The sequence below is a fragment of the Scylla paramamosain genome, chromosome 18 (genome assembly GCF_035594125.1).
Source record: "Scylla paramamosain isolate STU-SP2022 chromosome 18, ASM3559412v1, whole genome shotgun sequence".
NCBI lineage: Eukaryota > Metazoa > Arthropoda > Malacostraca > Decapoda > Portunidae > Scylla > Scylla paramamosain.
The window spans coordinates 6,317,038-6,389,126 of NC_087168.1; the positions used below are offsets into that span (position 1 = coordinate 6,317,038).

At 38.9% G+C, this 72,089-nt stretch overlaps 1 protein-coding gene and 1 long non-coding RNA gene across 2 annotated transcripts; both read left to right on the forward strand.

Annotated features, from left to right (window-relative positions):
• Positions 1-17,253: 17,253 nt before the first annotated feature.
• Positions 17,254-45,775, forward strand: LOC135109062 (large ribosomal subunit protein uL18B-like). The gene is made up of 7 exons (XM_064020084.1): positions 17,254-17,405; positions 20,416-20,561; positions 25,263-25,437; positions 43,304-43,506; positions 44,637-44,814; positions 44,954-45,028; positions 45,616-45,775. The coding sequence occupies exons 1-7, from the start codon at positions 17,403-17,405 to the stop codon at positions 45,751-45,753; spliced, it is 918 nt and encodes a 305-aa protein (XP_063876154.1). The 5' UTR covers positions 17,254-17,402; the 3' UTR covers positions 45,754-45,775.
• Positions 45,776-51,000: 5,225 nt separating this feature from the next.
• Positions 51,001-55,512, forward strand: LOC135109063 (uncharacterized). Its single transcript, XR_010272566.1, has 3 exons — positions 51,001-53,335; positions 54,905-55,021; positions 55,285-55,512. It is a non-coding gene; the product is annotated as an uncharacterized LOC135109063 (long non-coding RNA).
• Positions 55,513-72,089: the final 16,577 nt, after the last annotated feature.

Sequence of the window (72,089 nt, forward strand, 5' to 3'; positions counted from 1 at the left end):
AAAGGCCTGCTACTATCGCCACTGATGAAAACAATGAACTAGAGCAGCCGTTCGTGCAAAGCTAGGAGAAGTCCATCCAGAGGGTTGCACTGGAACTCAGTATCAACAAAAGCTCGATTCAGCGAATTCTTTATGGTGATAAAGTTCTACCCGTACCAACTTCAGGTTGTTCAAATGCTTCAAGTGGAAGATTAAGATGCTTATGTGGAAATGTGTGAATCATTCCTCCACCATTAACAGAATGACCCTCAGCTCTTGGAAAATATAGGGTTCAGCGATGAGTCTATCTTTCATATCTCTGGTCAGTTAAACCAACACAGTTGTCGAATTTGGGGAAAATCAAACCCAGCAGAAATTCTCAAGCATGAACAAGACTCTCCAGAGTTGTTGGTAGAGTGTGACATGTTTAGCACTGGGATGATTGGATAGTTTTTCTTCTGTGATGCATCTGGTAACATGACCACTGTTACAGGGGAAAATTACTTGGAGATGCTGCAGGAGTTTGCTGTACCACAATTTCAGGCAAGGAGTGATCTTTTTAATGTCTTTTTTTCAACAAGATGGAGCCCCTCCCCACTTTGCCAGGTTAGTGAGAGATTTCCTGAACATCGTTTCCTGGCTGGTGGATTGGTCGAAGGTGTCCCCTGGAATGGACTCCGGACTCCCCTTACCTCACACCTTGTGACTTTTTCTATGGGGATATATCAAAAGCAAGGTGTATGCCACTAAGCCCCGTGACCTGTCACAGCTTGAGGAAAGAATCTGCAAGGCCTGCAGCGAGATCGGGGAAATGATGCCGCAAAATGTCAGAGAGGCCTGTGTCCGAAGGTGGCTGAAGGTTGTCTAAAACTGAGGCAGTTACGTAGAGGTGGAGGAGCAAGTCAAGGCGATGGAACATGATGGTAAGTCGTACAAGTAAAACTGCAATGCTTCCTTTGTTGATAATAAAAATATGAATAAACTCAGTTTATTGTGCAATTTTGTGTGTAGCTCTCTCTCTCTCTCTCTCTCTCTCTCTCTCTCTCTCTCTCTCTCTCTCTCTCTCTCTCTCTCTCTCTCTCTCTTGTCTTAAATGCTGACCTAGACCCAAACCGGAGGACAGCATCTATATAAAAACTATCCACTTGACTCAACTCGATCTGCGCACATCAGGACCGAGAAAGAGAGAGGGGACACACACACACACACACACACACGCACACACACATAACAGTTAGGATACTGATATTCGGTACTCGTATTCGAATACATTAGAATACAGTATTTAGGTATATTTGAATACAGTATGAATACAGTAATACATTAGAATACAGTATTTAGGTGTACAAATACGAATGTATTTGTATTCAAATAATTGTTAACAGACATCAAAATATTCACATTCATATTTAAACACTTGGGAAAAATACTCATATTCCTCGAATAATCGGACAAATAATCCTAAATCCATTATCAGTAATAGTAGAGTTATCGTTACTTGCAACTCTAGCTTACTTTGCCATAAAATGAACAGGCGCTTGATCAATTTTCAGCAGTATGTATGTACATTTTCCATCTTCAGAGATGACGCAGGAGGGAGAAATAGAGAGCTTTTTCATTTAAGCTGTTTCTTTTAAATCTTATGTGACATAAATAACAAAAGTAATCGTCACAGGTCAATGAATATATACTGTAGTGTGTAGGCTGTTGCCCCACCCACGTACCCTAGCTTGCTTGCGATAAAACACTAGCTCTCGATCATTCCACCAAGACATAAGTACACACTATACCCCACTGAGCTATGATGAACTAATTAATGGCTACAGCTCTGTACACCTATACTTCATACATCAAGATTATACTTTCCTCTGAACTCTCTCTCTCTCTCTCTCTCTCTCTCTCTCTCTCTCTCTCTCTCTCTCTCTCTCTCTCTCTCTCTCTCTCGACAAGGAAGAGACGAATTAAGTGAGTGAAAGCTGTTGGACATAGTACATATATGTACCAAAAACACACACACACACACACACACACACACACACACACATATATATATATATATATATATATATATATATATATATATATATATATATATATATATATATATATATATATATATATAAAACCACAATGTCCTGTCCTTCGCAAAGCTGCCGCAAGTGGACTAGCTCCTCCCAAGTCACCTCCTACGTGACTGGGTGCAGGGCTCAATAGCAGTTACAAGATCCACTTTTGGCTCATGAACCCTCCTTACACCAGGTTACATAAATGAGGTCGTCATTCTGTTTTACCCATCCACAGACAAGGAAAATACAACAACAATTAACTCCCCACAGCTGAGAAAGGACCAACAACCGCGTCTAAAGAAAGACAATTATGATGAGAGATTACAACATATATGGTCAAGGTATAAAACCCCGCTGGACTACTGCCCACCTATCAAATCCTCCCATTGTCCAACAGCGTATTATAGCCTCTAGCTGAGTAGTGTCATTTTACAGCCTCCAGGGCAGCCGGCCTTGGCAAGGCCTGAGGAGGGAGTAAAATTCATCACTCAGCTATTCACTTAAGTCTTCTGCAGGTCTAGCACCTTCCAGGAGCCTGACACAGTAACATTTAACGAAACAAGTGCACGAACAAGTGATACGACTAAAAACAAGTGCCCACAAACACACAGGAGGGTAATTTCGCACACGCACGCAGCCAAGGAGTCACGTCCCTGGATACGGAATGCATTATAATTAACTAAACTCCCTGGCAGACCAGTCCTATGCTACTTAGATAGGCCGGAGCGTATGGCCGATAATAACTCATGCGGCCGATATTAACTCGCGCCTATCTCGTGTAAACTCTGGATAGTGACTGACCATGAGAAGGTGATGTGGAACGCTCTCCCACTTTGCTACTTTAGGGGCCGGGGGGACATGAGAGGGGAGAGGGGATAGTGACATACATAGATACATACACATGCCCAGCTCAACGCTTCTCTTTCAGTGCGGACTAGTAGGAATTTTCTTCTGGGAGTTCTAGTGACTAAATTATGTGGCTGGGTGGAAACTCATTACTTTTATCTTCAAGGGCAACTCTTTTGCTATTAACCCTTTAAACGGCAGGTGACGAACATGATTGTTTGCATACATATCGGATAAATTTCTAAAAATCACATAAAACTAGGATGAAATTACAGTAGTAATAGATATATAGCGCTACTGGTTCTGAATACAGTGATATACTTGTCACCAGAAAAGGAAATATCCTAACAGTATTACGGTGGTTCAAACATTCAATCTCCTTCCGAGGTAAGTGACGCACCTGGAAGTAAGTAACCCCACCTCCGAACCCTTTCCTTTGCGCGCGTTTCCTTGCCTCCGGGAACAAACTGCGCGCTGTACTTTCCTCTTTTTTTTTTTTTTCCATACGTATGCGTTGTCTTCTCACACGATTATTTCCATTTTCATCTTGTAGGGATGGGGACAATCGTCTTTTTCACGCTAGTGACGTGTGTGATAAGAATGCAATTTAGAGGTCAGAATCGCGGTCACTGTCACTTTCTCAGCTACTGCTTGGAAAGTGACATCATCATCATCCCCATCAGTGAGTATATAATCACAAATAAATTAATCGAAGTCAGTGTTTTATGGACGCGAAGGTGGAGCATCTCTACTCGGTCCACCCGTTCCACCCGGCGAATCACTGGAGCTGCCAGATACCTCCTCCATAGCTCGTGAAATCACGACTCACGCTTCTATGTTAAGGGGGAAGGAGTCGTCAGCGAGCGAGATATAGTTCCCAGGTGTCTCCAGAGCCTACCGAGTGAAAACGGGATGCCGAATTTTGAACTGAGGCGCGCGAAAAAAAAACCTTGCCTTTATTGATGCTTAGCCCCACGAGTGAAAGTAACGCCCGCGCCTCAATAGGCGATCGCCGCCGTATTAGGATTAACTGTGTGACTCAATCAAAAGGGAAAATTGGAAATAGCGTAAAATATTTCGGGAAAGAGCATCTATGTGCAGAGGATTCTTATGGTAATCTTAATCATATATCTGGCGTCTGTATTCTCGCTCTCTCTTTCTCTCCTTTCATTCTTCCCCGCTTCGTGCTCTCACTTCCTCTCCTTTCCTTCGTGTTACATCGTTTTATCTTGTTTCTCGCAACACGCCAACTCATAATCAAAAATTTTCGGAAGATATACAAAAGTTTAAGAAAATTTAGCGCAACAAATTCAAACAGCACATAACTACTATGGGCAAATTACAACAGATTCAAAACAGGGCGTATACGAATTACTAGGTGTCAAACACTACTACATCACTGACATAAATAACTACTACACAACTAGAAACAATAGGACCTCTCATTGGGCACTCCAACTCAAAGTGCCGTTTCTTCTTTCTCCTCCTACTCCTCCGAGACCTGTCTGGCTCAATGCCAGAATATATGGTCTTCACGGCTACATCGACGTGCAATTTTACTTTTGCAGGGTATCAAATGTAGAACTTTCCTCCAGCAGCTACGGCTGCTCCACTTCCTCCCATGGCTCTTATATTCTTTCCTCCCCCGTCTCTGTCGTCTTCTCTGTTCTCTACTTCCATTACTTCTCAATCTACTCTCACCTCTCCTCTCTCTACTACACATCCTAATTCTTCAGTACCTTCTCCACACTGTATAAACTTCAGTCACCAACCACTGCGGCATCAAGACAAACTCTGCACTCCTCTTGTGGTGGCTCCGCTTTATTGCAGTCGACCCCAGGAGTCATAGATCTCGTGGGCACCTCACCTTAGAGCGAGTAACACAACAAACAGTCAGCACTCTCAGCAGCTTCCACATCCGGGTCGTCATCCGCGGATGGGGACTGCACCTGGACTCTTCCACCTGCCAGGTCATTCCCTAGAAGCAAATCAACCCCCGACACTGGCAGGTTCTCCGCTAGTGCCACCCGCGCCTTTGGGGTCACGAGGGGGCATACAAGTCTAATCTCCGCCGTGGCGAGCCTTTCTGTGGCTCCAATTCCCCGGCACCACACAGGTTGATCGGTGGCAACGCCTTCCAGTCACATTCCTGCACAGTGACTGCTGTGCCGCAGTGTCCCTCAAAACAGTGACAGGATACGTACCCCCATCAACCTCAACAGTGCCCCGACACAAGAAAGGGCGGCACCATTCTAATTCGGACCTCAAAGGGGACGGTGAAGTATCAACAGACGAGGGGGCGGCCACAACGGCCTTTCCACCCTCATGAGCAAACAGCCCGGATTTCATCAATCTACTGGTCCCGGCCCCATGACACAATTAAAGCCGCCGGTTTTTGAGGGCCTTGGAAGCAGGAGCGGTTACTAATTTTGGGTAATTGTGCTTAAGATGCCCAGCATTCTTGCAATAATGGCACATGGGCTGCAGACTATTACGGGGAGTGCTGTATTGCATGCTTCCAGACTCTGTCGTGGGCTGGGTGGAGACTTATTGCCAACAAGGTTAACTCTCCCCAACTTCTTTCCAAAGCCACTATTACATCGTGGACTTCCAGACATACTGGTGCCGGCTGTGCCTTCTGACAAATTCTCACTGGCTCCGTCCGACGTACCACCAATCCACCTTGGCAAAGGCCAGTGCGCCAACACGTGGTGATCTGCCCCATGTCGCTGCCTCCTTTAGGCTTTTAAACCTTTCCTCCCTGAGCAGCGGTACTAACTCCTTCTCGGCCACAATAATGAACTGCTCCACTACCATGAGTTCCTGATAAGAGGTGGCTTGCTCGCTAGCAATCCACTTTTCATATGTCTCCTCCTGATAGCGAGCACATTCACTGAGCCTCTTTCCTCCACGGAACTGCAGCCTGTAAACCTCTGGCCGCAGCTCATAAGCTCTCAGGATGTCAGCCTTGAACTCCTCGTAATCCTCCAAATCTTCAACTGACATCCTATCATAAACTTCTAATGCCTTGCCCTTTAACATACTTGCTATAGGACCAACCCATCTCTCCTGAGGCCAATTAAATTCAGCAGCCTTCTTCTCGAGTCTACGAAACCACTCCGTCACCTTCTTTTCATCGAACTCAGGAATCAACTTCAAGCTCCTCACCATCAGGCTTCCGACAGTATCCTCCTTAACTTCTCTCCTCAAGCCATGAGGTGAATTACCTTCTATTCGAGTCTTCTCCAACTCAAATATCCTAATCTTTCTCATACATTCTCACCTTCTCCTCGGCTGCAAGTAGCCTCAGCTCTTTCTCTTTCTTGGTTTCAGGTAATCTGGCCTTCTCGGCCTAAAATCTTCTGGCTTCCCTAGCCTCCTCATTCTTCAACCTCCTTTCCTCTGCTTCAGCTTCCAGCTGGAGCCTTTTCAATTCTCTCTCTTTCTTCGCCTCAAGCTCCATTCTCCTCAATTCTCTCTCTCGTTTTCAAGCTCGGGCCTCTTCATTTCCAATTTAAATCTCATCTCCTCAGACATGCCTTTCAGTCTGGGAGAAACCACTAATACTGCCGGCGGGGCTAACGCATCTGTGGATGCTATGGGTGGGAATATGTGTCCTCACACCGAACTGGGCTAAATCCACATTGCCACTTCCAGCAGAGACAGGGGACTCAGGTCGCTAGTCACACCGGCTACCAGCCTTGCCCTCCATGGCTTACACTGAATGTGGGCACACATAAAACAGCGAAACAAACAACAAACTGTCTCCCCCCAACGTGGCGACGAATCTTCCAGCTATCCTGGCGAGTTCGCCAATTTCTGTTGCGACCATAATGTCCTGCCCCTTCGCAAAGCTGCCGCAACTGGACTAGCTCCCCTCAAGTCACCTCATACGTGACTCGGTGCAGGGCTTAATATGAATTACAAGGTCCACCTTTGACTTATGTACCCTTCTCACCAACGGTCATAACACCAGGTTACAAAAATGAGGTCGTTAGTCTGTTTCACCCAGGGTTGGCATTAGAAAAAAATAAATAAATAGATTAAAAAAAATGATATATTTCATATATTAAAATTTATTTCTGTATCATATCGATAAATAAGGTCTATATATGTACATATACATAAAAAAAATGTAAAAGTAGTCAAGCCAGACACATTTATTTCCTGTATAGTACAAGTTAACACAGGCTTTGTCCAACCGGAGCAACCTATATCAGCAAGTCATAAACAAGTGTCTGTTCTTCATTAATAGAAAGTGTCAAAATCATTCAAGATCTAACTCCCCTCGTGACATCTGTCGCCTAGCCAAAAACATCAATAGCTTAGTTTCTTCATCTTTCCCTATTTTATTTTAGCCTGATGGCACCATTGCCATCTCATTTATTTCTAAAGCTGAATTCTTCGCTCAAACCTTTGCTAAAAACTTTATCTTGGATGATACAGGGCTTGTTCCTCCCTCTCCTCCAACCTCTGACTATTTCATGCTACCCATTAAAATGGTTTGCAATGATATTTTCCATGTCCTCGCTGGCCTAAACCCTTGGAAGGCTTATGGACCTGGAGTCCCTCCTATTGTTCTCCGAAACTGTGCTTCCGTGCTTGCACCTTGCCTAGTCAAACTCTTCCAACCCTGTCTATCAACATATACCTTTCCTTCTTGCTGGAAGTTTGCCTACATTCAGCTTGCTGTTCCAAAAAAGGGTGACCGTCCTATTGCTTTAATTTCCTGCCTTTCTAAAGTTTTGAATCTATCCTCAACAGGAAGACTCTTAAATATATATCACTTCACAACCTTCTATTAGATTACCAGTATGGGATCTGTCAAGTCCGCTCTACTAATAATCTTGGCTTTCCTTTCTGAATCTAGGTCATCCTCTTCTAGGAATTTTGGTGAAAATTTAGCTGTTGGCCTTAGACCTATCACAAGTTTTTAATAGAGAGTCTACACAAAGCTTTGATTTCTAAACTATCAAAACTATCCTCCTACAGCTTCTATCCTTTTCTCTGTAACTTCATCTCAAGTTTCCTTTCTGACCATTCTTTTGCTGCTGTGGTAGACGGTCACTTTTCTTCTTCTAAATCTTCCAGTGGCTTTCTAAATCTTAGATTTAGATTCTAAGTCTAAACAGTGGTTTTCCTCAGAGTTCTGTCCTGTCACCTACTCATCAATGATCTTCTAAACCAAACTTCTTGTTCTATCCACTCCTACGCTGATGATAACATTTTGCACTTTTCCACGTCTTTTCATAGACATCCACCCCTTCAGGAACTAAACAGTTATCGCAGGGAAGCGACAGAACACCTGACTTCTGATCTCTCTAAAATGTCTGATTGGAGCAGAACAAACTTAATATTGTTTAATGCCTCAAAACTCACTTCATCCATCTATCAACTTGACACAGTCTTTCATACAACTATCCTCTCTTCTTCAATTACACTCAACTGTTCCCCTCTACACTGAATATCTTCGGTCTGTCCTTTACGTATAATCTAAACTCTAAACCTCATATCTCATCTCTAGCTAAAACAGCTTCTGTGATGTTAGGTGTTCTGAGTCACCTTCACCATTTTTTCAGAGTCCCCCAGCTGCTAACTTTTTTTTATCGATCCATGTATGGAGTATGCTTCACTTATTTGGGGGAATTCAACTTGTTCTGCTCTTTTAGACAAGGTAGAATCCAAAGCTTTTCGTCTTATCAACTTTTCTCCTCTAACTGACTGTCTTCAGCCTCTCTCTCATCGCCGCAATGTTGCATATCTTGCTATCTTGTACTACTATTTTCATGCCAACTGCTCTTCTGATTTTGCTAATTGCATGCCTCCCGTCGTCCCGCAACCTCGCTGCATAAAACTTTCTTCTTTCTCTCACTACTATTCTTTCCACGTCTCTAATACAAAAGTTAACCAGTATTCTCAATCATTCATCTTTCTCTCTAGTAAAGTCTGGAACTCACTGCCTGCTTCTATATTTCTACCTTCCTAAGCTTTGAACTCTTTCAAGAAGGAGGTTTCAAGACAATTATCGTGTAATTTCTGACTACCGCTATGGAGTCTCCTCGGGGACCAATACTTAAGTGGGCCTTTTATATATATATATATATATATATATATATATATATATATATATATATATATATATATATATATATATATATATATATATATATATATGTATATATATATATATAGGTAAGGATGGCATCACCTATGACATCCTCAATGCCCTCCTGGAGGTAAAGGTAAACAACCCTGTCTTAAACCTATTTAACATGTCTCTCACTGCACACAAGCTTCCCTACTCCTGGAAAACAGCCATTATCATCCCAATCCCCAAAGGTGATGGCACCTTTCGCCCCATTTCTCTCACCAGCTGTCTGTGTGAGATGATGGGACGGGTAATATTGAACAGGCTTATATATAAGGTGGTCCATGTACTCTCTGGCAATGCACATGGCTTCCTAAAAGGTTATTCAACAAGTCATTGTTTTTTTTTTTTGTTGTTTTTTTCATGTAGGAGGGACACTGACCAAAGGCAACAAAAATCCAATAAAAAAAATGCCCACTGAAATGCCAGTCCCATGAAAGGGTCCAAAGCGGTAGTCAAAAATTGAAGGATAAGTGTCTTGAAACCTCCCTCTTGAAGGAAATCAAGTCATAGGAAGGTGGAAATACAGAAGCAGGCAGGAAGTTCCAGAGTTTACCAGTGAAAGGGATGAATGATTGAGAATACTGGTTAACTTTTGCGTTAGAGAGGTGAGAGAAAGAAGAGAGTCTCGTGCAGCGAGGCTGCGGGAGGAGGGGAGGCATGCAGTTAGCAAGATCAGAAGAGCAGTTAGCAAGAAAATAGCAGTAGAAGACAACTAGAGATGCAACATTGCGGCGATGAGAGAGAGGCTGAAGACAGTCAGTTAGAGGAGTGGAGTTCATGAGACGAAAAGCTTTTGATTCCACCCTGTCTAGAAGAGCAGTATGAGTGGAACCCCCCCAGACATGTGAAGCATACTCCATACATGAACGGATAAGGCCCTTGTACAGAGTTAGCAACTGGGGGGGTGAGAAAAACTGGCAGAGACGTCTCAGAACACCTAACTTCATAGAAGCTGTTTTAGCTAGAGATGAGATGTGAAGTTTCCAGTTCAGATTATAAGTAAATGACAGACCGAGGATGTTCAGTGTAGAAGAGGGGGACAGTTGAGTGTCACTGAAGAAGAGGGAATAGTTGTCTGGAAGGTTGTGTCGATTTGATAGATGGAGGAACTGAGTTTTTGAGGCATTGAACAATACCAAGTTTGCTCTGTCCCAATCAGAAATTTTAGAAAGATCAGAAGTCAAGCGTTCTGTGGCTTCTCTGCGTGAAATGTTTACTTCCTGAAGGGTTGGACGTCTATGAAAAGACGTGGAAAAGTGCAGGGTGGTATCATCAGCATAGGAGTGGATAGGACAAGAAGTTTGGTTTAGAAAATCATTAATGAATAATAATAAGAGAGTGATAAACAGGACAGAACCCTGAGGAACACCACTGTTAATACATTTAGGAGAAAAACAGTGACCGTCTACCACAGCAGCAATAGAACGGTCAGAAAGGAAACTTGAGATGAAGTTACAGAGAGAAGGATAGAAGCCGTAGGAGAGTAGTTTGGAAATAAAATCTTTGTGCCAGACTCTATCAAAAGCTTTTGATATGTCCAAGACAACAGCAAAAGTTTCACCAAAGTCTCTAAAAGAGGATGACCAAGACTCAGTAAGGAAAGCCAGATCACCAGTAGAGCGGCCTTGACGGAACCCATACTGGCGATCAGATAGAAGGTTGTGAAGTGATAGATGTTTAAGAATCTTCCTGTTGAGGATAGATTCAAAAACTTTAGATAGGCAGAAAATTAAAGCAATAGGATGGTAGTTTGAGGGATTAGAATGGTCACCCATTTTTAGGAACAGGCTGAATGTAAGCAAACTTCCAGCAAGAGGGAAAGGTAGATGTTGACAGACAGAGCTGAAAGAGTTTGACTAGGCAAGGTGCAAGCACGGAGGCACAGTTTCGGAGAACAATAGGAGGGACCCCATCAGGTCCATAAGCCTTCCGAGGGTTTAGGCCAGCAAGGGCATGGAAAACATCATTGTGAAGAATTTTAATAGGTAGCATGAAGTAGTCAGAGGGTGGAGGAGAGGGTGAAACAAGCCCAGAATCGTCCAAGGTAGAGTTTTTAGCAAAGGTTTGAGCAAAGAGTTCAGTTTTAGAAATAGATGTGATAGTGGTGCCATCTGGTTGAAATAAAGGAGGGAAAGAAGAAGTAGCAAAGTTATTGGAGATATTTTTGGCTAGATGCCAGAAGTCACGAGGGGAGTTAGATCTTAAAAGGTTTTGACACTTTCTGTTAATGAAGGAGTTTTTGGCTAGTTGGAAAACAGACTTGGCATGGTTCCGGGCAGAAATATAAAGTGCATGAGGTTCTGGTGATGGAAGGCTTAAGTACCTTTTGTGGGCCACCTCTCTATCAAGTATAGCATGAGAACAAGCTGTGTTAAACCAAGGTTGGAAGGTTTAGATCGAGAAAAAGAGTGAGGAATGTACGCCTCCATGCCAGATACTATCACCTCTGTTATGTGCTCAGCACACAAAGACGGGTCTCTGACACAGAAGCAGTAGTCATTCCAAGGAAAATCAGCAAAATACCTCCTCAGGTGCCCCAACTAGCAGAGGCAAAACGCCAGAGGCACCTTCGCTTAGGGGATCCTGAGGAGGGATTGGAGCGATAGGACAAGATACAGATATGAGATTGTGATCGGAGGAGCTCAACGGAGAAGAAAGGTGACAGCATAAACAGAAGGGTTAGAGGTCAGGAAAAGGTCAAGAATGTTGGGCGTATCTCCAAGACGGTCAGGAATACGAGAATGGTGTTGCACCAATTACTCTAGGTTGTGGAGGATAGCAAAGTTGAAGGCTAGTTCACCAGGATGGTCAGTGAAGGGAGAGGAAAGCCAAAGCTAGTGGTGAACATTGAAGTCTCCAAGAATGGAGATCTCTGCAAAAGGGAAGAGGGTCAGAATGTGCTCCAATTTAAGTAGTCAAAGAATTTCTTACAGTCAGAGGAGTTAGATGAGAGATATATAGCACAGATAAATTTAGTTTTGAGAGTAAATCTGTAGTCGTAGTAAGATGGTGGAAAACTCTGAAGATTCAAGAGCTTGGGCACGAGAGCAGGTTAAGTCATTGCGCACATAAACGCAACATCCAGCTTTGGATCGAAAATGAGGATAGAGAAAGTAGGAGGGAACAGAAAAGGGGCTATTGTCAGTTGCCTCAGACACCTGAGTTTCAGTGAGGAAAAGAAGATGAAGTTTAGAAGAGGAAAGGTGGTGTTCTACAGATTGAAATTTAGATCTTAGACCGCGAATGTTGCAGAGGTTAATGAAGAAAAAGTTGAGGTGGGTGTCAAGACACTTACGGTCGTCGACAGAAAGGCAGTCCGACCTAGGGACATTTATGGTCCCCTCCCCAGATGGGGATTCCGAGGCTGGTGTAGGAGTCACCATAATAATTTTGAAATTTTTGAGTGAAGGGTGTGTGTGCTATTAGGTGCTTGTAGTTTTGTGTGGAGGAAGAGAGTTGTCTTTAGAGGGCAGGCTGTGACTGCCCCCTTGTGTTGTGAGACACAAAGGGAAACGTTCAGTGAAGTCACAGCTGGGTTTAATGATAAGTTCACAGCACCCCCTGAACAGTGCAGTAGACCTAACTGGGAGTAATTATCGTTTTGGCAGGTGTCTACTGCCTCCTCCTTGAGACAATTTAGTCATGTTAGTTACGTCAAAAGTTAGTTTAGTCATGTTAGTCAAGTCAAAAGTTAGTTTAGTCAAAGTTAGTTTTGTTGAGTGCCTTATAAATAAGGATGCTACCTGCAGAGCTTTCGTTGATCTCAAGGATGCCTTCGATAGGACCAACAAAGATGTTATTATAGAGGAACTCATCCTCAAAGGTGTCAAAGGTAGATTATTATGGTGGATCAGGGACTATTTGTTCAATAGAACAGCACAGGTTTGGTTTCAAGGTGCAGTTTCCTCTGAGAAAGTCTTTGAGCTTGGAACACCACAGGGTGGATTCCTTAGTCCAATGCTTTTCAACGTTTTAATGGACAAAATTGCGCGTTGTTCCTTCCTGCAGGGCACCCAGATCCTCATCTATGCTGACGAAATACTCCTCCAATGCCCCACACCCATGATTCTCCAGTTAGCTCTGTCACAACTAGCAGCATTGTGTGTTCAAATGGGACTTGTAATTAATGAATGTAAAACCAAATTTCAAGCCAAAGGGAAGGTCTCTCGACCGCCCACTGTAAATAATGTTCCCATCCCTAGAGTTCATATACACAAGTACCTGGGTGTACAGCTGAGTTTCAGGAAGTCACTCCACGCTGTACACTATGTTGGAGACCTCTGTCTGCCACGGCTAGCGCCACTTCGGCTGCTAGCAAACAGGGGCCTGGGGGCTGGCATTCCAGTCCTAGGGATGTTATATATATATATATATATATATATATATATATATATATATATATATATATATATATATATATATATATATATATATATATATATATATATATGTATCTGTCGTATGGTCCCTCATTGACTACGCAGCCCCTATTTTAATACAGTTTAATGCCACTGAGGTCCGTCCCCTGGAGCTTGTTCAGAATGAAGCCATGAGAATAATTTTGGGATGCCCCAGGACTGCTCGGATTGAGGTCCTCAGGCTGTTTATCCGCGACTACATTTCTGCCAATCACCACACTGACAATGAGGTTTTCAGGCGGCTCCCTGCACACATATCCTCCACTAAGGCAGAACTGTATGCTGTTCTGGAGGCCCTCCATATTGTGGCGCCTCTCCGTAAGGATGTATTCTTCTTTGTTGGCAGTCAGGCTGCACTGTATGCTCTCCAATCTACCTCCCTCATGGACTGTGATCTAGTTAATAAATGTCTTGATACCATCCACGTCCTAGAAGGTGCTGGTGCCACGGTTCACTTAACCTGGATACCCTCTCATGTGGGTATCCCTCTTAATGAAGAGGCAGACCGCTTTGCTCAATGTGCCCTTCACGTCGACACAGTGGACCCTGGCGCTGAGTACACTCTGGGCTATGTTAAGAGTAGCATTAAGGACTTTATACATAGTAGCATTAGTGATCAGTTGGAGCTTTGTTGCCATAGGGGTAGTGGCAGTAGTCTTCACTATGTAGGTGTCTCCCAGAGCTGTGCTTACACCTCTGGGAGACACTGCATCACACGACAGCGTGCCAATGAGGCTCAGATTAGGCTATAAATACTTTTGGGAAGTCAGTGCTTCTCCTAGTGTATGTTGTGTGCTGTGTGCTGTACCAAGAGGACACACTCTGCGTCATTATGTCACGGAATGTCCTCTCATTGCTAAATTTAGGCTGCAAGATCAACATGACTTGTATACCCTCGTTGACCATTTTTTTTTAAACTCAGGCACTCTCAGGAATATATTCAAGGAATATCCTACGTTTGCTCCCAGACTGTAGGATATTTATGCAATAAGGAGTGCAATATCTGTACTTATTTATTTACTTATATTCTTGTAATGTATACTATCTATTTTTATATTTTTGATACTCTACCCTCAAGTAGACCCTTTCTTCTCCGTTGGGCTCCTCCGATCACAATCTCATATCTTTACCTTGTCCTATCACTCCAATCCCTCCTCAGGATCCCCCTAAGCGAAGGTGCCTCTGGCGTTTTGCCTCTGCTAGTTGGGGGGACCTGAGGAGGTATTTTGCTGATTTTCCTTGGAATGACTACTGCTTCCGTGTCAGAGACCCGTCTTTGTGTGCTGAGCGCATAACAGAGGTGATAGTGTCTGGCATGGAGGCGTACATTCCTCACTCTTTTTCTCGTCCTAAACCTTCTAAACCTTGGTTTAACACAGCTTGTTCTCGTGCTATACATGATAGAGAGGTGGCCCACAAAAGGTACTTAAGCCTTCCATCACCAGAATCTCATGCACTTTATATTTCTGCCCGGAACCATGCCAAGTCTGTTCTCCAACTAGCCAAAAACTCCTTCATTAACAGAAAATGTCAAAACCTTTCAAGATCTAACTCCCCTCGTGATTTCTGGCATCTAGCCAAAAATATCTCCAATAACTTTGCTTCTTCTTCTTTCCCTCCTCTACTTCAACCAGATGGCACCACTGCTATCACATCTATTTCTAAAGCTGAACTCTTTGCTCAAACCTTTGCTAAAAACTCTACCTTGGACGATTCTGGGCTTGTTCCTCCCTCTCCTCCACCCTCTGACTACTTCATGCCACGAATTAAAATTCTTCGTAATGATGTTTTCCATGCCCTCGCTGGTCTAAACCCTCGGAAGGCTTATGGACCTGATGGGGTCCCTCCTATTGTTCTCCGAAACTGTGCCTCCGTGCTTGCACCTTGCCTAGTCAAACTCTTTCAGCTCTGTCTGTCAACATCTACCTTTCCTTCTTGCTGGAAGTTTGCCTACATTCAACCTGTTCCTAAAAAGGGTGACCGCTCTAATCCCTCAAACTACCGTCCTATTGCTTTAATTTCCTGCTTATCTAAAGTTTTTTAATCTATCCTTAACAGGAAGATTCTTAAACATCTATCACTTCACAACCTTCTATCTGATCGCCAGTATGGGTTCCGTCAAGGCCACTCTACTGGTGATCTTCTGGCTTTCCTTACTGAGTCTTGGTCATCCTCTTTTAGAGACTTTGGTGAAACTTTTGCTGTTGCCTTGGACATATCAAAAGCCTTTGATAGAGTCTGGCACAAAGCTTTGATTTCAAAACTACCCTCCTACGGTTTCTATCCTTCTCTCTGTAACTTCATCTATTGCTGCTGTGGTAGACGGTCACTGTTCTTCTCCTAAATCCATTAACAGTGGTGTTCCTCAGGGTTCTGTCCTGTCACCCACTCTCTTCTTATTATTCATTAATGATCTTCTAAACCAAACTTCTTGTCCTATCCACTCCTATGCTGATGATACCACCCTGCACTTTTCCACGTCTTTTCATAGACGTCCAACCCTTCAGGAGGTAAACATATCACGCAGGGAAGCCACAGAACGCCTGACTTCTGATCTTTCTAAAATTTCTGATTGGGGCAGAGCAAACTTGGTATTGTTCAATGCCTCAAAAACTCAATTCCTCCATCTATCAACTCGACACAATCTTCCAGACAACTATCCCCTCTTCTTCAATGACACTCAACTGTCCCCCTCTTCTACACTGAACATCCTCGGTCTGTCCTTTACTTATAATCTGAACTGGAAACTTCACATCTCATCTCTAGCTAAAACAGCTTCTATGAAGTTAGGTGTTCTGAGACGTCTCCGCCAGTTTTTCTCACCCCCCCAGCTGCTAACTCTGTATAAGGGCCTTATCCGTCCATGTATGGAGTATGCTTCACATGTCTGGGGGGGTTCCACTCATACTGCTCTTCTAGACAGGGTGGAATCAAAAGCTTTTCGTCTCATCAACTCCTCTCCTCTAACTGACTGTCTTCAGCCCCTCTCTCACCGCCGCAATGTTGCATATCTAGTTGTCTTCTACCGCTATTTTCATGCCAACTGCTCTTCTGATCTTGCTAACTTCATGCCTCCCCTCCTTCCGCGGCCTCGCTGCACAAGACTTTCTTCTTTCTCTCACCCCTATTCTGTCCACCTCTCTAACGCAAGAGTTAACCAGTATTCTCAGTCATTCATCCCTTTCTCTGGTAAACTCTGGAACTCCCTGCCTTCTTCTGTATTTCCACCTTCCTATGACTTGAATTCGTTCAAGAGGGAGGTTTCAAGACACTTATCCACCAATTTTTGACCACTGCTTTGACCCTTTTATGGGACTGGCATTTCAGTGGGCATTTTTTTTTATTAGATTTTTGTTGCCCTTGGCCAGTATCCTTCCTACATAAAAAAAAAAAAAAGTCTTTGCCCAGGGGGTGGGTGGCAAGGTCCGTCCTCCTCCTTTGTTGTATTTCATTATTAATACAACAATAAATGTATCAATCAATCATGAAAGGATGATTGAGGCAGTGAACGGTTTTCTGGAGAGAATGATATTAGATGTTAAGGATGCGGTCGCGTGAATATATATATATTTTTTTTGTTCTTTTGTTTCATGTATTTATTTATTTACCTTTTTTTTTTAGGAATTACTGTTATAAAGACTAGTTTACCGTAAAAGTTGTTTTCTATAGCGTTATAATCAAGATCGAGATCAGATTTTTTTTCTTTTCATTTTTCTTACTAGAAAAACAGTTTGATATTTTGAAAAGAATATTTAAGTTTTTTATTTTTATTTTTTTTTATATATGCATAGGAAGTGCATGTAATGTGCCTAAAATTTATCAATCATGTGTAGGTAGTTATTTACCAACTCCTGATGCTCGGTGCAAGGCTCCATGTTTCCTCTTCCCCGCGTGGCCGAGCTGAGGTGACTAGCCGGCCGTGCTCGCCCCGATACCATCATCATGGTAAGTACCTAAACCTAGCCTGCTCCCTGTGATGAACACTAAGGGACAATGAAGGTGTGTGCGATGTGTTAAGGCGCAAATGTAATCGGAAGGTGGCCACATACGCGGGACAGGCAAGTAAATATGAGTGGTGGCCGCCATGTGTTGATAGTTCAGGTGTCGCCAGCCGTATTTCAATTATTTCCTATAGAAATCGAATTGTTTTCCGAGAGATACTGATGTATTTTGATTGCTTTGATCATTGTTTCCCTATTTGCTGTCATGTAGGTTATTAGATTATGTAATTCACCCGACGGGGGGTGTGGAGAGCCTCACCATCTTGTGACAGCTTGTGGAGGTTGTGGTGATGTGTTTTGACCTTAGCTTCTGGAACTGCCCGTGGATCTTTCACTTTTCCAAAAAAATGGCGATTATGGAAATAGCCTTAGCCTGTTAATATTTACACTTTTCTCTTCAAAATGTGACGCTTGTTCGAATTACGATCAACACAGTGAAGAGATGAATAGTGAAGGTTATGAACTGAATAAATCTGAACCTAACGAAGCCAGCCCTGAGATGAAAACACTAATGTCATTGCAGTATTATAACATACAGGACTAATCTTCGCCGATGCCATTGGAAGGTCTTGATATGACAGTGGAGGGTTTCTCAGATACATTAAGACTTATTCTGAAGCTGTTTGTTTTGAATGTTTGTAGATTCAATTTTGATCAACCGTGAGTCTGATGCCCATGCCCGGATAAATTTTCGGAAAATCACTCATTTATTATTGTACTGTATTCTGTTTAGGTATGGCATGTTTTGTCTGTGGAGTGAGTACAGACTTGAAATATTTTAGTGTCTACCTCTTTCTCTATTGCTATTCATAATTCAGTTTAATTAAAAAATTCCACTACCTGCTTCAATATAATTAAATACTGAATAATAGCTTCCAGTATGAACCTGTGTAGTTTAACCTAACCATTAATTTTTTGGTAGTGCACAGGGATGTATTTACAGTTTTCAATGTTTTTGAATGAATCTGAGCTTCACTTTTACTGTAAATCTCAACATTTTGAGGTAACTCCTGCATGATAATGGAAAGTGTGGGAATTCTGTGATTTTATGTGGTTCAGGATGCATTTGAAGGCCAGGAATAATTCAAAATACATTTAAGATAGACAAACATGATAATGCCTTGGTTTCACTATAGACTCAAATGCATCACACACAGGCTGAATGTGCGTAATACCTCCTCTCATTATGGTTGTCACCAACAGACTGAGATAGTTATTTCAAAGACTCCAGGTTTTGCTTCAGAGAATAATGGCTCCACTCCCTCAACCCAACAATGGATGACACTGATTCACAGCCAGTCAATCAATGCATTTCAATCTCATTTGGGAAAGCAAAACTTTTCATGTTGATATCCCACTGCTAGTCACACAGTGATACAAATCACCACAACTTCATTTTCATGTTTGTAGACCATTCTATAGTGTATGTAGTTTGAAATGAAACCAAAACCGTGTTACCAGATTGAACAATAAATGATGAAAACTTCATTTTCATGTTTGTAGACCATTCCATAGTGTATGTAGTTTGAAATGAAACCAAAACTGTGTTACCAGGTTGAACAATAAATGATGAAAAAAAAAATATCACAATGATTTGCACTATAAGGGAATATGTACTGATTCAAATGGAGACATTGGTGACAATGCAGCAAAGTAACTCATAATTTTCTCTCAACTTCAGCTAACTCAACCTACCCAACCTTTTCCTGACCTAACAGTAGCCACACAAATGACATCAGACAGGACAATCAAAGCCATTATGAACTGGCTCTGAATATGGTTGCCTGACTACTGTCTTGTATTGCCTCCTGCAGCATTTAAGTTGAGAGCAATTTTCAGTAAAATTTCAAAATCCATAATTATTGACATGAATATTAATTTGTGAAAGATGATGTAAACAATCAAAATTCTCAGTAATGAAAACTGTTTGGAAAAGCAAAATAGAGATTTTTTATCCATGTGCAGCACTTGTAAATTAAAACCATGCCCAATTGTGATAGCCCTCTACCTCATTATTTGTCCATGTAAAGACTTGAAAACCTAAATTATAACAAGGTGTGGTAGCCAGTGATTAGGGCTTCATGCTGGAGTGACCAGGGTGTGGTGCTGGTGCAACAGATTGACATATGAGGTTCTCCATTAGTGATGGCAGCAGCTAGTATACTTTTTGCCAGTACTGTATATTTCCCCTAGACACACTGATAAAAAGACTAATGCATGATCAGTTAGAAAATAAATTGCCATTTTATATTATGAATTTTGGGAAGAGAAAAAAAAGGAAGTTTTAACTAAAGGCCAATAAACTATTTTGATAGTGTCAAAATGGCATATATTGTTTTAAATTTCAGGGTGGTTTTGTAAGGCATCAAGAAACCATTGCAAAATTATGATACTAATTATGAACATGTATGATATTTGTCAAATAATTTACCTTTTGTTAACCTTTCAAACCTCTTTCAGTGGCTCGAACAGTTGGACAAACATGTAGTGTGTTGATATATATATATATATATATATATATATATATATATATATATATATATATATATATATATATATATATATATATATATATATATATAAAATAAAAATAAATAAAATAAATAAAAATAAAATATATATATATATATATATATATATATATATATATATATATATTTTTTTTTTTTATTTTTTTTTTTATTTATTTTTTTATTTATTTTTATTTTTTTTCTCTCCTCTGTGTTAAGCTGCAGTAGTCTGCAAAAACATAATATGCACAGCTCACTAAGGCAACTTTTTGTCACTTACTTGGACAGAAGTTACTTGTGTAAATAGGTTATGCTGGTTATTTAGTCTTTTATGTCAGGACAGCAGAAACCTGATTTCATAATTTAATTGAGGCCTTGTTTGCCACCAACATTTAAAGCAGAGATTTGTTATTTATAATTCTTACAAGAATCATTCTCCACCAGGGGTATGTCAAGGTAGTCAAGAACAAGGCTTACTTTAAGCGATTCCAAGTGAAGTTTAAGAGGCGCCGTGAAGGCAAGACTGATTACTATGCTCGCAAGCGCCTAGTTGTTCAGGCCAAGAACAAGTACAACACCCCTAAACATCGGTGAGTACCTACCTACTTTTTCACATGTGTGCCCCTGAATCATGTAGGGTTCCTTTTCATCATGTGTTAGTGTGGTTGTGTTTAAAACATCCAGAAGTCCCAGATTCTAAACAGATAATAGAACACTCTTGAACAAACTTTCACTAGTGTTATGTTTTACTGGCCTAGTGACAAGAATCTTTTGTCAGTTGCTTGATGAGGTACTGTATGTCAAGACCTGATAGTTCATGTTAAGGGATGCCTGTTACTCTTAGAGGTGACATTCATATTTGTCTGATCCTCATGATTTTTGGTGTGTATGTACTTTATTACCTACAATAGCAAATTTTCATTGAGATTTGCTGATTAGTTTTGTATTTTTTTTTAAGTGATAAATAAAATTTCCTTATTTGTTTTCATCCAAATGCTATAAAATTTAGTTTATATATATATATATATATATATATATATATATATATATATATATATATATATATATATATATATATATATAGACTTCCCAAAGATAATTTTTTTATTAGGGATTTCATTTTGATATAACTTTTTTTCCTTTTATTTTTTTTCTTTCTACAAAAAAATTGCACAGCATGAAGAGCTTTTTCTGAAAATCTATCTTTGGGGAAAAATAGCCCATTCTTTCCTCTTTCCAACAATACCTTTACATCTCCATTATCTTGTAGGACAAGGAAGGAGAAATGCTTGATATGTTAAAAAAAAACTTAAGTTTTGAGATGTGACCTGTTTTCTTCTGAGAAGTGTTTATAATTCCATATTTTGGGTTTTTCTGGTAAAATTTTACATGCATAAAGATAATTTTATAACCAAAAGCAAACCATTGTTTATTATCATATTCAGGGCTAATTGGCACCTGGTCCCCTCCTGTATGACAGGATATTATTCACTCGCAGGTGAGTTTATTAGAGGGCGCCACCCTCCTCTTTGTTGCCAGGTTTATTAGAAGCTGCCTGGCTGGTAGTCTTCACTTCCTTCTCTTGAATGAGGCTTCTTTTCGGTCCTCTTCCGTACAGGTGTTATTCTGCTTTCTTGAATGCCTAACCCAGCAAGAGTGTTTTGAGAAACACCAAACCCAAGATGAGTTAGTAAACTTGGATTCAAGTACCCAGAGTTGTGGTCTAATACGGTCACAGTGGTAGCAAAACTTGACTCTTTGTCCCAATATTAGTTTTGCTGCATTTAGCCCATAGCTTAGAATGCTATGATGGTGGTGGCGAAACAAAGGCAGCGTCTGATGGCAACTTGTTACCATAATACAATTCCTCTTGCTTATTTTTCTTTTCCCTCATCTTTGTTGCATCTCTCCATTCATGCTTTGCTTTATTATAATGAGGCATCCTTCCAAATACAAAAGAAACTGAAGTAGCCTTGGATAGTGGAGTGCTGACACGCACTGATGTCTTGCTGGACTGAACGCAGTGGCCAGCCTCCCTCTGAGTCTCTTGTGGCACATCATTGATGTTGCCAACTGAAGCTCCATATATTAAGAAAAAAAAACACTAAAATGAAGTAAAAAAAAAAAAAAAAGCTTCAAAATGATGAGTTTCTAAGCCAGGTGACCAAACACGTGGTGCATGGGGCATTTAAAACCTTTTAATAATGGTAAACAAAGGCGATTTAATAATAATAAGGTTGATAATGGTATCAATTTGAGGTTTTCACAGAAAACGCCAGGCATGTTAAGGATGACGATGTTAATAATTCAATTTTGACCTCTGGGTCGAAAAATATGATTTTTAAGGCATCCCCTCCCCTTAAAGGAGTGTCATAAGCCCTGTATCTTGAACCCCATTGGGCATGTGTCTGGTTGTGCACCCTACTGATAAAATCACTGAACAGACTTCTGTACAAGATGTTCAATAGATAAGGATACTCAGAGTTTGATACATAGTGCTGTTCTGAAGAAATAACTAGCAAAAAATATAATTTCCTTGCAGCATTTTGTTGCCCTGATATATGAGTTCACAAGTCAAAATATTGATTGGGTTGTCCCAGTGTAGTTGTGGCTGGCTTACTTGGTGTCCCACTAATCTTGCTACTCAAAAATTGAACTATATCAGAAAATAATTAGGCTTTACACTAATAAAAATTAATATATTGATAGCATTATGCTTCAACAGAATGTTGTTGTTGCTTGGGTGGGACCAGGTGGGACCTTACTTAACAAAGGCTACCAAGACTAGCATGAAGTTTAAATGTGAAAATTGCTGTAATACCTGGAGGTTTAATTGCTGAATTATAATTCCTGGATATATCGGCAAACCAGCCTGTCAATGACCCTGCGAAAGAATAATTGACACTTATTTAGGGTACCTCCACGGCACTCTCACAGCACCAGGTGACATCAGGAAACTTTCAGTTGGCATGATTTGCAATGGGTAAATAAAAGAAAAAACGGATAAGAAAAACTGTGGCTTTGGCACAGATGATCTTTTACTTGAATACCTATTTATCTGATTCTGAAAGCATTTATTGCCTTTAGAGTGGCAGTGTATATATTGATCGAAGTGATTTTGCTGGATTTGATGATTAATTAAAAAGGCTTCATGTTTTAATTTTTGTAGTTTTAATGTTATAAAGAACATTTATTCCAAGAGATAAAAACACTGAATGAAGAGAAATAAAAGATAAGTTCACCTTATAGCTTGAAACTTTTATAGTCAGCATTTTATGCTTTATATACCAGTATAAGTTGATTTTTATATGCTTTCCAACACTACTGCTGGGATTTTCATATTACCAGTAGTTCTTGAAAATGGAGGAAAAAAATATGTATGAGGTTAAAAAGTAAAATGTAGCATAATGTGTTCCTAAAATGTAAAATAAACCAAATTACTAAATAAGTCCTGAAATTACAAAAATCTTCACAATTTCTCACCTGTTAGTTGTAATCCAGGTTTACCCAGCTCAGGACTTGATTCAAAGGGATGACACGCCAATCACGCTGGCTGCCCATGGATGCTGGTTCATGGACATTAATCATATGAAATCCCTATATGCGAGAGCTGACAGTTTATTTGATGTGTCTAGCTTGGATCTCTGATGCAATAAAGCTTGATACAATTGTGATTGAAATTGTTTTTGGTAAATTTTAAAGTTTTTATGCAGTTTGCATTAAAAGCTCAGATGTAGACAGTTTTGACGCAATTGGCATCATGATGGGTGAAAGGGTCAAGGCTTTTCTTGTACATTAGAGAGGGAGAGAAGATGCCCTTTGATTGACTAATCCATTTTGGAACTTGGGAACTGAGAATCTGCTGCCTAGTGGGGAGAGAGCTGAATAAAAGAAAACTATAGTCTGTTCAGAGAATGAAGCCCATTCAAGGTGAGGCAAGTATGGTGGTTTACCTCTAGCCATGCTGCCAAATCAACCTTCATACATAGGCCTCTCTCTTTTGTTTCCCATCTCTGTGCTGTTTGAAAGTGATATTTTATGTATTCTATATATAGTAAAGGAAGGTACATAGTACAATGAGTGTCAGTATTTAGGATTATTACTACAATTTGTATAAATTCTATGATGTGGCAAATATTTTTCCCATGTTGCCATGTTACCCTGGTAATGGTGGTGGTGGTGGTGGGGTATCATTAAAAGGGATTAGCACTCCCATGTATGTGTGTGTGTGTGTGTGTGTATATATATATATATATATATATATATATATATATATATATATATATATATATATATATATATATATATATATATATATATATATATATATATATATATATATATATATATATATATATATATATATATATATATATATATATATATATATATATATATATATATATATATATATATATATTTATGTTTATGAGAGAGAGAGAGAGAGAGAGAGAGAGAGAGAGAGAGAGAGAGAGAGAGAGAGAGAGAGAGAGAGAGAGTGCGAAGGGAGACAGACTGTTAATCCGATAATTGGTGGATGAACTGGCAGTGTCGCACTTATGGGAATTCCAGAATCTGCCACACCTTGAACGGCCTTCATGCTCCAAACAGACTATAATGCATTCAAGAATGGGAAAAGGAACTTTAGGAAGTGGATTCTTTATCTGAATTTTTATTGTACAGACATGAAACATCAGTAAGATTGAACATGAAGTAATAGTGAGATCGGTACAATAAAACTGATGCCTTTGCTTCTGCTTTATTTATTTCACCAGCCTTACTAGTGATGACTGAGGTGCATTTTGTTCACTTGTGGGTTCTACCTCACCTGTGTCCTTACTGTTGCCATTCAAATCGGAACAAAAGGTTTGAGCTACCCAAGGCATGAAATGCCTTTTTCTCCTAATGTTGCCTCCTCAGGCTTTCTTTGTGATTAGCTTCATCTAGTCTAAGTACCATTCATGTGAAAAATGCTGGCTGATTTTGATACAGGATGAAAATTTTTTATGGTGACCACATTGTGCTACATGCAATGACCAAACCTTTATTGACATGATTATGATACATAGGCACCAAGTGAAATAGATGGGTCCTGGATCAGGGCATTGGAAATATTCCTCATCAAAGTGGCTGTGAGGTTAGAGTGGAAGTTAGAGTAGTGTAGAATGAGTGGGTGAAAAGTAGGCTTATTTATGAAAATTATGAATAATTTCACTGATCAATTAATTTGATTAGTTATTACTCATGATAATAACCGTCGATTTTGGCTTAATTCCATTGTTTCTTTTCAGGCTGATTGTGCGTCTCACCAACACTGATGTCATTGCCCAGATTGCTTACGCAAGGATTGAGGGAGATATGATCATTGCATCTGCGTACTCCCATGAGCTTCCCAACTATGGCGTCAAGACAGGCCTCACCAACTATGCAGCTTGCTACTGCACTGGTCTGCTGCTGGCCAGGAGGGTGGGTGTTGACATGTATTTAATGATATTTAGGTGTTCAGGTTAAAAAACATTCTTGTCTATAAACTGTGCTGAGGCTTGTGGATAGTGTGTGTGTGTGTGTGTGTGTGTGTGTATGTATGTGCTAGGCCTGGGTAATTAGGAAGATTGGTGATTTTTTTTTTTAACCAGCACATAACGCTTCTTCATTCAGACATGCCACTTCCAAAATTGTTTTCTGCCATCGCCATATTTATACAGGGTGGAGGTAAAGATGATCCACTACACTGCAGGTTGTGGCTATATCCAATCACCACTTTTAACAAAATTATATTTCATAATGTATATATGAGTGTAGTTATCAGTAAAATAACATAATTTGTAAAAAAAAAAGGCTGTCCAGCACATCACTGCGCCAAATTGTTGATGCAATACTTAAATACTTGAATAGAATTAAATCAAGATGTATAGACAACATTATTTCCTCCAGTCAGTCAGATCTGTTGTGTGGGTGTTGAACTTGTGCTATATGGAAACTTTAACTTTAACACTTGATTCATACTTTCAAACACGTCTCAGTTTTGTGTTAGGATCATGATTCTTGTCCTTGGGTAACAACTGTTATTATTTCTAAATTTGCTTTTGTGGCCAGGATAATGAGATTTATGAAATTTACCTATTCATGTTTGGAGAAAGTGGCAAATTTGAACTCTCATTTGCACATAGTAGAAACAAAATGATATATAATACAAAAGTAGCATTTATTTATTGTAGGATTACACAATGAGACACGTGAGACAATAAAACATTATAAATGAGTAGTTTTCCACATTTTATGCTTATACTGGAAATTATTTTCACAAATTAGGCCCCAATTTTTTTTTTTTTTTTTTTTTTTTTTTTTTTTTTTTTTTATGTAGGAAGGATACTGGCCAAGGGCAACAAAAATCTAATAAAAAAAATGCCCACTGAAATGCCAGTCCCATAAAAGGGTCAAAGCAGTGGTCAAAAAGTGGTGGATAAGTGTCTTGAAACCTCCCTCTTGAAGGAATTCAAGTCGTAGGAAGGTGGAAATACAGAAGCAGGCAGAGAGTTCCAGAGTTTACCAGAGAAAGGGATGAATGACTGAGAATACTGGTTAACTCTTGCGTTAGAAAGGTGGACAGAATAGGGGTGAGAGAAAGAAGAAAGTCTTGTGCAGCGAGGCCGCGGAAGGAGGGGAGGCATGAAGTTAGCAAGATCAGAAGAGCAGTTAGCATGAAAATAGCGGTAGAAGACAGCTAGATATGCAACATTGTGGCGGTGAGAGAGAGGCTGAAGACAGTCAGTTAGAGGAGAGGAGTTGATGAGACGAAAAGCTTTTGATTCCACCCTGTCTAGAAGAGCAGTATGAGTGGAACCCCCCCAGACATGTGAAGCATACTCCATACATGGACGGATAAGGCCCTTGTACAGAGTTAGCAGCTGGGGGGGTGAGAAAAACTAGCGGAGACGTCTCAGAACACCTAACTTCATAGAAGCTGTTTTAGCTAGAGATGAGATGTGAAGTTTCCAGTTCAGATTATAAGTAAAGGACAGACCGAGGATGTTCAGTGTAGAAGAGGGGGACAGTTGAGTGTCATTGAAGAAGAGGGGATAGTTGTCTGGAAGGTTGTGTCGAGTTGATAGATGGAGGAATTGAGTTTTTGAGGCATTGAACAATACCAAGTTTGCTCTGCCCCAATCAGAAATTTTAGAAAGATCAGAAGTCAGGCGTTCTGTGGCTTCCCTGCGTGATATGTTTACCTCCTGAAGGGTTGGACGTCTATGAAAAGATGTGGAAAAGTGCAGGGTGGTATCATCAGCGTAGGAGTGGATAGGACAAGAAGTTTGGTTTAGAAGATCATTAATGAATAATAAGAAGAGAGTGGGTGACAGGACAGAACCCTGAGGAACACCACTGTTAATAGATTTAGGAGAAGAACAGTGACCGTCTACCACAGCAGCAATAGAACGGTCAGAAAGGAAACTTGAGATGAAGTTAAAGAGAGAAGGATAGAAACATAGGAGGGTAGTTTGGAAATCAAAGCTTTGTGCCAGACTCTATCAAAGGCTTTTGATATGTCCAAGGCAACAGCAAAATTTTCACCAAAATCTCTAAAAGAGGATGACCAAGACTCAGTAAGGAAAGCCAGAAGATCACCAGTAGAGCGGCCTTGATGGAACCCATACTGGGGATCAGATAGAAGGTTGTGAAGTGATAGATGTTTAAGAATCTTCCTGTTGAGGATAGATTCAAAAACTTTAGATAAGCAGCAAATTAAAGCAATAGGACGGTAGTTTGAGGGATTAGAGCGGTCACCCTTTTTAGGAACAGGTTGAATGTAGGCAAACTTCCAGCAAGAAGGAAAGGTAGATGTTGACAGACAGAGCTGAAAGAGTTTGACTAGGCAAGGTGCAAGCACGGAGGCACAGTTTCGGAGAACAATAGGAGGGACCCCATCAGGTCCATAAGCCTTCTGAGGGTTTAGGCCAGCGAGGGCATGGAAAACATCATTGCAAAGAATTTTAATAGGTGGCATGAAGTGGTCAGAGGATGGAGGAGAGGGAGGAACAAGCCCAGAATCATCCAAGGTAGAGTTTTTAGCAAAGGTTTGAGCAAAGAGTTCAGCTTTAGAAATAGATGTGATAGCAGTGGTGCCATCTGGTTGAAGTAGAGGAGGGAAAGAAGAAGAAGCAAAGTTATTGGAGATATTTTTGGCTAGATGCCAGAAATCACGAGGGGAGTTAGATCTTGAAAGGTTTTGACATTTTCTGTTAATGAAGGAGTTTTTGGCTAGTTGGAGAACAGACTTGGCATGGTTCCTGACAGAAATATAAAGTGCATGAGATTCTGGTGATGGAAGGCTTAAGTACCTTTTGTGGGCCACCTCTCTATCATGTATAGCACGAGAACAAGCTGTGTTAAACCAAGGTTTAGAAGGTTTAGGATGAGAAAAAGAGTGACGAATGTACGCCTCCATGCCAGACACTATCACCTCTGTTATGCGCTCAGCACACAAAGACGGGTCTCTGACACGGAAGCAGTAGTCACTCCAAGGAAAATCAGCAAAATACCTCCTCAGGTCCCCCCAACTAGCAGAGGCAAAACGCCAGAGGCACCTTCGCTTCGGGGGATCCTGAGGAGGGATTGGAGTGATAGGACAAGATAAAGATATGAGATTGTGATCGGAGGAGCCCAACGGAGAAGAAAGGGTGACAGCATAAGCAGAAGGATTAGAGGTCAGGAAAAGGTCAAGAATGTTGGGCGTATCTCCAAGACGGTCAGGAATACGAGTAGGGTGTTGCACCAATTGCTCTAGGTCATGGAGGATAGCAAAGTTGTAGGCTAGTTCACCAGGATGGTCAGTGAAGGGAGAGGAAAGCCAAAGCTGGTGGTGAACACTGAAGTCTCCAAGAATGGAGATCTCTGCAAAAGGGAAGAGGGTCAGAATGTGCTCCACTTTGGAAGTTAAGTAGTCAAAGAATTTCTTATAGTCAGAGGAGTTAGGAGAGAGGTATACAGCACAGATAAATTTAGTATGAGAGTGACTCTGTAGTCGTAGCCAGATGGTGGAAAACTCAGAAGATTCAAGAGCTTGGGCACGAGAGCAGGTTAAGTCATTGCGCACATAAACGCAGCATCCAGCTTTGGATCGAAAATGAGAATAGAGAAAGTAGAAGGGAACAGAAAAGGGGCTACTGTCAGTTTCCTCAGACACCTGAGTTTCAGTGAGGAAAAGAAGATGAGGTTTAGAAGAGGAGAGGTGGTGTTCTACAGATTGAAAATTAGATCTTAGACTGCGAATGTTGCAGAAGTTAATGAAGAAAAAGTTGAGGGGGGTGTCAAGACACTTAGGGTCGTCGACAGAAAGGCAGTCCGACCTGGGGACATTTATGGTCCCCTCCCCAGATGGGGACCCCGAGGCTGATGTAGGAGTCGCCATGATGATTTTAAAATTTTTGAGTGAAGGGTGTGTGTGTTATTAGGTGCTTGTAGTTTTGTGTGGAGGAAGAGAGTTGTCTTTAGAGGGCAGGCTGTGACTGCCCCCTTGTGTTGTGAGACACAAAGGGAAACGTTCAGTGAGGTCACAGCTGGGTTTAATGATAAGTTCACAGCACCCCCTGAACAGTGTTTTAGACCTCACTGGGAGTAATTATCGTTTCGGCAGGTGTCTACTGCCTCCTCCTCCTAAAATGTAGTCTATCATGTTTTCATTTTATGACCCTTGCTAGTGGCATTCAAAGTCCTGGTGGGAGTGCTCACCTTGCTCCTTGGAGTATGCCTTCATGTTCTTATATTTGTCAAGATGAGCATCAAGGATATGGATTTTGAGGGACATACTGCAGCCTATCTTGATTTAGTTTCTCACAAGGTCTCAACAAGCTCCATGTGTTCTATGCTGCTGTACTCCATTACCTTTATTTGTGGACCAGCAAAGACACTGGCATCCACTTTTGCCACAGACAGCTTAGGGAAGAAATCTTGGAGATACTTAAAAACTGCAGACTTCTTATCTAGAGCTCTGATAAATTGTTTCATAAGGCCCAGTTTTAAGTGAAGTAGAGGAAATTACCTTCCTGGGGTCCAACAATGGCTCCCATATGGTGGTGTTCTCCCTGTCACTAGACTCGGTCTGCTATAGCCAGTCCCTCTTGTGGTGGTGTGCCATGGTATTCCTGCTGTCCCAGAGGCAAAGATAACAAGGAAACTTGGTAAAACTGCCTTGGAGACCCATCAGGAAGGCCATCATTTTGAGGTTCCTGATAACCTCTCAACTGTACTCTTCATATTTCAAGGCATCTAGCAAGATCTTGACACTACTGTATTCCTCTGAGTTGGACAGAGTGAGTGAGGGGAAGAGGTGGATACATGTTCCTGTTTTATAAGTGTACTTTTAGAGCTCCCAGTATTTTACTCTTAAGAAGAACATGTATATGGAGTATTTGACTTGAAAATATAACTTTTCCAAACTTTCCATCAAAGAGAATAAGATGAATGATTTTTTTTCTATTTTTCCTTAATTAAATAAGAAAAGGTGTTAATGTTTTTCTTAGAAAATTAGTAAAAAAATATTTAAATAAAAAAAATGCCTTTTTGCTTTGATAAATTTCTTAAAAAATGGTTGAATAACATGAGAGTTATTAAGTATTAAAATTCCCTACATAAATTACAGATCTGGGGAATTTTTTCTGCAAAAAAAGCAACATTTTGAGAAAACGGACATTGAATGATAACATTTCCTTTTTTGTCATTACTCAATAAGTATAAGTCCTACATGCATCAAACTTGGGTTACTTATTTTATGCCTTTAGGACATTTAGTCCTGAAAGAATCATTGTTGTATCTTAATATCCATGGAAATTACAAGCATATTTGTATTTGGCCTTTATCGGTAGGAATTACCTCACCACTGGGGGTCTTCGGAACATTAGCTTTGACAGGTGGGGGTGTTTATTAACCAGTGGTGGGCCCCTTCCCCACCCTCCACTAATGTTCCTCACCAGAAAGAGTGAGTGTTTCACTCATTCTTAGTACCCTCCACTTTTATAGTCTTTATCTGCAGCAATCCTACGTCGCTTTGGCCTTGATGGAGTCTCGGCTTTCCTCTTCCTATTCTTATCTTGCAATTCTTGATGCTTCTTTTGAATTTCAGTCAGGAGCCCAAATCCAAGTTCTTTTTTAAAATCTTGCACATACCCAAAATTGTGTGTGAGTACTGTGTATGCACACGAATACTGAATTGTTTTCAGTCCATAAAATTTGGTCTTGTGTAAATGACCCCAGATCTTTGAGTGGAGGGCTTCATTTGGGTTCTGAGTTTTGCCCATCATACATTTGATTAATAAATCATCTTTTGTAAGACCTAAATATATTGGAAAAACTTGTTTTTTCTCAGGAGGATCCAATGTGAATTTAGCTTTCATCTCCTTATGGGATGCTGGTGTTTTCCCTTGTGGAGCTGCTTTCTGGTAAAAACACCAAGAGTTTTCACCTTCAGGGCACAAGGAATGTTTAGGATTTTCATCTATGCTAGTACAATGAAAAAAAGTGGCTCCAATAATCCTTCTTTAGATCTTCCATTGGTTTGTCTTTATTTCTTCGGATGGCTTGTCCGTAATAATATGGAAGTTGCTCAATCACCTTGTCGGTAAGTTTTCCTTTACCTCCAAGGGATTTTCCTTTCTTTCCTCCTGCCTTTGATTGATCTTTCATCTTCCTCAGCCTTGTTCCGAGCCTTTTGCTGACATGATTTATGCATTCTTCTTTCCTTACTGTGACATTTCCATATGGATTTAGTTGTGTGACAGCAAGGTAAGCTGATGAATCACCATCACCTATAAAAGTAACATATCTCATTTTGTTTAGTTGTTCTGATCTGCTCCATATTCTTCTAGCTGCCTCTGCCTCCATTGCTCCTGACTTTCCATCAAAATTTCTGAGACATTTGTCTTTGTGTTCCTCAAGCAAAGACTCATACTTTTTCTCAGATATTTTTTTCTCTTTCTTCCTTGTTAGGAGCCTGGAGCATTGACTACAATAGTTTGATAAAACTTCATAATCCAGGACAGTGCCAGTCTCACACTCAGTGAAACATCCTATGCCAACATGAGATTTGTGGCCCCTTGTTAGCCAAGATCCATCAAATGATCCAGCAACATTTAGAATACCATGTGCATCAGGCAATATTCCAAGTTTTTCATAATGTTGGAATACAATATCAATTAGATTTTTTCTCTTATTTTCCTGAACAGCTAGGATCTTTTCTCCAATGAAATTAGCATTTTTATAATAGGCTGTTCTATAAAGTGGTTTCAAGGATAAGGCTGATGATAGCAGAGAGTACCCAGCATAACCTAAACCTTCCAACATTGAAAAGGCAACCAAGGTTGCATTGTTTTCTGTAATGTCTGGTTGTTCACCTGTCTTGGGGCCTGATGAAAACTACAAATCCACATGGCCTGCATGTCACTTCTATATTGACATCTGCTGATTTCTCAGTAATTTTCATGTCCAGTTTACCCATACACATATTGCAGCAGGAAGATATTGCATCAAATAACTCAAGTAACACATCTTTGGCCAGAATTATGTTATTCTTACTCATGGCTTAGGGTGTCAAACATAAGTTAGCAAGTAATTTCTGGCGAATAGCAAGAGACGGTAATCTCTTATATGGTGGTGGTGATGATGCTGGCGTCTGTGACAATGCTTCTCCAGGCTGCTCAACGTCTTTCATCCTCCTCTTGGCCTCCCTGGCCATAGCTGCCATCTCTTGCCTCTTCTTATACGTTGCAGACCTCTTGCTCATTGTAAAATGAGTCAAAGTATGCAAAAACTATGAAAATATTGATGTGAAGCGAGCGTCGTCTCACACACAGCCTTATCTTGTTTTGATCTGTTTTCTCTCATTAGAGGGAGGGAGGGAGAAAACCATAGACTTGAAATGGTATACTAAATTATTTGAGCAAATTCGGCCAAAAACTTCGAAACTTGAGTGAAATATTCATCTTACAGCGTGAAGCGCGGAGAGGGCATGGCCCGCTAGCGAGTAGACATTTAAATGGGGCCATTTAAACATTTAAAGGGACAGTTTGATGCGCACAGGACTTACCAGATGAGAGAAAAATGAGTAAAGATAAAATAAATTCCAAAAACACAAAAAATGTTTTTTCATAATTTTTCACCAAAGACGACCCCCTTAAGGCTCCTGCATGAGCTGTAGATGAAGAGACACCACTTGTTGGAGTTACAGGCGATTCCAATTGCCTCAAACAGTTCAGTCACATTGTGGCAAAAACAGAGCTCATCTTGATGAGTAAAAAGGGTTGAAAAAAATGCTGGTGATGCTTTCTCAGACCTGATATTTTCACACTCACCTAATAAATTCTACTGCTTGAATCTTGTTAGAAGCTCGTCATTGGACTACTACGTAGGACCAAGACCTCAGATCAGGTCGTTGACGTCATTTTGATTGGGGTAGTAAGGGTTTCTCTCCTAAGTTGCACCACAGAAATCTGGATCAATGACTTCAACCTCTGAACTGTTTTTCCTGTCTATAAACTGCTGTTCTCTCTGGAGGAATGGATACGGGGAGCTCAGAGCTTTGTGGCACTGGTGCAATGGATGACATATGCAGGCACATTTTTGCCTGTATTTATGCTGCCATCTATGTTGTCAGAATGTTCTAGAAATTCTTGAAACATCTAGAAACTTCTAGAAAGCTCAAAAAATTTTTCATCAAATTAGTACTGACTGGAATGCAAGGGAAAGTCGGTTAGTTTCAAAACATTGTTGTTCAGAAAAAAAAAAAAACAAGGGAAAGTAGGTTAGTTTCAAAACATTGCTTTTCAGATCAGAAAAAAAAGGGAAAGTATGTTAGTTTCAAAACATTGCATTTAAGATCAGAAAAAAAAAAGTTTAAAGGGAATAATTGTAATTTTCTTTGATTTCTGGATAGAAGCCATTAGGAAATACAATTACTGACCAAAGACGAAAAAAAAAGTAAAAATTTTGGTACTTGTTATTCAGCAACCATTACACACCTCTGACATTACCAGTCATTGTTTTCATCAGTTTCCATCTCTACACCATTCACATCTAGGCTAAACAGTTTTGGCAACATATGCCCTGGTATTCGTAAAACTTGGTGGTTCCTTCAATTATTATAGTGCATTTATGTACTTATAAAATTATTTTAAAACCCTCTTGTATACCACCGTAATATTAAATACAATTGCCATACTGGATCAACAGTAAGAATAATTGTTACTCCCTTTCCACTACAATGCAGCAACAGACAGAACAAAAAGTAGTATATACTACAGCAGTGACTATAATTAGGATTCACATTTGTTCGGTCAAGAGAGATCTTGGTCTTGGCTAATAACAACCTTGCAGGGCCTACAAATAATAATTTCAAAACTGAATTTGAGATTGAGTGGTATAGTGCTTGAGTGTCACACTGCACTGGTTTTGTTGCTTTTATTCATCATTTGTGAAACATTTCAAAACTGTGCCTCCGTGCTGGCACCTTGTCTAGTCAAACTCTTTCAGCTCTGTCTGTCAACATCTACCTTTCCTTCCTGCAGGAAGTTTGCCTACATTCAGCCTATTCCTAAAAAGGGTGATCATTCTAATCCCTCAAACTACCATCCTATTGCTTTAATTTCCTGCCTATCTAAAGTTTTTGAATCCTCAACAGGAAGATTCTTAAACATCTATCACTTCACAACCTTCTATTGATCACCAGTATGGGTTCCATCAAAGCCACACTACTGGTGATCTGGCTTTCCTTACTGAGTCTTGGTCATCCTCTTTTAGAGATTTGGGTGAAATTTTTGCTGTTGCCTTGGACATATCAAAAGCTTTTGAGTCTGGCACAAAGCTTTGATTTCCAAACTACCCTCTTATGGCTTCTATCCTTCTCTCTGTAACTTCATCTCAAGTTTCCTTTCTGACCATCCTATTGCTGCTGTGGTAGACACTGTTCTCCTAAATCTCTTAACAGTGGTGTTCCTCAAGGTTCTGTCCTGTCACCCACTCTTATTCATTAATGATCTAAACCAAACTTCTTGTCCTATCCACTCGTATGCTGATGATACCACCCTCCACTTTTTCACGTCTTTTCATAGACACCCAACCCTTCAGGAAATAAACATTTCAAGCAGGGAAGCCACAGAACACTTGACTTTTGATCTTTCTAAAATTTCTGATTGGGGCAGAGCAAACTTGGTATTGTTCAATGCCTCAAAAACTCAATTGCTCCATCTGTCAACTCGACACAACCTTCCAGATAACTATCCCCTCTTCTTCAGTGACACTCAATTGTCCCCCTCTTCTACACTGAAATCCTCAGTCTGTCCTTTACTTATAATCTGAATTGGAAACTTCACATCTCATCTCTAGCTAAAACAGCTTCTATGAAGTTAGGTGTTCTGAGACATCTCTGCCAGTTTTTCTCACCCCCCAGCTGCTAACTCCGTACAAGGGCCTTATCTGTCTATGTATAGAGTATGCTTCACATGTCTGGGGGGGGGGTTCCACTCATACTGCTCTTCTAGACAGGGTGGAATCAAAAGCTTTTCGTCTCATCAACTCCTCTCCTCTAACAGACTGTCTTCAGCCTCTCTCTCATCGCCGCAATGTTGCATCTCTAGCTGTCTTCTACTGCTGTTTTCATGCTAACTGCTCTTCTGATCTTGCTAACTGCATGCCTCCCCTCCTCCCGCGGCCTTACCGCACAAGAATTTTCTTTCTCTCACCCCTATTCTGTCCATCTCTCTAATGCAAGAGTTAACCTGTATTCTCAATCATTCATCCCTTTCTCTGGTAAACTCTGGAACTCCTTGCCTGCTTCTGTATTTCCACCTTCCTATGACTTGAATTCCTTCAAGAGGGGGGTTTTAAGACATTTATCCTTCAATTCTTGACTACTGCTTTGGACCCTCATATGGGACTAGCATTTCAGTGGGCATTTTTTTTGTTTATTGGATTTTTGTTGCCCTTGGCCAATGTCCCTCCTACATAAAAAAAAAAAGTACTTGTTGATTTTTTTTTTATTTAAAAAAATTTTATAATTATTTTGGCTTCACACAATTTACGCAGTGTATAAACCTTCTACAATATGGTTAAAATGATAATGGTAATAATTATGATTTATATATGTGAACTATACAGGACTTTCAGCAAATCCCATGCTTATATGAGTTTTTTATTCTGTGGTCTGCTTTTATATAGTGAAAAATTGTCAAATTACTTTAGTACTATCAGGGTATTAACAATTCACCTCCAAGATTTACTGTTAGATGCCTAATAAATTTCACTTTAATAGGTGGCTGGTTTCTTCTTGCTTTCATTTTGGTAATCTCTAGTAGTGGAAACTGCATGGAAGGAAAAAGAATGATCCCTTACTGTAGATGTTTTGCTCTTGGAATTTTCCCCATTATATTTTATTTTACTTTTTGTAAGGAGTGCTTTTGTTTCTGGAGGTGTCTTTCTTATTGGAATGAAAAAAATCCAATAGCTTTACTCACAACTAACACTACTGATATGTTATTGATCAATATAAAAGTTTTGAATTTAGATATGCAGTCCTATAACTGATTTACCAAGACCACATGGCCAAAATATCATGTTTTGTTCTAAAATGGGATAGATACCTGTGTAATATCAACCTAATTGTATAGAAGACATGTTCCTATAATAATGTTGGAAACCTATGAAAGCTGGCTTTTCCACTTTTCTCTATCTCACTGTGCAGTACTTCATTGATTTCTGCATTATGCTGGATTACAGCTGTTTTCAAATACAAGTAAAGCAAGCTTAATTCAAAGATGTGGTTGTTTGTACTACATTGTTCTTAACTGCTTTTTAGAGTAAGGTGTTGAAAGTGGATGATCACTAATAAAAGATGACCTAGGACATAGTTGTATGGGTACCAGAAGAGACAGATAATACCAAATAAAGAGCTAGTATGAAGACTGTGTGCTGTGTGTGATAAATGCTGTGAGCCAGTGAAGTGTTGGTCCTGAAATATCATTTTATCTCACACTGGGTTGTGTGTTAGGGACTATTAACCTATAAACTGCTGTATGCCTCTCAGGTGGTTGATAGCGAACATGCTTTATATAAAGCTTGGAAGTGTGAATTTGATCTTGCTTCAAGAGTTGCTTAGTCTTGTATATCCTTGATTATAATTTTTTGTATTTAGTATACTCCCTTATGTTTAATTTTTCATCCTAGTCAAGTGAATCATATCATGGGTTTGGTACGTTTTGAGTAATACAGACGTGTTTGGAAAGGTTATTGAGCAACTGAATTCACACTTCTACCCATGGTTCCCTTCTCTCTCTGCTGGAAAATATATTTGTTTTGCATTCATAATATTATCAATGACAGTTGCATGAAAGTTGAGTCATTAAAAAAAATGTAAGAGGAAAAGTACAGTAAACTCTCCATTTGCACTGGGGATATGTTCGTAAAGACACTGTTTGAATAGAAAACACATAAATAGTTTGTAATTTTTCCATAAAGAACAATGGTGTTAATGGGGTTAGGTTCCTACACAGTAGTAAATTTCAACTTCTCATTTGGTTACTGATAATGAATAGTATTTTGTGAAACATCATGAGTACTACAGTGACGATAGGAAATTATGTTCTGCAAATATCAGAGACAATGTGAAGCATATTTCTTTTCTTTCTTTCTTTCTTTCTTTTTCTTTCTTTTTCTTTAATGCATACAAAAAAGTAAATAAAAAATATAAAAAAGGGGGGGGGGAAAGGAGAGGAAAGAACAAAATCATCAAGTGTGTTTCTCAATGCGGACAGACACTCATGCCACTTAGAGCCCTCCCAAACCCCCTCCTACAACCATCACTCGCCAGGCCACCCGCCATTTTGCCTGCTCTTTGTCCTATTGTCTCACGCCTCCCTCATATCTTTTCTATGTTCGTTCAGCTCTGCCTGATGACTCCCCTTCTGTTAGCTCTGATGAAGTTTCCACTATATCCAATTCAGAGTGGGACTCTTCTTTCTTAGCAGGAGTGTGGGAGTTTTATAATTGTATTATAATGGATCAGACTTGCTACTAGGGGTGTTGGCTGTTCCTGTTCCCACATTGCTGTCACATTCACAGTTGACAGGCATATGAACATTCTCTCACTCATACTGTCATCCTTTACCTTAATTATTATAAAATTATAAGTTGTAGACAATTGCATGTTTTTTTTTTTTTTATGGTTTTTGATTTGATGATGGAACAATGATGCTGTATATCTTCTGGTACCCTTGGCAACGCATATAGGCCATGTGGCGTTGCCATCCCAGTGTCCTTGACATGTGAATCCCCCAGGCTGCCCCCTGCTGGCCATGGTCAGGTCAGGTCACTTCAGGGTTGAGGTGACAACAGCACCCTGGGTACCAAGTTGGTCTGGTTTCACTATAGTGGGAGGGATCATGTTTATAGAAAGTTTTGCCTTAAATAATAGACCAACTACTTTAAAATGAAAATGCATATATACATCTTTTGTAAATAGAGAGTACTGTAAACTTTTGGGGGATTCAGGAAGAGTGGAAAGGGAAGTGCTCTGATATCCTTGAATGTTGGTTACACTGCTTTTTCTTTCTTTTATAATGGAGTATAATTTTTGTAATGTGGTTATTATGTTAGTGAACATACATAACCTTTATTCCTGATCACCATCTGCAGTCGTTTGGGTATTGGTGAAGTAGGTGGTATCTATATTCATCCACAGCTTCTTCATCATGTCCTGCAGGTCCCAAATGTTGCTTGGTCTTTCCTGTTGAACCTTATTCTTTATGACATTGCAGGCATTTTCTGTAGGATTAATGTCCAGGGAATTACCTGGTCTCTTTTGACACTCCCAAGACTGTGGCAACAAAAATCACCAACCCTCCCTTCTCCAGCAGAGTAAGGTACAAGCTTTCTTTTCTGTTATAAGCTTGTTCGAACCCATTGTGTTCTGGAGTTAAGCTTTAAGGCATCATTGACAAATGAATGAAAAAAAAGAGTTGGCTGAAGCAACACATACATAGGCTTCTCTAAGAGCACACAAAGTAGACTGAAGGCAGCTGAGCTGGTGAAGGAAGCTGGTGCGAATAGGCTGCTGTGTCATCAGCAGCTCCATCCACAATTGTAGGGCAGGAAAATCAAGTGAATTCTTTACAAGGAGTTTCCATCTAAAGATTATGCCAAGAGTATTTTTTTTTTTGGCGGGGGGCGGGGGGGCTACAGTATATGAGTAGCTCCGCAAGAGAATGATCCAAGCTCGCTCGACTTTTCATCTAGTTTCCTTAGTCTGTCAGGGCCGAGACAGTGCTTCCTGATGAAGTACTTTGGATTTGGCATTTGGGAACAGTTACTCCGAGTGGATGCCTTTCCTACCCTTGGACCGTAGCCAGAGTTCGAACCCGTGCGCCTGATGACCACTTGGCCCCCAAAGCGCGCAGTCCCACTGTACCATGGTGTCCCCAAGAGAACAATCCAAGCACCATTACTTAAAAACTGCAAAAAATAGCTTTTAAAGTTTTACATTTTAATATTTTGAAAACCAACCATACGATTTTTGTGAAACATGTACATATATCAAAACACTCCTTGCCACATCAGCTTCCCAATGGCATGAAAAACATTTTTGATCCAATCATACCTTCAGCGATTATTGATAACAAAAACAGTCCAGTCACTTGTGATGTTCAAGTCAATTTGATGTATTCTTGTAAACTAAGATAATAGAGATGACTGTAACTCTAATATGAAATAAAATTACGTGTGTACTTACCACACTGGTGTAAATGTTGACTGTTCAATGTTAATTCCCCCCTTTCCTGCCCCTCCCCCCTCTACACTAACCTCATGATTAGCTCTCATAATCGAGCACCTTGTCATCATCCTCGTCAGGAGGCATGACATTGTGCTCAACTATGCCAGCCTGGAGGCCCTGATAAAAGGCCTTCTTGTCATCTGGCATGAGGCATAAAAAGCTTGTTAGGTCACTGAGCTTCTCTTCACTGAGGTTTAGGGGGCATCGTACAGGGCTGGGAGGGGGACAGTATTCAGGTCGTACCTCTCACGGGATCATGCTCTTCTCCCTTTCATGAGTTGGACCAGTGACGTTGTTGTCCCTTGCACAACAGTAATAGCTGTGTGGGTCATCAACATCACTATCAGAACCTTGTGCAGTTATTGTCAAAATCAATGTGAAAACGTACAATCCAAGAAACGTTTGTATTAGTGGTGTAGCTCAAAGGACACCGCCTCTGCCTCATGCTCACTAGACCACTCTGTATCAGACACTGCCTCCATGTTGGATGTGTTGGGTGCATCTGGTTCTGTGTCTGATTCCATGATTGGCTTGGGTGTGTCTGCTTAAAAGAATGTTGTTATAGATTCTTTTTTTGTTGCTTTTTCTTCAGCAACACTTCATAGCAGGCCATTTTGCTCATCACTCCTCTGGTAACTGCAGTGCTTCTCTCCACATTTGAATAATTTTCTTCTAATGATTTTCATTGCTCGCCTCAAGTCCATACATTAGGACAAGTTTGTGGCTGTCAAGGTTTGCCAAGGTTCTGATGCTGCTGCTACCTCCTCCATGAGCTGCAGTTTCTCTCTATCTCTAATAAGTCCTCATTAGGGAGTTCCTCCTGGTGAGACTGCAGCAACTCATTGGTGTCGTTGTCTTCCAACTCGTTGAATCTTATCTGCTGTGCAAGGCAAAGGCTCTTTGTGTTGGCACTGGCCAGATTATCAGTAATATCAAATACCTTGAAATCGTGAATGAAATAAGGGCACATCTTCCTCCACACTCCATTCAGACACAATCTAGGCATCTCCTCCCATGACTGCTTGATAAAGTGCAGTACGTCGTTGACCATGAACTGTTTCCAATAGTCATGGACTGTGATGTTTTGTTGTTCAGTTACCTTCACAACATCAGCCAATGTCGATTGCAAATAATATGACTTGAATGTCTGGATAGTGCCTTGATCACAAGGCTGAATCAGAGAGGTGGTATTTGGTGGCAAGAACAGGTGTGGCTAGGAGCATTGTCTACTAATGAGCAAAATCTTGAAGGGTAGACCCTCTTGCTTGCAATAAACCTCAATTACTCGGTGGAGCTTGTTCTTGAAATAGTTACTGAACACCGCTCCAGTCATCCATCCCTTCAAGTTAGCATACCAGTAAACAGAAAGGAACGCCTTGTCGTAACCCTGGCAGAGAAATGCAGTGTAAGATTTTTATGTAAAAATTTATATAGAAGAGCATACAGAATTTCCTAAGCAATTGAACTGGCAAACATAGCATTGGAATATCTAGCTTAGAGCATCATTTGAACTAGCCATATGAATGATTAGGCAAAACAAAACATGTTCTAGTGTTGTTTGATGCTAGCTTCTAGCATCATTTGAACTAGGCACACGAATAACTAGGCAAGACAAAAAATGTTCCAGTGTTTGATGCTAGCTTCTAGCATTGTTTGAGCTAGGCACAAATAACTAGGCAAGACAAAAATGTTATAACTTTAGTGTTGTTTGATAGTAGGTACACAAAATAAATTTTCTTGTTTCTGGCATCACATGAACTTCACACCCAAAATATCAGGCAAGATAAAGAACTTTTTATCTAGCATCCAAATTGGACACACAAAAAATTAAAACATTAGCTTCTAACATAAAGAATGGTAAATTATACAACTACCTTAAGTGATCTGGGATTCTCGGAGTGGTAGACAAGCGCTGGCTTCAGTTTACAGTCATCCTCGGCGTTGGCCCCCAGGAGCAGTGTCAGCTGGTCCTTTGATGTCTTGAATCCTGGTGCTGTAGCTTCTTCCGTGGAGATGTAGGTTCAGTTAGGCAGTTTCTTCTAATACAGGCCAGTTTCATCAATGTTGAATACTTGCTTGGGAGAATTCACCTTCTATAATCTTATGTAGCACAGCAGGGTATTCCTCTGCAACTCGAGAATCTGCTGACGCTGCTTCCCCCACCATCTTCAGATTATGAAAGCTGTACATTTTCTGGAAGTTGCAAACCAGCCAGAACTGGCGCTGAAAGGTTTCTTATCTTCTGCTTCCAAATTGTCGTAGATTGGTTTTGCCTTGGCGTGAACTGAGTTGAAACTTATGGATAGGTAGGTCTTGTTTTGATGGTCTTTCGATGTGGATAACATTTTCTATACGCTGCATCTCCACAGGATGAGCATAGGAAGATTTACAACCATTCATTGGAGTTCCTGCTTTAACACTGGCACGAATTTTATCAGTGTTACTCCTTATGCTCCTAATTGTGCTCTCATTCATCTTCAATGCGTTCACAATCACTGAAGTTTTCTGCCCCTTATCAATTCTCTTCAGGACTTCTAGCTTCTGCTCTAGGGTTAAGGTCTTCCTAGATCTCTTCATAGCAGTGTGCAGGTAACAATGAGCTTGAAGCAACGTGCAAAGGGACAGCGTGTTGGCGGTACACATGGGGAACATCTGGTGACATGGATGCATCATGGAACTAAACCAGCCACACAACTTGATTTTCTGGACAGTGTGTTATTCTAAATGATCTGTAAAATATGAAAAAAAAATTACTATAAATCACATGTTCTCAACATGCATAAATCGAGAAGTCCCTGTATATATAATATATATATATATATATATATATATATATATATATATATATATATATATATATATATATATATATATATATATATATATATATATATATATATATACACACACACACACACACACACACACACACACACACACACACACACACACACACACACACACACACACACACACACACATTTACACATCACATATTTACCATATAACCACACTGCTGACATTAACAACACTGCAGGCTTTTTTGTTTCCATGGTAATGAGTCCTCCCCCTCTCACACACACACACACACACACACACACACACACACACACACACACACACACACACACACACACACACACACACACACACACACACACACACGTCACTCCTTATCAGCTCCTCCCTCCCTCCCTCCCTCCCACCATGACAGGTCCCTCCGTTCGCACCATTATACAAATTTGTAAAGATCATTATCTATCCCCTGTGGCAATAAAAGAACATATTTGGCAATCATATTTGTTGCATCACAGGGTGAACTTGGCTACAGTCCCACACCAGTTTATGCATTAAGAACTTTGAGAAAGAGCTGAATAATGATCATATATACTAAGAGTGGATTTAGATCACAAAATGTGGTAATATGAACATTTGGATTGTAAGGCTTGTGTTGTAATAGTTTTGTCCAGAAAGGGATTCTTTCACTTAATATAATCTGATGAATTTATCTATGCTCTCCAGGTGTTGAAGAAGTTCAATTTAGATGGCATTTATGAGGGCCAGAAGGAGGTGGATGGAGAGATGTACTCGGTGGAGGATGTGGACAGCGGACCAGGAGCTTTCCGGGCCAACCTTGATATTGGCCTGGCACGCACTACTACTGGGGCTCGCATCTTTGGTGTGATGAAGGGTGCTGTGGATGGAGGCATTGAGGTGCCTCACAGGTAAGCTTAGGTTGATAAAATGGAATGGTCCTCAACCTATTCATTGTGAAGCATTTCCATTTATTAATCCTAGCAGTGTTATTATTTAACTCCATCCTGTGGTGGATACAGCCTTTTTTGTGTTAGTTGCTGCTCTATCTTTCATTATGTCTATGGATGCTTTCCTGTTTACCCAAATGAGCAAGAGCTTCCAAGCTGTCCCATTAATAATGCATAGGAAATGTGGAAGAATAAGAGAAAAACACCATGGTTTAGTAGCTCATTGATTTTCAATCAAAAAGTCTCTCTCTCTCTCTCTCTCTCTCTCTCTCTCTCTCTCTCTCTCTCTCTCTCTCTCTCTCTCTCTCTCTCTCTCTCTCTCTCTCTCTCTCTCTCTCTCTCTCTCTCTCTCTCTCTCTCTCTCTCTCTCTCTCTCTCTCTCTCTCTCTCTCTCTCATAGGAAATGTGGAAGAATAAGACAAAAACACCATGGTTTAGTAGCTCATATTGATTTTCAATCAATAACTCTCTCTCTCTCTCTCTCTCTCTCTCTCTCTCTCTCTCTCTCTCTCTCTCTCTCTCTCTCTCTCTCTCTCTCTCTCTCTCTCTCTCTCTCTCTCTCTCTCTCTCTCTCTCTCTCTCTCTCTCTCTCTCTCTCTCTCTCTCTCTCTCTCTCTCTCTCTCTCTCTCTCTCTCTCTCTCGAACAGATGGGGGGGTTGTACTAATATAATACAAACCTGATTGAGCCTCCTGAGGGCTGAAAGGCACTAATGGAATGTTTAGTTGAGGTAATGTCTGCAGAGCTTCATTGTGCCTCAAGTATCTGTGATCATGAACATAATATAGTTTATTTCAGATCAATATGGATTTGAAAATTAATGTCAGTGAAAGGAGCATTTATCTGAAAGAAAGAGTTGTTGAATTTGCAGAGAGCAATATCAAAGTTTACATGTAATTATTGGTTAGGTAAAAGTATAGTACAATTTTATGTGTGGCTAGTTGTATGAATTCTATAGATGGGAAGTGATTCACTTTTATGTTGAAATTAAAAACATAATTATATGTGTACAGTTATTCTAGTAATTGCATGCTGTGCATTCCATTCTAGGTACTTCTTGTTCGTTAGTTTATCTTTCACCATTCTTTCTAGTGAGAAGAGGTTCCCTGGCTATGACAAGGAGGCTAAAGAATTCAATGCCTCTGTCCTGCGTGACCACATCATGGGAAAGCATGTAGCCAATTACATGCGTGAACTCATGGAAGAAGATGAAGATGCCTACAAGAGGCAGTTCTCTCGCTTCATTAAGTGTGGAATCACTCCTGATGAGGTGAAATAATTGTTGGCCAATTGTTAGGAATTTATTTTGAGGATTAAATCTGTAGTTTTTTTTTTTTTTTTTTGGGGGGGGGGATTTCCTTTTGAATGCAGTGTAATTATTCATGCTGAATTTCTCTGATCTTACTCAGCTTGAGGACATCTACAAGAAGGCACAGGCCAGCATCCGGGCTGACCCGATCCCCAAGCCCCGCCCGGAGAAGAAGGTAAGACACCAGCTGTTCCTTTGGGATATTTATTTTTGTTGTTATGGTTTTAAAAAAAGTGTACATATATATATATATATATATATATATATATATATTTTTTTTTTTTTTTTTTTCTAGAAAAGGCTAATGTTGAATGTAGATATGTATAAACTTGAAAGAGGACAAAGGTTATGCAGTAAGATGAGAGTAGTATCATTGTTTAATTGATTCACATACGGTAGGCTACTTCACTTTTTTTTTTTTTTTTTTTTTTTTTTTTTTTATCATGTAATCCTTTGGCACCTCTGTCTTACTTAATAATTAAATTAACTCAATGAGTAAAGGTCAGAGTTTATGTGACTGTCGTGAGGATCCAGGCTTCTTGTCATGGTCTCAGTTGGTGGGATGAAAGGTGTTGCATATAATGTGTGCATGTATGTGTATATGCTGTGTGTATGTGTATAATGCCTAAACATGTGAAACATTAGTGTTGCGGATAATATGATATTATTACAGTATGAATTAAGAAGGTAAAATCTGAACACTTCTTGGCTAATTGAGGACTAATTGTCTGTACTGAATGTAACCTATGAATATCTTCACAGGTGACAAAGAAGAGGTGGAATGCCAAGAGGCTCACCCGTGAAGAACGCATGGCTGCTGTCCAGGTCCGAAAGGATGCCTGGTTGGCCAAGATTGAGAAGGGAGAAGCCACCCTCCAAGAAATTCATATAAAGCATTAATAAACTTGTCACTTTCAGAAAACATTTCTTTCAGTTACCTGATAATGGAGAAAGAATGATATTATGGTAGTAGATTTTCAACTTTACTTGAAATTCATTTTGAATTGTGTGTGTGTGTGTGTGTGTGTGTGTGTGTGTGTGTGTACATGTGTGCATGTATGTGTATATGCTGTGTATATATATATATATATATATATATATATATATATATATATATATATATATATATATATATATATATATATATATAAAAGATAGATATACAGTACTTATCATAAGTACTGGACCCACTAGCTGGGGTGTCTGATACATATGGCAAAAAAAGCATGGTCGTCTTGAGAGTGAACCATTTTAAACAAAAGTATTAGCCCCTGCCAGGACATCACTGTATCCCTCAGCTTCATGCCACTGACTCTTAGCTTCTCAGCATGCCTTGGGACATGTTGGAGAGCTGTGACTTCTTCCTCATCCTGGTGTATTATTGCACAATAACATCTTGTGATAATTCATTGTTTGCTAATATGGCTAAAACAAAAGAGATTTCATCTGAAACCATTATGCAGATCATGGGCCTCAGGGAAGTAGGTCATTCAGTTAGAGAAATAACTGAACAGTTGTCAGTATCCAGGACAAGTCAAGTGTTAGTTATGGTGGTTCAGGGAGGAGGGAAATCATGCCTGAACTTAAAAAAATGGTCTGGTTACCCCTGGAAGACAAATAAGAGGGCTGTTACTGTCTTAACAGTGCAGTGGAGTCTGATGTCAGGATCACTGAATATTTTAAGACTGTAATAGCTCTCTGGGGTGCCCAGACCATTGTTTAGATTGAGGCATAGCATGATTCCTTTCTTCCCTGAACCACTGTGACCAACACTTGACTTGTTATGTATGCTGACAACTGTTCAGTTATTTCTCTTAAATGAATGACCTGCTTCCTTGAGGCTTGTGATCTGCACAATAGTCTCAGATATATACTCTTTCATTTCAGCCATATTAGCAAACCATGAATTATCACAATTTGTTATTAGGCAATGCCAGGATGAGGAAAAAGTCGCGGTAGATTACTGCTCTCTAACACGTCCCAAGGCACACTGAGGGGAGGCCATGACTTGGTGGCATGAAGCTGAGGGATGCGGTGACGTCCTGGCAAGGGCTAATACTTTGGTTTTAAAATGGTTCACTATTAAGAGGATCATGTTTTTCTTGCCATAAGTATTGGACTTCTACCCTGCGGGTCCAATACTTATGACTAGTACTGTATATATATATATATATATATATATATATATATATATATATATATATATATATATATATATCATAAAGGTAGATATAAGTTGTACAGGAATGTGTTGGAGATTATGTCTAGATTAGTGATATTTCTGTAATACCCAGACTATTATCCTAAAACCCGAATAATTCATAGCATTGTGGTATGATAAGATAAATGATCCATACCTAATACTTGAATTTCAATGAAAAAATAAAAAGAACTGATACATTAAAGATAAATGTGTGATGTGGCATAGTAGCTGTCAGATCTCAGCCAATGCCTAAATGTTCTTCCGAGAATAAAAGTTCTACACATCAGAGGAAAACATGGGAAACTGGTCTTCCATTTCTTCACAGTGGAGTAAAGCATAGAGAATACAAAGATAAAAGCCTGCCTGAGGTATGTAACTGGCTGCGTATGAGTCAAATATAAACATAAAACTTAATCCATTGCATTGCCTTTGGGTGATTTCTTTAAATTTTTATTGACAGTAACTTTTGAATCTGGAAACTGGTAACCCAATGCCCATGGGGTTAGAATGCTTAAGTATTATTGCTGAATGATGTGTATTGCATTAAGTAAAATTAATAATTGTATTTATTTTCCATATTACATGCTGATAATTTTTGTTTTAAGTTTTTTTGCATGAAGTTTTTTTTTATTATGACACTTTAAAATCCTATTCCAGCAAGTACTGGGACTTCAAGTGACTCAGAATTATGCCAATTCTCCTTTGACTTCCTGAAAACTCATCAATAAATTGGTGAGACAGTTGGCAAGACTGCATGGTACTGAGGTTCAAAACCTAGTTACTGTAGTTCTTCACTTCACCTATGTGACTGCTACAAAGTGATTCACTCTCAGCTTGTGCTACTTGACAAAGTACATGCATGTACGTGTTCAGTAGCTAAGTACTTTGCTATAAGCAAATTTAAACATCAAGATTGTTTTGAACTCCTAGAATAGCAATTTTAGAATTTTTCAACAATTCTAGGAAACTTTCCTAATACCATTATTGTTGCCAATTAACTGACATCTTCATTAACCACAACTTGCTGACCTTGCAAGAAAATAGCCATCATGCTGATACTTGAAATTTTGACTAGCATTCTGTTTTTTTCAAATAAAAATGCAGTCAACTTTGTATCTTGGCACAAATTTCCTGAGAAAGTAGCTCATGTAACTGCCTTTTGTCACTTGGTGGCAGTCTGACCAACTGGTAAAACTTAAAAGCCAGCCCCATGGTAATTTATTTTCTCTCTCTCTTTCCTAGTGATGATCATTGTTGTGGTTGTGCTTTGTTAACAAGTATGTTCTTTCAGTTGGTACAAATCATGTTACCAAGGGGAGAAACACAACAGCCATGAAGTCATCCGACTTCATGTCAACAGTCATGAGTACATACAAGTTTCTTGTTCAAGTGGCTGAACTTCTTAGCAGATGAAGCATGAAACTCTGTCAATGGTGAGAGCAGATTTTCTTTACAAATATTCAATAGGTAACTCAACTGTGTGATGATAACTTATAAGCAATATGCCTGTCTTGAAGTTTTTGTGTAGACATCTATAGTACCAGATTAAGATCATTCCTGCCATTCTTGCACTGAGAGTAAGAATGAGAAAGTGAAAGTGTGCAAGTGAGTTTGAAACTGCTTGAAATGAGAACTGCCATAGAAGTGAGATTGATTCCCAAAGATGGAGGTTTGTATTTTACTTGGCATAGCTCACTTTTTTTTCTTTTTTTTTTCTTTCTTTTTTTTAGGTGTACTGGCCAGGGGCAGCAAAATTCATATAAAAAAAAAAAACATTAAGGGAGTTGCCATGGAAATGAGGTTCTCATAGATGTTTATATATTACCTGCAATAGCTCACCATTTATTTTTATTTAATAAAAAAAACCATTAAGGGAGTTGCCATGGAAATGAGGTTCTCATAGATGTTTATATATTACCTGCAATAGCTCACCATTTATTTTTATTTAATTGTTTATTTATTTATTTTATTTTTTTTTTTGTGTGTGTGTGTGTGTGTGTGTGTGTGTGTGTGTTTGGGGTACTGGCCACAGGCAATAAAGTTATATATATATAATATAAATATTGAGTTGTTAATCCCTAGAGAATAAGACAATGTTGGAGAAGTGTCTTGAGACCTCCCTCTTGAAAGAATTAGTCATAGGAATGGAGAAATACACATACAGAAGCAAGCTCCAGAGTTTATCACTGAAAAGGATGAAACATTGTGAATACTCTTGTAATAGGGTGATGGACAGAGTAAGGGTGAAAGTAGAAACAGTCTTTAGAAGTGAGGCTAGAAGAGAGGCATACAGTTAGCATGCAGAGATACAACATTGCAGCAAAAGAGAAAGAGGCTGAAAACAGTTAAAGGAGAGGAGTTGACAAGATAAGCCATTGATAGAACATTTTGTTTAAATACAGTTAGGTGCACTTTTGCTTGTCTATTTTGTCTAGCTATATGTCAAGCCAATAATCCCACTTGAGGTGACCCAGATAAAGCATTTAGAATTTTGAAAGAAAAGGGATTTTTAATAAATGCTACTTATTTTTTGTTAGGTGTTGCATATTTTTTCTGAAACTTTAAGCCTACTATTGGGAGTAAACAGTTTATGGTTAGCCATGCACTGGGATGATTGTGAATCACCTAATTTTGTCATCCTTGCTGTGTGTGTGTACTGGCAGAGGGAAGAGTGGTGGTTTGTTACATTATAGAGATACAATTGAAATAAAAAAAAATTCAAGTGATGAATACTGATAGAGCCAATCCATTGATGATAATGATATTTTATGTTAATAATCTGATCGATCCATGATTATGAAATTTGTATGTGGTGGAGCTTTCTCTTTACAAGTCTGTTGTTTCAGTGTGCAAAATGAAGAAAAGAGGAAAATTAGCAGTCATCAAAGAGGTGGGGTTGAGAGATTGCCTGCAGAAATACTGGGCAACTCCTATTCTGCCAGCAGGATCACTTACGGAATAGTAAGTGGTTTATTGCTGTCCTTTGTGCTTTTATTTGGCAGTTATAAATACTTATAATTCTTTTCACAATATTTACAAGAAGGAATGTAATTTTACTTTTAAGTAATTAGTGATTATGTCGAAAATTATGAGAAAGAGTGGCAAGTGTTGGCCTTGACTGTGAGGAGTGTGGTGAGATGATATTCAGTTTTACTAACAATCTTAGAATGTGAGTGATCTGTTCCAGACTTTAATGTGTCTATCTATGAGTGACATTCTACCTCTAAACAATTGAGCATGCTGGGGGGGATTCTATGAAAGTGCATCCAGGAAGCACAGGTTGTATCAAATAAGATTGTGGTGGCACATTGGTGGGGATTGATGAATTAGAGAAGGGTGAAACTTTTTTTTTGTCAGTGGTGAGATCTCTCACGTACTCTGACATTCCCTCCTGAAGGAAGGGGGGAATGTTGAACAGTAATTGAGTTGTAGTTTCCTCCTGTGCTTCATTATCCTTGCAGGGCTTATATTTATAAGTACCTATATTGAACTTTGGTTATGCTAAATGATTTCCACCATCCTGTTTAACATATTGAGATGAACAATTACTAAAGGATCCTAGCAAGCAGATAATAAGAATTTCATCATGATGAACAACAATAGAGCCAATCCATTGAGAAATCGTGAAATTATCTATTAACACTGAGTATTTATTAAATTTGTGAGTTACTACTTGAGATTAGTTTTTTCTCAAATAAGACTGCTGTTTCAGATTGGAAATGAATGACAAGAGGAAAATAGACACCGTCCAGGAGAAGAAATGCTTCTTGGACTATTCTCAGGGGTGCTGATGTACATTTCTGTCCTGCTGGGAGTTGCACTCATGGTTAGTGATAACTATAACCTTATTACATTTAGATGATGTGTGAAATTCAGGTTATTTATTTATTTTTTTATTTTAATTTTTAAGCAAGTAATGTTCCATTTAGGTGTGTTATATGTAAGGGTTCCACAGTGATGAATACTACTAGAGCCAATCCAATGAAAAATAATGAAATTTCCTGTTAATAATCTGATGTTGAAGTTTCTTTCCTTCTACAATTTGTCTGAGATAAGTATTTTCATATATGTATATCAACTCCTGTTTCAGTATGCAAAGCAAAGAGAAGAGAGAAAGTTACTGTTATTTCTGACCCGGTAGACTCTGCAGAAATACTGGCTGAACCTGTTCTGCCAGCAGGACTCTGGCTTGTCTGCAGAAATACTGGCTGACCTCCCCGTTCTGCTGACAGGTTCCTGTCACACATGGAATACTTAGTAGTACAGGTATCAAACCATTTATTCTGAATCCAGAAGATTGTTAATTCCAGAAGTTGGATATTTTTAAGCTGGCTAGTTTTGAATGTGACAGGCTTTTTGGTAGTTTGTGGCATGGCTAATGTATTCTGATTTGGGATTTTGTACCTGCCAAGTATTACTCGTACATTCAATTTGACACTCAAACTAGGCCTTTTCCTCTGCAAATTTGTGATTACAGTATTTGCTCCAGTATATTTTAATTTCATTTTCAATACTCATGTCTAAAAGGCAAACAGAAAGGCAGCTTGCTTGTAGACATTAATAAGGCTTTGAGTGAAGTTCAGATTAAAATTATTGGATTTATATTGTTTATTCAGAACTTGTTTTTTTCTATAATTTTTTGTTCATGGTAATTGTGTTGCATAATCTCGATTGGGGGCAGAGCAGATTTTGTTGTGCTGTCATCTCAGTCACATTAGTGTCTTTTGGGTGTTCGAGCTATTGCTCTGGAGGTTGCAATGATAAGACCTCTGTTAGCTTTCTCTGAAAATTACTGGGTGTGGAAAGCACGTGAGCACTTGAAAGTTGCCTCCATTGTGAGAGTGACCCCTGAGAGGTTGAGCCACCCCTTTGTCTGACCTGAGTCACCTGACCCTACCAATAAGTATCCCAGATGCCCTCAACCTATATGACTATTATCTTAAAAGCTAAATAATCCATACCTAATATTTGAATTTCAATAAAAATGTAAAAAGAACTGATACATTAAAGATAAATATGTGATGTGGCGTAGTAGCTATCAGATCTTGGCCAATGCCTAAGTGTTCTTCCGAGAATAAAAAGTTCTACACATCAGAGGAAAACATGGGAAACTGGTCTTCCATTTCTTCACAGTGGAGTAAAGCATAGAAAATACAAAGATAAAAGCCTGCCTGAGGTGTGTAACTAGCTGCGTAAGAGTCAAATATAAACATAAAACTTAATCCATTGCATTGCCTTCAGCTGATTTCTTAAAGATCTTTACTTAAAGTAACTTTTGAATCCTTAGCCATATAAAATCTCAAACTGGTAACCCAATGCCCTTGGGGTTAGAATATTTAAGTCTTATTACTGTTGAATGATGTGTATTCTATTATGTTAAAATTAATAATTGTATTAATTTTCCATATTACATGTTGATAACTCTAATTTTTGTTTCCAGTTTTTTTGCATGAATTTTTTTTTATTGTGACACCATTTCTAGTCTTATTCCAGCAAGGACTGGGACTTGAAGTGACTCAGAATTATACCAATTCTCCTTTGACTTCCTGAAAACTCATCAATAAATTGCCAAGACAGTTGGCAAGACTTTGCATGGTACTGAGGTTCAAAACCTACTAAACCTAGTTACTGTAGTTCTTCACTTCACCCATGTGACTGCTACAAAGTGATTCACTCTCAGCTTGTGCTACTTGACAAAGTACATGCATGTACGTGTTCAGTAGCTAAGTACTTTGCTATAAGCAAATTTAAACATCAAGATTATTTTGAACTCCTAGAATAGCAATTTTAGAATTTTTCAACAATTCTAGGAAACTTTTCTAATACCATTATTGTTGCCAATTAACTGACATCTTCATTGACCACAACTTGCTGACCTTGCAAGAAAATAACCAACATGCTGATACTTGAAATTTTGACTAACATTCTGTTTTTTTCAATAAAAATGCAGTCAACTTTGAATCTTGGCACAAATTTCCTGAGAAAGTAGCTCATGTAACTGCCTTTAGTCACTTGGTGGCAGTCTGACCAACTGGTAAAACTTAAAAGCCAGCCCCATGGTAATTTATTTTCTCTCTCTCTTTTCCAGTGATGATAATTTTTATGGATGAGCTTTGTTAACAAATATGTTCTTTCAGTTGGTACAAATCATGTTACCAAGGGGAGAAACACAACAGCCATGAAGTCATCCAACTTCATGTCAACAGTCATGAGTACATACAAGTTTCTTGTTCAAATGGCTGAACTTCTTAGCAGAGGAAGCATGAAACTCTGTCAATGGTGAGAGCAGATTTTCATTACAAATATTCAATAGGTAACTCAACTGTGTGATGATAACTTATAAGCAATATGCCTGTCTTGAAGTTTTTGTGTAGACATCTATAGTACCAGATTAAGATCATTCCTGCCATTCTTGCACTGAGAGTAAGAATGAGAAAGTGAAAGTGTGCAAGTGAGTTTGAAACTGCTTGAAATGAGAACTGCCATAGAAGTGAGATTGATTCCCAAAGATGGAGGTTTGTATTTTACTTGGCATAGCTCACTTTTTTTTTTTAGGTGTACTGGCCAAGGGCAACCAAATTCATATTTAAAAAAAGCCCATTAGGTGAGTTGCCATGGAATTGAGGTTCTCAAAGGTGTTTACATATTACCTGCAATAGCTTTTTTTTTTTTTTTTTTTTTTTTTTTTTTTTTGTGTGTGTGTGTGTGTGTGTGTGTGTGTGTGTGTGTGTGTGTGTGTGTGTGTGAGGGGTACTGGCCATAGGCAATAAAGTTTATATATATATATATATATATATATATATATATATATATATATATATATATATATATATATATATATATATATATATATATATATATATATATAAGGCTCATTGAGGTGTTAAGCCCTAGAGAATAAGACAAAGTTGAAGTGTCTTGAGACCTCCCTCTTGAATGAATTAGTTATAGGAATGGAGAAATACTCATACAGAAGGAAGCAGAGAGTTCGAGAGTTTATCAGTGAAAGGGATGAAATATTGTGAATACTGATTAACTCTTGCAATATTGGGCAACTCCTGTTCTGCCAGTAGGATCACTTACAGAATAGTAAGTGGTTTATTGCTGCCCTTCATGCTTTTATTTGGCAGTTATAAATACTTATGATTCTTTTCACAATATTTACAACAAGGAATGTAATTTTACTTTTAAGTAATTAGTGATTATGTTGAAAATTGTGAAAGTTGCAAGTGTTGGCCCTGACTGTGAGGAGTGTGGTGGGGTGATATTCAGTTATACTGTATAAAACTTTAGAATGTGGATGATCTGTTCTAGACTTTAATGTGTCTGTCAATGAGTGACATTCTACCTCTAAACAATTGAGCATGCTGGGAGATTCTGTGAAAGTGCATCCAGGAGGCACAGGATGTATCAAATAAGATTGTGGTGGCACATTGACGGGGATTGATGAATTAGAGAAGGGTGCAACTTTTTTTTTATTTGTTTGTTTTATTAATGTTAGTGGTGAGATCTCTCATGTCCTGACATTTCCTCCTCAAGGGAAGGGGGAATGTTGAATTGAGTTGTAGTTTCTTCCTGTGCTTCATTATCCTTGCAGGGCTTATATTTATAAGTACCTATATTGAACTTTGGTTATGCTAAATGATTTCCACCATCCTGTTTAACATATTGAGATGAACAATTACTAAAGGATCCTAGCAAGCAGATAATAAGAATTTCATCATGATGAACAACAACAGAGCCAATCCATTGAGAAATCTTGAAATTATCTATTAACACTGAGTATTTATTAAATTTGTGAGTTACTACTTGAGATTAGTTTTTTCTCAAATAAGACTGCTGTTTCAGATTGGAAATGAATGACAAGAGGAAAATAGACACCGTCCAGGAGGAGAAGAAATGCTTCTTGGACTATTCTCAGGGGTGCTGATGTACATTTCTGTCCTGCTGGGAGTTGCACTCATGGTTAGTGATAACTATAACCTTATTACATTTAGATGATGTGTGAAATTCAGGTTTTTATTTATTTTTTTATTTTAATTTTTAAGCAAGTAATGTTCCATTTAGGTGTGTTATATGTAAGGGTTCCACAGTGATGAATACTACTAGAGCCAATCCAATGAGAAATAATGAAATTTCCTGTTAATAATCTGATGTTGAAGTTTCTTTCCTTCTACAATTTGTCTGAGATAAGTATTTTCATATATGTATATCAACTCCTGTTTCAGTATGCAAAGCAAAGAGAAGAGGGAAATTTACTGTTATTGCTGACCTGGTAGACTCTGCAGAAATACTGGCTGAACCTGTTCTGCCAGCAGGACTCTGGCTTGTCTGCAGAAATACTGGCTGACCTCCCTGTTCTGCTGACAGGTTCCTGTCACACATGGAATACTTAGTAGTACAGGTATCAAACCATTTATTAGGACTCTGGCTTGTCTGCAGAAATACTGGCTGACCTCCCTGTTCTGCTGACAGGTTCCTGTCACACATGGAATACTTAGTAGTACAGGTATCAAACCATTTATTCTGAATCCAGAAGATTGTTAATTCCAGAAGTTGGATATTTTTAAGCTGGCTAGTTTTGAATGTGACAGGCTTTTTGGTAGTTTGTGGCATGGCTAATGTATTCTGATTTGGGATTTTGTACCTGCCAAGTATTAATTCAGTTTGACACTCAAACTAGGCCTTTTCCTCTGCAAATTTGTGATTACAGTATTTGCTCCAGTATGTTAAAATTTCAATTTTAATAGTCATGTCTAAAAGGCAAACAGAAAGGCAGCTTGCTTGTAGACATTAATAAGGCTTTGAGTGAAGTTCAGATTAAAATTATTGGATTTATATTGCTGATCCAGAACTTGTTTTTGAAATGGATTTTTTTTTGTTAGTACATATGTGGTTAAAACTTTTTATTTTCATAGTTTATTTATTCTTGTCATAACAGAACTTACAGGAAGCTACTATTTATTGTAGATACATTTTACTTTATAGATATAGGGATGAATACCTAAAAGGGCAACTTCTTGCACCTGATAGGAGAACTTTAAGGAAAAAATGTATTGTCACACTGTGCAGTGAGCTTTGTTCTGAACCCTATATATATATATATATATATATATATATATATATATATATATATATATATATATATATATATATATATATATATATATATATATATATATATATATATATATAGGGTTCAGAACAAAGCTCACTGCACAGTGTGACAATACATATATAGATATATAGATATATAGATATAGGGATGAATACCTAAAAGGGCAACTTCTTGCACCTGATAGGAGAACTTTAAGGAAAAAATGTATTGTCACTCTGTGCAGTGAGCTTTGTTCCGAACCATATATATATATATATATATATATATATATATATATATATATATATATATATATATATCAACATGGCAGTATTGCTTTGATAAATAATCAATATATATGCACTATTTTCATTTACCAGTATTCCTTATGTAGATCATAAGTTAAAAAGTGAATTATAATGTACTTTAAAAAAAGATTGACTATCTTAATCTTTTGTTCAGTTTTAGCCAAGAGTTCATATTGTTCAGAGCATTATCAAACATTAAGGAATTACTTTCAAGAAAAGTCTAAAGTAAGGTAAAAGAAAACTGAGTGTGAAAATCTCTTGTTTGTTAGGAAAGCTACATAAAACAAAAGCAAGATTAACCCTTGCTTGAGGATGTTAAGTGCAATGTTTATCTGTAGAGGCATTTGATTTCAGTATATTGCAATATTTTCTGGTTCATGATAATATGATGAAATACTTAAAAGGGTGCAGATGCACACTGGTAATGACAACCATCAAGAACTCTGCCCTCAATCTTACATGATGAAATGGACTTGAATTTTTTTTTTTTTTTTTTTTTTTGTACGATGTAATGTTGTAACTTTGTAAAAATTGAACTTTTTCATAGGCCATACAAGACTGCTTTAGGCCATATATATATATATATATATATATATATATATATATATATATATATATATATATATATATATATATATATATATATATATATATATATATATATATATATACACAGCTGACAAAATTAATGAGTTAGTATTTAGAAATGAGGAAATGTAGAATCCACCGCTTGTAGCTCTGCAAGAGGTTATACCTATGCAATGCAAATGTTGAAGGCTATTTTTTGTCTTTAGGCATACATATGAACTTATAATTGTTCTCTGGTGTGGTCTTTGTTGTGTTCTTACATCATGGAATGAAACGTCAATTCTACCAATGCCCATAAGTGCACAAGATCTCTTTGTGTAGTTTACCCTGTACTCTGAGAGGCTGTAGTAGGTTCAAACAAAGACTCTGTACACTAGGAGGACAGTCCACTCAATGTTAAATTTTTAATCTCCCCATAACAGTGGCGCCACACCTCCAGTGGCTAGAGGGAAACATTAGTATCACTCACATAAGTACCATTACCTGCACAATTTGAGAGATAAAATTTTCTTGATTTATCATGTTCACTAGCTTTACTGTTCAAGATTTGGCTGCAGAAATAATAAATTTATGCATTATGTTAAATTTCAATACAACTGAGTGTAATATTTACCAAACCAAAGCTGTATGTACCATATCACCCCATCTAATATCTCTACATGCCCTTCTCATTTGAAAAATTTCATAATGCCCACTCTAGTCTGTTGTGCCACATTTTGTGGCAAAGCCACTGATGGTAATGTTAACAAGGACTCTATACTTGGATATACAGAGTACCCTTGATATTAGTGAACTAGTACAATTTTTTTATTCCTTCATGGACACTACTCCCTTTACTTACCCATTCAAGTAATTTTCAAGATACCTGCCTCACATCTCATTTCTTTTTATGGCATACCATAGTTTCATGAGTATTTAACAAATAATTTATTTTTTGTAGGCTTTAATGAGGCTCCAAGCTCTCCTAAAAGTAGGTTAGGGCTGATAAAATGCACTGATTACCTGTACACTTTTCTTATTGAGAATTGCTGAGAATTGTTACATTGCTTGTTTTCTCAAAGGCACTCCAACTATTTCTATCCTTCTATTGATTCATTTATTTATTTATTTTTTTTTTTTATGCTCTGGGCTCAAACTATTTTTCTTCCTACATAAATACTGTATATTCCTAACACATTTCTATTACCTCATTCTCGACTATAATTTATTTGTGTGGTATAAACCTGTTAAACACCTTTGTTGTCATCATATTCATCCTCAGTCCTATTGTATTTCTATATAACTAAAATAATCTGAAGCTCATTGTCGTGCCATCACCCCATTTTTCCTTTTCATATAACTTTTTAACCTTAACTAAACAGTTTCCGTTACTTTACCTTATCTTATAATTATAATTCTTTACTTTGGGCCCTTGGTAATGTGTCTGAGCATGAACTAAAATATGGTAGCATACTAGGGTTTTATTTGTAGGCACTGATGTCTTTTCAGAATATTAATTTTGGAGGTGTAGTTCATGTTTGAAAAGGGACCATTTTCCTTAGTAGTTGATTCATAATATATTCCATGGGAGCATAAAGGAACAAGACCAGATAAACTTAATACACAAACTTCACCACACACTTACCCCAACATGACAGGTACTCCTGCCTCCCAAAACCCGATTTAGAATTTTTCCCCGAAAGCTGAAAGTTTAAGTGAGGTGGTCAAAAGACCATCCATCACTTCCAATGCACATTATACCATAATCCATTTGGAAAGATCTTCCCCCCCTTCAAAGCCCCAGTTTAAGTGAGATAGTCAACCGACCGGCTGTCACCGTTTAGGCATGTTACCCCGAATGCCATGGCAGGGAATCAGGTCCGAGACACGTGTTATCCTGTCACATTGACCACCACTGTATACTAGCTTTACTTCCCTTGACACTCCCACTTAACATGACTTACAGAAGGCACTCAACTTATCATTACATCCTGCAAAACAGAGAGAGGTGAGTTGAGGGCGGTGTACAAGGCAGTGGGCACAATGGTGTTGGTGTCTTTTGAAGGGATGTGGCACAGTTTCCCTCTTGGGCTCTGCATGGCAAGTTGCCTCCATGACATTTGATTCCCTTTCTCCTCTCCCTTGCTATACAACATTGGGATCTATCATCCCATTAGTGAAATCAATCAAGGAATGTGGAAAAATTTGGTTGCAGGGACATGAGTTATTTCTGTTTTTTATGTAGGAGAGACACTGGCCAATGTCATCAAAAATCCAATAAAAAAAAGCCCACTGAGATGCCAGTCCCAAAACTTGAAACCACCTTGTTGAAGGAATTCAAGTCATAGCAAGGTGAAAATACAGAAGTAGGCAGGGAGTTCCAGAGTTTACCAGCAAAAGGGATGAATGATTGAGAATACTGGTTACTTCTGGCATTAGAGAGGTGGACAGAATAGGGGTGAGAGAAAGAAGAAAGTCTTGTGCAATGAGGCCGTGGGAGGAGGGGAGGCATGCAGTTAGCGAGATCAGAAGAGCAGTTAGCATGAAAATAGCAGTAGAAGATAGCTAGAGCTGAGAGAGAGGTTGAAGACAATCAGAGGAGTGGGGTTGATGAGACGAAAAACTTATGATTCCACCCTGTCTAGAAGAGCGGTATGAGTAGAACCCACCCAGACATGTGAAGCATACTCCATACATAGACAGATCAAGTCCTTGTATAGAGCAATTGGGGGGGATGAGAAAAACTGGCGGATACGTCTCAGAACACCTAACTTCATAGAAGCTGTTTTAGCTAGAGATATGATGTGAAGTTTCCAGTTTAGATTATAAGTAAATGACAGACCGAGGATGTTCAATGTCATTGAAGAAGAGGGGATAGGTGTCTGGAAGATTGTGTCAAGTATATAAATGGAGGAATTGAGTTTTTGAGGCAATGAACAATACCAAGTTTTAGAAAGATCAGAAGTCAGGTGTTAAGTGGCTTCCCTGCATGAAATCTTTACTTCCTGAAGGATTGGACCTCTATGAAAAGACGTGGAAAAGTGCAGGGTGGTATAATCAGCGTAAGAGTGGATAGGACAAGAAGTTTGGTTTAGAAGGTCAGTGTTGAAAAATTGAATAATAAGAAGAGAGTGGGTGACAGGACAGAACCCTGAGGAACACCAATGTTAATAGATTTAGGTGAAGAACAGAGACCGTCTACCACAGCAGCAGTAGAACGGTCAGAAAGGAAACGAAATGAAATTAGAGAGAAGGATAGAAGCCATAGGAGGGTAGTTTGGAAATCAAAGCTTTGTTCCAGACTATCAGAAGCTTTTGCTATGTCCAAGAGAACAGCAAAAGTTTCACCAAAATCTCCAAAAGAGGATGACCAAGACAGCTCAGTAAGGAAAGCCAGATCACCAGTAGAGCGGCCTTCACGGTACCTATACTGGCGATCAGATAGAAGGTTGTGAAGTGATAGATGTTTAAGAATCTTCCTGTTGAGGATAGACTCAAAAACTTTAGATAGGCAGGAAATTAAAGCAATAGGATGGTAGTTTGAGGGATTAGAACGGTCACCCTTTTTAGGAACAGGCTGAATGTAGGCAAACTTCCAGCAAGAAGGAAAGGTATATGTTAACAGACAGAGCTGAAAGAGTTTGACTAGGCAAGGTGCAAGCACGGAGGCGCAGTTTCGGAGAACAATAGGAGGGACCCCATCAGGTCCTTAAGCCTTCCGAGGGTTAAGGCCAGCGAGGGCATGGAAAACATCACAGAGAAGAATTTTTAATAGGTAGCATGAAGTAGTCAGCGGGTGGAGGAGAGGGAGGAACAAGCCCTGAATCGTCCAAGTAGAATTTTTAGCAAAGGTTTGAGTGAAGAGCAGTGATGCCATCTGGTTGAAATAAAGGAGGGAAGGAAGAAGCAAAGTTATTGAAGATATTTTTAGGCTAGATGCCAGAAGTCACGAGGGGAGTTAGATCTTGAAAGATTTTGACACTTCGTATTAATGAAGGAGTTTTTGGCTAGTTGGAGAACAGACTTCACATGGTTCCGACCAGAAATATAAAGCACATGAGATTCTGGTGATGGAAGGCTGAAGTACCTTTTGTGGGCCACCTCTCTGTCATGAGAGCACGAGAACAGGCTGTGTTAAACGAAGGTTTGGAAGCTTTAGGTCGAGAAAAAGTGAGGAATGTACGCCTCCATGCCAGACACTATCACCTTCATTATGCGCTTGGCACACAGAGACGGGTCTGACACGGAAGCAGTAGTCAATCAGCAAAATATCTTCTCAGGTCCCCCAACCAGCAGAGGGAAAATGCCAGAGGCACCTCTGCTTAGGGGGATCCAGAGGAGGGATTGGAGCAATAGGACAAGATACAGATATGAGATTGTGATTGGAGGAGCCCAACAGAGAAGAGAGGGTGACAGCATGAGCAGGATTAAAGGTTAGGAAAAGGTCAAGAATGTTGGGTGTATCTCCAAGATGGTCAGGAATATGAGTAGGGTGTTGCACCAATTGCTCTAGGCCCTAGAGGACAGTAAAGTTGAAGGCTAGTTCACCAGGATGATCAGTGAAGGGAGAGGAAAGACAAAGCTGGTGGTGAACATTGAAGTCTCCAAGAATGGAGATTTCCGCAAAAGGGAAGAGAGTCAGAATGTGCTCCTCTTTAGAAGTTAAGTAGTCAAAGAATTTCTTATAGTCAAAGAAGTTAGGTGAGAGGTATACAGCGCGGATAAATTTAGTTTGAGAGTGACTCTGTAGTTGTAGCCAGATGGTGGAAAACTCGGAAGATTCAAGAGCGTGGGCATGAGAGCAGGTTAAGTCGTTGCACACATAGACGCAACATCCAGCTCTGGATTGAAAATGAGGATAGAGAAACTAGGAAGGAACAGAAAAGGGGCTACTGTCAGTTGTCTCAGACACCTGTGTTTCAGTGAGGAAAAGAAAATGAAGTTTAGTAGAGGAGAGGTGGTTCTACAGATTGAAAATTAGATCTAAGACCACCATGTTGCAGAGGTTAATGAAGAAAAAGTTGAGGGCGGCGTCAAGACACTTAGGATCGATATCAGAAGAGCAGTCCGACTTGGGGATATTTGTGGTCCCCTCCCCAGATGGGGACTCCGAGGCTGGTGTAGGAGTCACCATGATAATTTTGAATTTTGAGTGAAGGGTGTGTGTGTAATTAGGTGCTTGTAGTTTTGTGTGAAGGAAGAGAGTTGTCTTTAGAGGGCAGGCTGTGACTGCCCCCTTGTGTTGTGAGACACAATGGGAAACGTTCTGTGAGGTCAAAGCTAGGTTTAATGATAAGTTCACAGCACCCACTGATCTAGTGCTTTAGACCTCACTGGGAGTAATTATCATTTCGGCAGGTACCTACTGCCTCCTCCTTTTAATAATTTCTTTTTAGAGTGATTAATAACTGTGTTCCTGCCCAGTCAATGTAGTCATTAACCTCAACCTTACAAAAAACCTCCACAACCGAATGATTCACACCTGTTAAATATACAATAGATGAATTTGACCTTCTGAATTATTTAAAAGAAAATTTATTTTAAAAAATTATTTAAAAGAAAAATTTATTTTTTCTGAGATGATGCAATCTTTATCAACTGAGCTATTTTTTTTTTATACTGCGCCCATGGGCTGTTCAAACACTCAAAGAGATGACGGGGCATTATATCATCTGTGAATTTCCATAACAATACAAGTCATGGTGTCATCTGCCATCTCTAAATTAGTGGCAGCACTGTGAATATTGTATTTGCCTTGTGTAATCTAGTAAATTTTTGACGCAGTATTCAATATTATATAAATCACGGAGCAAATCCAATCATTGCTTGCTTGCTTAATCATTACCATGCAGGCAGGGTCACATATATCATAAGTAATGGCATGGCATTGGAGCTTTGAACAAAAGGGATAAGAGCGTCAACATTCACAAGCTCACCTAATTGACTACCGCAAGCAATTTGCATGGTTATGTCTGGAAATCGTACTTTGGCTGCAGGTCCCCATTCGCAATATGGCATACCATCAGAGTCGCTCCTGGGGTGGGTGGGGGGGTGGAGTCCCCCTCCCCCATCCCCCCAACACCCTATTTACAGCCAGGGTCTCCATCCTGAAATGGATCGCCACTCCGGGTAATTGCCAAGGGTAATTGCCTGTCTTACTGGTGGATGCTGGTGTCCTGCCATTGGACCTACGCCGTCAGTCTCTAGTAATGAGGTGCTGGTGTCGAATCCACCACCTTCCTGAGTCTGTCACTTGTACAACAGTTTCTCATGATGCATGTTCTCCCTTATATGACGTTCTTTGCTCTAGCTTTCCTAAGCCTTTTGGATATCTGCCATGATCGAGTTTGATGTACCTTCCATCTCTGTTTGCCCCCATCGCCTCCCAAGGGTTGGGTACTGGCAGTTTTCATGGGTATCGATCAGCCCTCCTGTTGTTAATAATAAAAACTTATTATCACAGTACGAGTCTCGTGCTTTATTTTTGGAACACTCTTCGACACACTCTGGCTCCTTCCCTGTCTACACAGTCGGTTCAAAGTCTGATGCAGGAGTGGGATATAGTGTTATATTCCCTTCCTTCTGTAGAGGCGGTAGCCTTGCGAGAGTTGCCTCTGTTTTTACGGCAGAGTTATCTGCCATTATTCTTTTTAGTGACTCCCGTAGTGTGTAGTCTGGCCTGGACCATTTTACTTCCTCTCTCTCTCCCCTAATCTTATCTGTTTTAGAGTGGATTCAACTGCTTCATCGCAGATGATATCACATAACATTTTGTTGGATACTCGCACATGAGGGAATTCATGGTAATGAGAAGGCCGATAGGCTGGCTAAAGAGGCGGCAGCTTGGGTTGCTCCTACCACCACCATTCCCTTTCATGATTTATACTCCAATATAAGGGTGGTAGTCCTTGCTAGTTGGCAGGGCAGGTGGAAAGATGTGGTTGCCACCACTAAGATGGGAGAGATAACTTCTGTAACTTTCCGCCCATGGACATAATGTCCATGTGCAGGGAGGGGCACAATTCAGAGACTGCACTGGCCCGTCTCTGGACAGGTCACACATGTCTCACTCATGGTTACATCATGTCCAGGGAAACCCAACCATTCTATGATGACTTTAGTTCCCCTTACAGTGCAACACTTTCTAGTGGAATGTCCCAGTTTGATGGAGCTGCAGGAGCGATATCTCTTCCACTATCGCAGTGAGGATGGGACCTTCCAGATGTGGTTGATATTTGGAGAGAGGACTCTCTCCCCGGGACATGAGGTTCTTATGTTTGTGGAGAGGGCTGGTCTTTTAAACAAATTATAGATTACTTTTTAAGTGCTCTTCTATATATTTTAAAAGTAATATAATATTGGATAGAACCTTTTTTTTTGCACTGGGAGAACATGGAGGCAAGTGAGGAAGACATAACGAACAATGCTGTGTCTTGGGGCCTGGGTTAGCGTCTTATGCAAGTAATGAACAACGCCAGATATCTGGGTCAGTTGGGTAAGTGTCTTGGGCACAACGAACAACGCTAGATATCTGGGTCAGTGGGTTCACTGTCTTGGGTACGTAACGAATAATGCCAGACAGTGGTCTAGGTCAGTGGGGTCAGTACCCCCTCACTTTAAATTAAATTAAATTAAATTAAGTTAATTAAGTTGAAATATTACTATACCAACCCTCTCATTTTTGTCACTAAGTTTTTTTTATGGCTCTTCCCACTTCCTTTTTATGTTTTCTTTTATAGCGGTCTTCTAAAATTTTTACCTTAGTTATAATTTAGTTTTTAATACCGATATTTTAAGAACTGTAATCTTTGTCATTTTTAAAGGTTTGTAGCGGCGCCATATGAAGGCAATGTTGCAGCGCCACAAATAAAAATCAATCAAGTACCATTAGTCAAGCATTTTACTGTCTTCCACTCCTCTCATGATATTTAGGAGGAAATATTTAGTAACTTGTATAATGTCAAATTATAAAGAAAGCAACGCTGAGAAATATTAGACACAATATTGGTAAAACATATACGAACATCATGGTTTCAGATTATTTATTTCAGTTAATACGAAGCATAGCAAGTCTTCAATTTAAGTAAACGTACCATTAGTCAGACATTTTACTGTCTTCATCATCGTAATTAGATTTATCTCAATAATTCACTAATGCAAGGAGCAGTTGCAACTTTTTAGTACTGGATAAATATTTTATCTTGTTCATAGATAGATATAGTCCTGGAGGGAACATTTCCGTTTCTCAATCATAAATATAAATTAAGCCATTTTGTGGGAAGAAATCTGATTCTGAGTAACCATGGAAAGGGATTTATACTATTAAGCCGCATTTAAGTCAACAATTGTCAGTCTTTGTAAGCCTTAATATGAAATACACCAATCAAGGTATTGATTGCTTTACAACACTTCACAACAATAACTTGGTACTTCAAGGTAACTAACTTTTCATGACAAATAATAAACATCAACTCTTCCTTACAGTTGAATATCATATAACTTCATGAAATATTTATTTTATTTTTCCACATTCGTCTCATCATGGTCATCATAATCTTCATATTTTTTTATTTTTTTATTTAGGAGGGACACTGGCAAAGGACAACGAAACTCCAAGAAAAAAAAAAAAAAGCCCACTGAGATGCCAGTCCCATAAAGCGGTAGTAAAAAATTGAAGGATATGTCTTGAAACCTCCCTTTTGAAGGAATTCAAGTCATAGGAAGGTGGCAATACAGAAGCAAGCAGGGAGTCTCAGAGTTTACCAGAGAAAGGGATGAATGATTGAGAATACTAGTTAACTCTTGCATTAGAGAGGTGGACAGAATAGGGGTGAGAGAAAGATCTAAGTCTTGTGCAGCGAGGCCGTGGGAGGAGGGGAGGCATGCAGTTAGCAAGATCAGAAGAGCAGTTAGCATGAAAATAACGGTAGAAGACAGCTAGGGATGCAATATTCCGGCGATGAGAGAGGGAGAGGCTGATGATAGTCAGTTAGAGGGTAGGAGTTGATGAGACGAAAAGCTTTTGATTCCACCCTGTCTAGTAGAGCGGTACGAGTGGAACCCCCCTCCCCCCAGACATGTGAAGCTTACTCCATACATGGACGGATAAGGCCCTTGTACAGAGTTAGCAGCTGGGGGGGGGAGGGAAAGGTGTGAAAAACTGGCGGAGACGTCTCAGAACACCTAATTTCATAGAAGCTGTTTTAGCTAGAGATGAGATGTGAAGTTTCCAGTTCAGATTATAAGTAAAGGACAGACCGAGGATGTTCAGTATAGAAGAGGGGGACAGTTGAGTGTCATTGAAGAAGAGACGATAGTTGTCTGGAAGGTTGATAGATAGAGGAATTGAGTTTTTGAGGCACTGAACAATACCAATTTTAGAGAGATCAGAAGTCAGACGTTCTGTGGCTTCCCTGAGTGAAATGTTTACTTCCTGAAGTGTTGGACGTCTATGAAAAGACGTGGAAAAGTGCAGGGTGGTATCATCAGCGTAGGAGTGGATAGGACAAGAAGTTTAGTTTAGAATGTTATTGATGAATAATAAGAAGAGAGTGGGTGATAGGACAGGACCCTGAGGAAGGCCATTGTTAATAGATTTAGGAGAAGAACAGTGACCGTCTACCACAGCAGCAACAGAACGGTCAGAAAGGAAAATTAAGATGAAGTTACAGAGAGAAGGATAGAAGCCATAGGAGGGTAGTTTGGAAATCAAAGCTTTGTGCCAGACTCTATCAAAAGCTTTTGATATATCCAAGGTAACAGCATAAGTTTCAACAAAATCTCTAAAAGAGGACTCAATAAGAAAAGCCAGAATATCATCAGTATAGCAGTTTTGACGGAACCCATGCTGGCGATCAGATAGAAGGTTGTGAAGTTATAGATGTTTAAGAATTTTCCTGTTGAGGATAAATTCAAAAACTTTAGAAAGGCAGGAAATTAAAGCAATAGGACGGTAGTTTGAGGGATTAGAACGGTCACCCTTTTTGGAAACAGGCTGAATGTAGGCAAACTTCCAGCAAGAAGGAAAGGTAGATGTTAACAGACAGAGTTGAAAGAGTTTGACTAGGCAAGGTGCAAGCATGGAGGCACAGTTTCGGAGAACAATAGGAGGGACCCAATCAAGTCCATAAGCCTTCCGAAGGTTTAGGCCAGCAAGGGCATGGAAAACATCATTGCAAAGAATTTTAATAGGTGGCATGAAGTAGTCAGAGGGTGGAGGAGAGGGAGGAACAAGCCCTGAATCGTCCAAGGTAGAATTTTTAGCAAAGGTTTGAGCGAAGAGTTCAGCTTTAGAAATAGATGTGATAGCAGTGGTGCCATCTGGTTGAAATAAAGGAGGGAAAGAAGCAAAGTTATTGGAGATATTTTTGGCTAGATGCCAGAAGTCAAGAGGGAAGTTAGATCTTGAAAGATTTTGACACTTTCTGTTAATGAAGGAGTTTTTGGGTAGTTGGAGAACAGACTTGGCATGGTTCCGGTCAGAAATATAAAGTGCATGAGTGGAAGGCTTAAGTACCTTTTGTGGGCCACCTCTCTATCATGTATAGCACGAGAACAAGCTGTGTTAAACCAAGGTTTGGAAGGTTTAGGTCGAGAAAAAGAGTGAGGAATGTACACCTCCATGCCAGATACTATCACCTCTGTTATGCATTCGGCTGACATGAAAGCAGTAGTCATTCCAAGGAAAATCAGCAAAATACTTCCTCAGGTCCCACCCAACTAGCAGGAGGAAAACACCAGAGGCACCTTCACTTAGGGGGATCGTGAGGAGGGACTGGAGCGATAGGGCAAAGTACAGATATGAGATTGTGATCGGAGGAGCCTAACGGAGAAGAAAGGGTAACAACATAAGCAGAAGGATTAGAGGTCAGGAAAAGATCAAGAATGTTGGGCGTATCTCCGAGACAGTCAGGATTACGAGTAGGGTGTTGCACCAATTGCTCTAGGTCGTAGAGGATAGCAAAGTTGAAGGCTATTTCACCAGCATGGTCAGTGAAGGGAGAGGAAAGCCAAAGCTGGTGGTGAACATTGAAGTCTCCAAGAATGGAGATCTTTGCAAAAGGGAAGAGTGTCAGAATGTGCTCCACTTTGGAAATTAAGTAGTCAAAGAATTTCTTAAAGTCAGAGGAGTTGGGTGACAGGTATGAAACACAGATAAATTTAGTTTGAGAGTGACTGTAGTCGTAGCCAGATGGTAGAAAACTCGGAAGATTCAAGAGCGTGGACATGAGAGCATGTTAAGTCGTTGCGCACATCAACACAACATCCAGCTTTGGATTGAAAATGAGGATAGAGAAAGTAGAAGGGAACAGAAAAGGGGTTACTGTCAATTGCCTCAGACACCTGAGTTTCAGTGAGGAAAAGAAGATAAGGTTTAGAAGAGGAGAGGTGGTGTTCTATAGATTGAAAATTAGATCTTAGACCGCGAATGTAGCAGAAGTTAATGAAGAAAAAGTTGAGGAGGGTGTCAAGACACTTTGGTCGTTATCAGAAGAGCAGTCCGACCAGGGGACATTTGTGGTTCCCTCCCCAGATGGGGACTCCGAGGCTGGTGTGGGAGTTGCCATGATAATTTTATATTTTTCAATGAAGGGTGTGTGTGTGTTATTAGATGCTTGTAGTTTTGTGTGGAGGAAGAGAGTTGTGTTTAGAGGGTACGCTGTGACTGCCCCCTTGTGTTGTGAGACACAAAGGGAAACGTTTAGTGAGGTCACACATCTATCTATATCTTCAAAATCTTATACTATATCATCCTAAGAGATATTTATTTACTCTTGTTTCACCCCCCAACCCTTCTAGATGTTTAATTTAATGAGAACAGTAATACTTTCCTAAATTATTCATATGCTGTCGATATCCGGTCACTATCCCCCAGTAATAAGATACATTATTTTCACAATTACATCACTAACTACCGCAGTCATTAAGATGTCCTTCTACACGATATAACATCTGCCAAGATATTATTAGTGTTGCTGTCATATTTTACTGATAGTAATATCCTCAGCTCACTAATTCTTCATGTTATCATAAAAGGAATTAACTACGGACTTGAAAACAATTATCATAAGTATGCTAGAGCACTATACACGACGGTACTTACGGTGAGCCCAACACTATCTGACAATATAGCACTGTAATATTTACTGTATGGAATTCTCAGTTACCGATCAGCTTAATGATGACGTGGAGTGGTTCTAAGTTACCTTTTCTATCTCAGTTCCTCATATTTCATATCTGCGACCTCAATATTGTAATTTAACTACTACACATAAGTATACCAACATGCTTCAGCAACTTATGGTGTATTATTTCTCATATATTCATCCTCATATATCTGCACATACATACACAAAATATTAATCATACTCTTATTTTTCACTTATTTTTTCTTGTCTATCTTTTAAAAACTTGAGTAAGCACATCTGTCAAGATTAATCCAAACGAAAATATATTTCTATTTATTTCCCTAGACGATGTTTTTAGTGATCCCATTAATATCCTTATGAATAATTAAAACATTTCCATACTGGTTATTGTTGAAACGAAGTTTCTAAGGCGTCCCCCTCGATCTCTTTGAATCGACGAATCCCTAGACAGAAATTTTACATATCATTTCTTATACCTTATAATTTCTGGCCAGAAAAATAACTTGACCCATAGTTAAAGTGACTTATACACAACTATGCCCCTAGGTTGGCACGTAGTGTGCAAGTTAGCTAAGTGCAAGAATTAGTAAACACAAGGATTGATTACATCAGACGTGTCTGTTTATCAGACTCTGTAACTCAGTCATCTACTTTATCTCACTACTTTCAATCTTCCTATATTGTTAATTTGTGCTTACTCAATTTCAACTATATTACTGTATTTCAATTATATTACTATATTACTCATCATACACATAATTTCCACTACATATTTTTCTTATGCTTACTGAATCTTTTAATATCATAATTATATATATATATATATATATATATATATATATATATATATATATATATATATATATATATATATATATATATATATATATATATATATATATATAATTGTTCTTCATAATCACTTCAATACATCCTCACTTATCTTTCTTTAAATATGGCTCCAATATTCCTCATTCATCAATTCCTCAATATTTGCCTCGATACATCACCTATAACTATTTTTGTTTTCTTTTAATTCAGTTACCTCTATATCTGTTCTTTCATCAACCATATATTCTGTCACTTCAAAGAACACTTCAGTATTATCTAATTCAAGATATCTATTTTTCCTCAAAACTAATCATCCATATTTTTTTCATTATATACTATACTAAACTCTTACTCATCATTATACATTCTTTACCCTGGATTTAATTCATGTCAACATAAGCCGGCAATATTAATTGTCCCTGATAATATTCTGCTGCTATAAGTGGTAGTAGATATAATCATCAGCCGCTACATAAATTATAAGCTCTGTACTTACACACAGGCTCTCCTTACTGATGATTATTATCAGCAACAAGAAGCTAATAACCTTCTCAATAGTGCACCATTCTAATTAAACCTTATTTTAACTTTCTTTCCAACACATAAAATCTTCAGTTGTTCACAAGAGCAATATTTTATAAAACAATCATTGCATTAACATCTTTTATTCGTCATTATTATCCTTGTCATGGTTACTTATTATTTAATTTATTTCTGTTTTTGTTACCAGCACTACAAGTATTATTACTATTATTATAACTAAGTTTCATTATTCTCCGTTTGGACCACCAAATTAATGCCACTATTATCATATCACTATTATTGCCATTATTATTATTATTATTATTATTATTATTATTATTATTATTATTATTATTATTATTATTATTATCATTATTATTATTATTATCATTATTATTATTATTATCATTATTATTATTACTATTATTATTATTATTATTATTAAAGGTTATAATTATTTTGAACTTTGTTATTATAGTTATCATTAACATCATTATTGTTATTATTGTATTTATTATTATTATCATTATTATATTTTCATTGTGTTGTCATCACCATTATTATTTTTACCATTATTTAATTATTATCTTTACTATTATCATATTATCTTTTATCAATGATATTGTCTCAGAATGGGTTTTCTTAATATAAACAAACCATCATGCTGTCCTCCCATCGCACATCCTTACTCGGATATCAACACAATTACACAATTTACCGATTTAAGTAGCTGAACAAGTTAAAGTTTCACATATCAGCTGTTAATATTATATCCTCGGGAATTATATTAATTTTCACACTCATTATCGTTACTCTGAATGCGCTATTTATACTCTTCTATGAATGCAACATCATTGGTTACCTGTCATATATGAATATTATATTCAATAACAACAATACTGATGTTCCTTAAAAGTGTCATTATGATGTAAACTACATCAACATCTTTATCAGTATCCGTCGTACTATACAAAATAAATAATCAACAAAGTTGCGCTTCCATCTCAATGAACTTGTTATTATTAAGATCCATGACATTATATTCGCAGTTCATAAATCTACTCGACATTTCTTTTATCTCTTACCATCTATTCAAAATTTCTGTATGCTATATACTTATTTCGTCTTTTCTCATAATGAATAACTATCTGTGATCGGTATTTCCTTCATTTCTTCCCAGATATGTCTCTATGCTCTATATTCCTTCAGCTCTTCCTGTAAATTTCTGTCCTCAACACTATCTAGGAATATTAAATTTTCATCTTCATCTATCTCATCACATGCAGTAATATATACGATTTCACTAGTAAACTGTAGCAATTATTATGTACATTCTTATTTACTTATCATTTTCAGTAATATTTTCATAATTCGCTGTATATAGGTCCTCTTTCAGGCAGTAATATAAAACTTATACTTCTTTACTGGGTAAGTGTTGTGAGTCAGAGTCTAGGTGACAACCATTAAGTTGCGTGTACCAGCATTGCTTCAACAACGTTACCTTACTCAACCTCCTCTCACCAGAAAGCTTCAGTATCCTTCTGTATTATAATTGTTTC

Coding starts and splice junctions, on each gene's coding strand:
- LOC135109062 (XM_064020084.1), top strand. Junction 25,438..43,303: donor GTCTGCTGCTGGCCAGGAGG/GTGGGTGTTGAC, acceptor TATGCTCTCCAG/GTGTTGAAGAAGTTCAATTT. Junction 45,029..45,615: donor AGCCCCGCCCGGAGAAGAAG/GTAAGACACCAG, acceptor ATATCTTCACAG/GTGACAAAGAAGAGGTGGAA.